Source organism: Hyperolius riggenbachi, chromosome 11, assembly GCF_040937935.1.
Source record: "Hyperolius riggenbachi isolate aHypRig1 chromosome 11, aHypRig1.pri, whole genome shotgun sequence".
In the NCBI taxonomy this organism is placed as follows: Eukaryota; Metazoa; Chordata; class Amphibia; order Anura; family Hyperoliidae; genus Hyperolius; species Hyperolius riggenbachi.
In genome coordinates, this window is record NC_090656.1 from 56,954,649 (window position 1) to 57,026,737 (window position 72,089).

Below are 72,089 nucleotides of genomic sequence, written 5' to 3' on the forward strand. Positions count from 1 at the left end.
GTTTTTAGGTCTTCTTTAATGCATACTACAATGTATCAGTTAAAGTTGTTTGATAGCTTTTATAGATTTGAAACTTTTTGGAGAAGCGCCAGCGATTTTCACATTACTGTTTGCCTCTTGTTCCCCCTGCACATTTAATTGCTTCGTGCTGGGATTTGTAAATTCACAGCATTTCCATCCAATCCCACAGCAACTCATCCTGATTACACAATGCTCTGAATAAGAAATGTCTGCTTGTCGCATATGCACAACCCAATGTTGGGGGGTGAGGATTTACCCTACACTTCCTGGGCAACTGCCAAGTCACTGACCTCGGTATGAACCAGCACGTTTGGTAGGTGTTGTGTGCGCTCTGATATTACATGTGTACAAACATAGAAGCACATCGGTGTAAGTTATAGGTGGGATGCCTGCCAACACTGGAATCACTGCCAAACGAGAGCGAGAAGAGTGTGAATCAGAGCTAGCGAGCTAAAAATATATGCAGAACATTTTATTCATGCTTGACATACTTCATCAGAGAATTGCGCTAGCACAGGATTATACACTCTGTGTTTGAAAGGAAGTATCAATCTATCACAGCACTGCTTATTAGGGGAGTATAAGATGCTCATTTTCTACACACCAATGCAACATATACACAAATATACAGATAGATAGATAGATGGGTAGAGCATTAGCAGGGCAGTTTCTAGACTAAATTGCACCCAATTGTACAAATTGTGCCACCTTCCCCCCCCCACCCACGTGGACTCACGAACCCTTATTCTTTAGGGACAGTCTCACAGCCGCAGGTTACTAGTAGATCTACCTACATACTAGTGGCCAGCTGCTCATCCAGGAAAACACACTGGCAAAGAGAGCATGGAAAGCCAACTCCTCCATGGGCGCCGCACACTGACAGCCTGCAGTACCGCTACAGGACAACAGGTGTCACGTGATGATGACTTGACGTCTGATGCAGGCAGCCCAGGAGGAGTCGAGGAAGGGGATTGAGCTGGTAATCATCTTCTTACATTTAGCTGCACCGAGCATCACCAGCTCCCTATTGCTTGTATCCTTCTGCCTGCGCCCCCCCCCCCCCTCTTTTCTACTTGCTGGTTCACGCCCAGGGCAGTTGCCCTCTCGCACTGCCCAAGAAACGGCCCTGAGCATTAGCACAGATATACAGAGTGAACAGAACACATTGTTCAGTAGTACACACTGTGTGGGTGTGGCCGGTACACACATTGTGTTCACCTCAGATAAGCCATGGATGAAGAGAACAAATGTTAAGAGCAAAATCCCTGTGCCTCTCCAGTGCTCACTACCAGTTCAGGCAATTTCCTACCTTTATCTGGCCAGCAGGCGCCAGTCAGCCAATCAGGTGTACGGTCATACACCCTTTGCCTGCCATACCGATCTAGCAGGATCTGCATAAATTAGCATTCAGGTGGGAGGCTCGGTTGGACGTAATCGTTGATTACATCTTTTACAGGGACCGCCGCATGTAGGCATCTCCCACACAATCCCCTCCCTAACCACTCACCTGTCAACCGCATCCTGGAAGCTGCAAAGCAAAAATTAAAAATCACAAACACTGGTTCGCATGACAGCCGGGGGCAGTTTGCATTCAGTTTAGAGGTGATGGGGGTGAAGTCCCTGGAAGTGAGAGAGCCCACATTTCCCTGTAGGTATCGCATGGTGGTTTGGGGGCCCCAGTAAGTGAGAGAGACTGGGGCCCCCGGCTGTCGTGCGAACCAGTGTTTGTGATTAATTTTTGTTTTGCAGCTTCCAGGATGCGGCTGACAGGTGAGTGGTTAGGGAGGGGACTGTGTGGGAGATGCCTCCCCCCCCAAACAAAAGATACTTACCTAAGGAGAGGGAAGGCTCTGGATCCTATTGAACCTTCCCTCTCCTCACCCAGTGGCCCCAGTGCAGCTCAGGATTCCCCATTTGAATCCCCCACCATGGGGGACTTCGGAAGTCTTCGGGAGCAGAGTCCTTCCGAAGACAGCGCGGTTGCACGATAGAGGGCAATTGCGCATGCGCAGTATGGAGCGGAGCGTCTTCGGGAGCACTCGGGCTCCCAAAGACTTCCCGAAGCCTCCCTTCGGCGGTGGAAATAACAGCATTTGACTGAATTGGTCGAAATGGTGCTATGGGGGATCCTGAGCTGGAACGGGCACCAGGGGAGGAGAGGGAAGGCTCTATAGGACCCAGAGCCTTTCCTCTCCTTAGGTAAGTATCTGACTTATTTTTTCAGGCGATGGTTCCCATTTTAACTGATATATTTATATACACCTCTTAAAATCCACAAAGGTATCTGTGGCCTTACCCCTCCATATGAAAAGTTTAACCACATAAGCCTATCTGGACAAACATTCTCATCCAGATAGGCTGCGCGCACTCCCGCGGGTCGCCGACTGTTAGCCCAGCGATCAATGAATGGGATTATAGATCCCATTCATTGATCGACGCCCCCTGCAGAAAAACCGACAGCCTCTTATCAGAGGCTGCTCTTTTTCTGAGTCACAAAAAGTTTCCCGTCCTCCTAATGGCCACAGTCAAAAAGTCCTGGAAGCGTGATTGTACACTTCCAGGACTTTTTGACTGTGACCATCTTGTGGCCAAATAGGAAAACTACACCATCATTCATTTTTTATTAAATAAATACATTTTTTTTTACATTTAAAATTTGCTTAGTTTACCTCCCACAACAAAAATTACCCAAATATAATTTTTAATTAAAAAAAATTACAATTTAAAAAAAACAAAAAACATAAATAGTTACCTAAGGGTCTGAACTTTTTAAATATGCATGTCAAAGGAGTGTATTAATATAATTTTTTTTAAATTATGGGCTTGTAAATAGTAATGCACGCAAATTGAAAGAATGCACCTTTATTTCCAAATAAAATATTGGTGCCATACATTGTGATAGGGACATAATTTAAATGGTGTAATAAGCGGGACAAATGGGCAAATAAAATACATGGGTTTTAATTACGGTAGCATTTATTAATGTCAAACTATAATGGCCAAAAACTGAGAAATAATGATTTTTTTTTCCATTTCTTTCTTAATATTCCTGTTAAAATGGATTTAGAATAAAATAATTCTTAGCAAAATGTATCACCCAAAGAAAGCCTAATTGGTGGCGGAAAAAAACAAGATATAGATCAATTCATTGTGATGAGTGGTGATAAAGTTATTGGCAAATGAATGGGAGGTGAAAGTTGCTCAGATGCAAAAAATAAACAACCCTGTGGTCTTAAGTGGTTAAATGCCTTCCCCAGAGGCTGGACATCTTTATGTCTCTGCAAATCGGGAGTGGCTGTAGAGGGTAGAGTAGCCTGCCAAAACAAATCATTTCATTCAAATGGCACCTCCATACCAGAGAAATTATCCTTCCAGCTAGATAATTCAAATTAAACTTAGTTTATAAGGGGGGAAACATCCCCAGGTTATACTGACAAATCTAAGTTCTCAAATATTTAGGGAAAAAAAGCAGCAACTTTAACCCCCCAGCTGATTGCAACGGCACGAGCATCCTTAGTGGTTGAACTCGATGGACAAATGGCCTTTTTCAACCCAACTAGCTATTGTAACGATTGTGGAACTTTCTCCGTGATCAGCGCACAACGCGTGCGCTGACACGGCGGAAATCCTCCACAAGCGTATATTTGCAGGCACCCAGCAAAAAGGTGCTACGCACCTGTAGAGGGAAATTCCTGTCGGCAGATGGCGCTGAGGAATGCAGAGGAACCAATCCTCTGTACCTCCACAAATGCCAGACAGGAATTGTACGAAGCGCAGAACGCAATCGCAAGAGAGGCGATTGCGAATGAGTTTGAGCAAAGGGACAGGTTGTATGTGTATGCGCCAATCCAGTCGCCACCCCGCGACTGCGCACACACAACAGCAGATATGAAATAGGAACGCGATCGCGAGAGGTGCGATCGCCAGACGTGACACAAGGCAGATCAGGACAGAATACAAGGTTAGCAAAGGCACAGCAAATCATACAATGAGGAGATACTGAAAATAACAAACGCTAGCTAACCGCGAACACCGCACTCATTCGCAACAGTGCACGCGGTTATGCGCGGTCTCCACGTGTTAAGCACAATAGAGACAAGCACGCCTAACTAACCATTAACAGACAAACATGAAACAGAGGACGCGAGCGCTTGCTTAACGGTTACCTCACCGAGCCTCCAGCAAGCGTAGTAGACAAGACAGACACACGAAAACAGGGACAAGCGAGAGATAGGATCCACAGCACTAGCGAAAAGTGGCTAGCGCGATCCAGGTACAGAGTAGCAGAACAGAAGGATCCCCAGCGCTAGCGAAAAGTAGCTAGCGCGATCCCAGAAGACAGAACAGAAGGATCCCCAGCGCTAGCGAAAAGTAGCTAGCGCGATCCCAGAAGACAGAACAGAAGGATCCCCAGCGCTAGCGAAAAGTAGCTAGCGCAATCCCAGGAGACAGAACAGAAGAGATAGCTGGTAGCAACCGCTGCACCAGCTATACTCCAAGAACAGAGATCAGAACCATTTCCTGTCCACCACCGTTGGGACAGGACAATGGCAACAGGCAAGACAAGACAGAACAGGCAATACAGATAATACAACCTGACTGGGCTAGAAGGGGAGCCTAAAGCAACCCCCAGGAATTAACTATACTACATAGCAATGGCTGACACTCCAGCAGTGTCCATCAGGAACAGACCATGGAAGGGAAATGACCAGCAAAGCCTTCTGGGAAACATAAAGCTCTTATAGTGCCAGTCATCAAAGAAGGCAGGTAGGGGATTTGCATAACGAATTTATGCAAATTCCCCAGCAAGAGAACAGACCAGAAACTTGCAATGGAAAGACAGGTCTCTGTTCCAGAGACCTGCAGCCCACAGACTAGAGGAATGGACAAACAGCTGTCTGCCTGTGCAGCCAGCTGAGCGGATCATCACAGCTATATATACATAACTCCAGAGAAGCACCTGCAAATCACTTTTGCATATTCTAAGTGTTAGTATTACACAGTATTATTTCTTTTAAACAGAACCTGTATTGTTTTGGAAACCATTCATTTTATTTCATCCTGAATGATGAACTGATATAGAACTATATGCATCCTCGATATACATACACTGGGCAGCACGGTGGCATAGTAATTAGCACTCTTGCCTTGTAGCACTGGGTTTTAGGTTCGAACCAAGTTTCACCTTCTCCTAATATGAGTTTCTACATTTCAGAAACAAAAATCCACCCCCCCCCCCCCCCCCGACCGCTTACTAAGTAGAAGTCATCACCTAATACTACGTAGGCTTTGGGCTGAAAAGGGGCATGTATGCTGCGGGGGGGGGGGGGGGTAGATCTTGCGGACTCTGTAGTTTTTAAAGTAGCTCGCGAGCCAAAAAAGTTTGGGCACCCCTGCACTACATAATACATCCACAGACATATGACTATGGTAAGGATTACTGTAGACTGTGAGCCCCTCTGAGGGACAGTTAAGTGACAGGACAATATAATTTGTACACTACTGTGGAAGATATTGGTGCTATATAAATAATAATAACAATCCTCTGAAAAAACTAAGCTTGTTTTTGACCAGGCGCAGGCTCCTCTGATTGTGTGAGCTGGTTTATTCAATGCTTCCTAAAACAACATACTCCTGATGCCAGGAGGACTGAAGCATCAGGTCTTCTCATCCTTCTCTGTCCAAAATCTATGTCCCACGAGTTTTGGAGGCTGGGAATGTTGGAACATAATATACATAATAGTTAAGGATTCCTTCAATGGCACCAGCTCTCCTGGACCTTGGGAGGGAGCCACAGACAAAACGTCAGTTTTATTAGTTATGTATGTGGCTTTCCTGAAGTTTTATGCATTCTGACTATAAACATCCAGCTTTTTTTTTTTTTTGAGTGATGTGCTAAAGAGGGGTGACCCAGCCAAACAGTAAGTACTGACATAAATGTATTGCAAACTAAAACTCATACACACAATTACTTTCCCACAAAGTGCTGTTGTTATTCTTTAACATGAGAATTACTTGTTCACAAATTTGTTCACGCCGATCAACCCCTTCATAGCACTACCCTCTGATCATTCACTACACTACTTCTATACATAGCACTGCTCTACCATATCAGGAACGGAAGCAGGACATTTGGGCGCATGAGGCAGGTGGACAAAAAGGGCGCCGTCATTCACTCCCATAATAAATATCGTTTAATCGGCGCCCAACAGGAAAAAAGGACGCCGGAGAAAAATAACGTTTTAAAAGCGGCGCCCGGAGACTTTTAATGTTTTATAACTGCTTCTCATGATTACACGTTATTTAATGATTTATAATTTTCTAAACATTATTTTTAAACGAAAAACAGTACAATATTTTTTAAAACATTATTTATAAACGAAAAATTGTAAATTTTTTTCTTTTTTAAATCATTATTTTTAAACGAAAAACCGCACAATATTTTTTAAAACGTTATTAATGCTTATCACAGGGGGTCTTAGGTTTAGGCACAAACAGGGGGGTCTTAGGTTTAGGCACCAACAGGGGGGTCTTAGGTTTAGGCACAAACAGGGGGGTCTTAGGTTTAGGCACCAACAGGGGGGTCTTAGGTTTAGGCACCAACAGGGGGGTCTTAGGTTTAGGCACCAACAGGGGGGTCTTAGGTTTAGGCACCAACAGGGGGGTCTTCGGTTTAGGCACCAACAGGGGGGTCTTAGGTTTAGGCACCAACAGGGGGGTCTTAGGTTTAGGCACCAACAGGGGGTCTAGGGGTTAGGGGTAGGTACAGGGAGGGTTACTTAGTATTTTTTTTTAAAACGTTATACGTTTCACTTTTTAAACGGAAGATTAACGTTTTTATAATTGTCGATTTCATACACATTATTTAATGATTTATAACTTTATAAAACATTATTTTTAAACGAAATATAGCATAATTTATTTTTTAAACGTTATTCATGCTTATCGTTTAAAACCGTGCGCCCTTTTTTCCCGGCGCCCTTTTTTAACGTACGCATCAGGAACATGCATTTAAGCCAGGGGCATAACTGAAATTTGCCAGGTCCCGCAGCAAATCTCTGCAGGGCCCCTCCACCCACCCACCCTAAGATCCCAGTAAGGTAGTATTTATGTGTACATTCACCCCTCCACTCCCAGGATCCCAGCAAGTTAGCCTATATTTTGTTTGGGCCTTTCTCTCTCTTTCCACGGAGGTAGTATATATCCTGAATGGAGGGAAAAGGTATTGAAAGTACAGTACGGTAGTTAGGAATGTATTGGGAAATGTACTTCCTATTTGCAAGTTTCAGATGCGATATTCTTGCAATTTACTAGTTTTTGTTGTTGTTGTTTTGGTTTTTTTTTTACTATGAAAATGTATAATTGGAAAAGCCTAAACACAATTGCACTGTGAAAACTAAAAATTGGGTGAAACCATACATAAAAGTATGTGTTAACATTTGGGAAAATTGAGCAATCAGGATTTTAAGTGGAAAAGGTCTCTCACACTGCTGACTGGACAATGTTGTTATCCAAAGTAGGGATAAGTCTTTTTGATGTGGGCCCAGTTAATATTCATCTGCACTGGCTGAGGGTGCAGTTGATCATAGCCCTAAAGCTATTTTTACATATGGGACAGGGCTATCACACTGCACCATCCCCCCACCCCCCCCCCCCCCCTCCATGCATATTACCCTGCAGCAGAGTGCGTCAACAGGGTAATACGCGTAGCTCTGTGACTTGCTGGACTGAACTTTTGCCATGTTGTGCCTGCGCACTGCACCGCTACCGGCATTGCACATTTACACTTATTGCTTCGCCATAGACCTGCATTGCTGCATAATCTGTACGGTAGGCGCAGCTCATGCAGCGATGCACTGTTGAGTTTGCAGCCGCCTTGCGTCCATTTTGCTGCTTTTGTCGCACTGCACCACCTTGCCATAGTGTGTAAGTCCCCATATACTTCCATTGCCCTTACAGCGTCGTACACTAAAAAATAAAAATGATGGTGCAGGGTGATATGGGTAGTGTTATCGTGTTACTGACATTTTTTAGCATTTGGTACAGACTAACCAGCAATGCATGTTGGATTAGTGTGGCTCTGTAAATTAACACCTGACACATCCTTGCATTCCAGCGGATCTGGAGGTGTGTTTAGCTTCTAAGGGCAACAATGGTTAATTTGCATATATTCAGCAGTGATGCACTGGGAGACATCTCGGAGCTCACTCCAACCTGAATTATTGCAAATACGTTCTGTTTTAAGAAAGCAAACTTTTGTTTAACATTTAAGGAAATTTTTAAAACGTTAAAAAACTTTAGTAACAAGATGTCTTTACCGGCATCTCACAATATTACAACCTGCTCCTGGCATTTGCATCTCCTCCACTTGGTTAGTTGCCAATCGCCATGTGGAGGTTGGCTGCAGAACACATGCAAACTAACTAGGAATGCAGGAGATGCAAACACTGGGAACAGGTAATGTATAATAAAGCCCCTGCCTACTCTCACACTGAACCCTCCCTCTACCTACTGTATGCCTAACCCTAAGAGCCCCCATGGTGCTTAACCCTGAACCACTCCTACCTGCTTCCTAACCTTAACCAAGCCCCTCTGGTGCCTAACCATAAGACCGCTCCACCCCCGCTCCCTAACTTTAACCATCCACCCTGCCAAAACGTAACTACCCCCTGGCAGACTCCCCTATTTATCAGGCACTATAATTTAACTTCAGTGCCACTAATCATGGTGCCTACTATTGCCACCTATGGTGGCACCATTTTTATTGGCACTAATCTTGAGCCATTTTTATCTGCTCCATTGCGGCATGCTCTGTGAAAGGGGCATTAAAAATGTCAAAATCTTTAAAGTGAACCTCCAGACTAAAAATCTACTCAGCAGCACTGAAAAGGCTTGGTGTTTCTTTAACAGTTTCACAGCATCAGAACTTTGTATTTCTTACCCAAGCCTCATTTTTAGCTGCACAGAAGAAAATTGCCTGGGCATTTTTCCCCTGATGATTTTTTTAATTTTGAATTTGAGATTGGAAGCCTAGTGCGCGCAGCTGGGAGGGATGATCAGGACAGTTGGAACTGTGTCTCATGCTCCCTGTCACCTCCTTTCAACCAAAAAGATGGCTGCCCCCATGAAAAAGATGGCTGCCCCCATGAAAAAGATGGCTGCCCCCATTAAATCACAAACATTTGCCTGTCCTTTTAAAACAGGGTGGGTAAGAGATTATATTACCTATCTATTTTAATGAACATAACTAATGTAACTTAATGACAGTATGTTTGTTTAGTCTGAAGTTCCCTTTTAAGATGGCATAGGAAATAGTCTACTACCCTTTTACCACGAAAATAAGACCTACCCTGAAATTAACCTCCTGATAATCCTGAAATTAACCTCCTGAGCTATTTAAAAATTGGGCAAAAAGTGACAAAACCTCCTGGCGTAACGCCAGGAGGTTTTGTCCTTTTTTGCCCAATTTTTAAATAAATGTTCCTAATGGCTGTAAATCCTCTAGCTAGCACTAGGCTAGCTAGAAGAAGTCTCTGACACCCTTTGATCACCGCCGCTCCCCCGTTTATACATTACCCAGCCTGGATCCAGCAATCGGCGCAGCCTCCCGGGACAGCCCCGGTCTTCACTATGGGGAGGATCGCAGATGACGTCATGACATCATGCGCAAACCCGATCCTCCCCATAGAAAGACCGGAGCTGTGCCGGGAGGCTGCGCTATTGCTGGATCCAGGGGGGTAATGTATAAACGGGCTGATCGGCGGGGATCCAGGGGTGCCGGAGACTCTTACTAGCTAGCCTAGTGCTAGCGAGAGGATTTACAGCCATTAGGAACATTTATTTATTTATGGGGGACTCCTGAGGCTAGCCGGCGGTATGGGCATGCCAGACACAGTGTCCGGCATAACGCTAAGGAGGTTAAGCCCTAGCATGTTTTTTTTTTTTATTATTTTTATGGATGCTTAAAATATAAGCTCTATTCCAAAAATAAGCACTAGTTACAGTTCATAAAAAGTCAATGTAAAGTACCATTATCCCGTAAAATTGAAAATCGTGAAAACATAAATAAAAAGTAAATTTCTACGAGAGTAAAATGTTTAATTAGTTACTTTTCTCTTATGTTCCTGTCACTTACAGTAGTTAGTAGAAATCTGACAGGACTGAAAGGTTTTGGACTAGATCATCTCCTCATAGGGGATTCTCAGGGTTTTCTTTATTTTTAAAAACACTTAGGCTGCTTTCACAGTGGGACGTTACAGGCGCACGTTAGAGCAGCCTGTAACACAGCCCAACTCACAGCAATGGAAAATCAATGTGCTGTTCACAGTGCCCACGTTGCGTTACATTGTAACGCTACACAGTGAATGAAAGTACAGCATGCTGTGTTATACTGGGCTTTAGCTGCGTTAGACTGCTTGCACATGCTCAGTGACTAGCCACATAGCTAATTAATATTCACTGCACTGTGGTGACAAACCTGGACTCCTAGTGTTATCCGGATCATGAATGAATCGTTCATTTGATCCGGATCTTTTCTGTGAGTCGAATCATCCAGGTCATCACATTGAATGATTCGGTTCACAGTGCATGTCTGTCTGGAAGAAACAAGAACACAGGCCTAGTGCACACCAGAGCGTTTCCGCTGCGGTTTGCGATCCTCCTGCGGGTGCGGATCCGCTAGGGTAATGTATTTCAATGGGCTGGTGCACACCAGAGCGGGAGGCGTTTTGCAGAAACGCATACTCCCGGGCTGCAGCAGATTTTGGATTGCGGATGCGTTTCTGCCTCAATGTTAAGTATAGGAAAAACGCAAACCGCTCTGAAAAACGGCACTTCAGAGCGGTTTGCCAGGCGTTTTTTGTTACAGTAGCTGTTCAGTAACAGCTTTACTGTAACAATACAGGAAATCTACTACACCAAAACCGCTACACAAAACCGCAAAACGCTAGCTGAAACGCTACAGAAAAAGAAGAAAAAGCGTTTCAAAATCTGCTAGCATTTTGCGGATCTGCTAGCGGTTTTTGGTGTGCACCAGGCCACACAGAATGTACAGTGCAGGGAAAGTCGTGTCCTGCTAGTCATTTCACCCCCAGTCTGCTCTTTTCAATGATCCGATTCAAACCATCCGAATCCTTGAAAAGTTCCGGACTTCCCATCACTATCCTGGAGCGGCTGTTCTATCAGTATAGATAGAACGAAAACAGCGCACCAAGAGCCTCATAACGTGGCTCAATCTGACGTCCAACTTCAACACCACCACGCATTGCGTTAGGGGCACGTTATGCAACCTTAACGTCCCCTAAAACGCAACGTCTTGGTATGAAAGTAGCCCTAGTGAATGGCAGTTGCTTAGTCGCTCTGCCAGAATAGTGTGCAACAGGTGGGTGAGCAGCCTGAGAATCCCTCATGCAGAGATGGACTAATTAAAAACCTGTCTGTTCCATCAGATTTCTACTGCCTAATGTGTTGCTCCTGAATACATGCTTTAATCAGCAAAGCCATTCGTGTGCCGCCTCTTCATTGCATTTGAACCTGATTACTCAGGGGGGTGACCTGAGTGAGGTGTAGCACCGGCAGCGCAAAGGATATCCTCCTTGCCAAAGCTCCAGGACCGTGACCCAGTGAGTTAAAGTTCTACTGCCTACTGTAAGTGTCAGCAACATAGGAGAGAAGTGATTTTTGGCTTATTTTACTCTGGAAGAACCATACTTCTTATGTGTAAGTGTTTTCACCTTCGCCTGGATTAACTAGGACATGTGCAGATTCAGGTTGGTGTTTTGTTTTCTTTTTCTGGTTGAACTTGATGGACTGATGCCTTTTTTTAACCAAACTGACTATGTAACATATATTTGAAATGTTACAGTTTTTCATGATAGTGATCCTTTAAATAGTGTTTACTGTCCAGGCAGCTATGGTATTCATGTAAAGTAACATTGATTGGCAATAGAATGCAACAGGACAGATAAATCTTTCACCAACAAAAGCAGACACTCCCAAAAGAATTCCACTCAAAATCTCCCACGACTTGATCCAAAATAATAATGTTTGGCCAGAGTTGGACTCTCCGTTGTACATAGGAAATAGTCACAATAAACTCATGATGGAATTCAAGGTTTTGGAGCGTTAGGATGATTTTCCAGACTGTGATGACAATTTCCAATTTGTTTTTTGTTTAAGAATAAATGTAGATTGTTCATGTAAAAATGTAATCCTCTGAAAATAAGCCCTAACGCATCTTTTGGAGCAAAAATTAATACAAGATCCTGTTTTATATTCAGGGAAACCTGGTAATTTTAGCAACTCTGGCATGAACAGTTTTTGTAAAAGGAGGGTGGACTTAAGTTGTCCTGTGCCATGGTCTGCACCCCATACCTCAAATATTTATGTGATATATGCCTTCAGTATAATGTATGAAGGGTCACTTACAGTATGTTTAAATACAGTTGTGAAAATAGTAGGATAGCAGCTCATACTTTTTTTAGTCTCAGCCAGTGATAGATGTGAGACAACTATGCTGCCAAATAACAACTATAAAATTAGGAAAAGTCATTCCACCCAGTTCCTTTGGGTTTTGTGAGTCTGATCTTGAAAGCCTGCGTCTTTTCTTGTTCCAAAGAGTAACCAAGCAGCTCGGGGTGACCCAAACCACTAGGAATGTATAGGGGATAAAAGAGACCGAAAAGCCCTCCTACTGTAAGCAATGCTTACAAACTGTAACATTAGGGTTTGCAGTAAGGGTCTGTCAGGATTCAGATGCCAGGACCTATTATTATTATTATTATTACTATTATTACTGTACCACTCTGAAGCTAATTCCTGGTCAGGAGGGTGGTCGAAGACTGCGCAGGCGCTTCCTGGTGATACACGTCTTTGATCGCGCTCCTGCGGCCGGGAGTGTTTTGCGCGTGCGTACTATGTCACCACTACGTAAAAAATACATTTTCTTTTTTGCCAAGGTATCCTTTAAAAAGGACGCCTGTCAGAAATGTTTCTTCCCCACAGTCTGATAATTAATATAGGAGTCTATTTTTTTTCTGTAATACATATATATATTAGGGTAGTACTTTCATGTAAAATGTGTAGTTTGTGTTCGTATTCTTCTTTTTGTATTAAGAAATGTAATTAAAGATATGATTTTTTTTAGATTTATTTCTGAATTAATTAGTTGGATTAAAAAAAAAAAAAGCTCTTTTTACAGGGCAGTCATCTTCAGCAATAAGCCCATAGCTGAAATGCTGCATTCTCGTGTCAGAACGAGGTCTTAATCACCCCGAAATCCCCAAGGCAAAATTTGGGGCTCCTTCCGGGTAGAGGCAGAGCTTTGTGCAATAGCTCTGCCTCTAGTCACGTCAATCTCTGTGAATCTCCGCCTCTTCTTGCACCTCTGTCTTCTTTCACTGAGAGGGGCGGGGAGAGGCAGAGATCCACGGAGATTGACTCGACTGGAGGCAGAGCTACAGCGCAGAGCTCTGCCTCCCCGGGCAGCAAAATCCACGACCTGGAAAGTCGTGGAATTTTGCCCCGAGATTTTGGGGGGATAAAACCTTGTTCTGCCATGGGGATGCAGCGTTTCAGCTATGGGGTTATTGCTAAAGAGGACTGCACTGCAAAAAGAGAAATTTTTTAGGCTTCAGACTCTCTTTAAGGGAAGTCCACTAAAGGGCCCCCCCCCCTCCACAGTCTATGCTTTTTATACATATTATAAATGTCAAATGTCAGGACCACTTCATTCATAAATCCAGCCTTTCAATATAAGCGCAACTTATGCTAAGGGTTTTTGGTGTGTGTGTGTGGGGGGGGGGGGGGGGGGGGGGGTTGGGGCAGTCTTCAGTCTTATTAGTCACTTTCATCCATAGTTAGGTAAATTAGCTCATACAAGACTGCATTTGTGAGGGGTAGTTGATCAACCAAAAACGTGCTAGAATTAGACCAGTGGCCCTTATTGACGCTTTCTCCTGGGTGATATTTTCACACCTAATCAAAAAAATGCCTTTTAAGCTACCAGCAAGCGAGAAAATATTTAAAGTAATTTTTATAGTACTTTTTTGCCAACTTTTTGGTACTTTTTTGATTGCAATGTGCTAAAAAGCTATCTACTAGGAGAAAACTCAGGAGAAAAGTGAATTTCAGGGTCAATTAATCTTGATATGAAACCAAAATTAATCAACTATGGCCTACAGCATAGTAGTAGCAAAAAAAATAAAAAAAAAATAAAAAAGATTTAAATGGCTTCAAAGTTACTGGAAGGGTTAACTCTAAAACTTCTACTTTACTCAGATGCTATAGATGTGATAACTACAGGAGCAACATCCCCTGCTATTAATTACTGTATAGGCCAAAGTCACAATTGATCAATCTTGTCAGGTGACATCACAGTATTCCAGGCCTACTTGCCAGTGGTGCCACTACAATGTGTTATCAGCTATGAGATAACTCCTGTGCAGTGCCCAAGGGGTTAATGGTTCCACCAATTTTGTCCATGGCGTTTTCACTTCCGCTTTGATATTTCTTTGAAATAGTCTATAGAATCAAAACTCTAAAGTGAATCCTGATTATTTTTTTGTTAAATAAAAAATGAAAAATAACATGTAAATTACTTTTGCCAGTTTTAAGTTATTCCAGACACATTTGTGAGTTCATCTTTCTCCATGTCTGTATATGAAGCATGTTAAGAATATATCTCATCTTTGACCGTTGCTTTTGGTGTTTAAAAACCAATACATCTGATATCTAGTACATGGCTCAGTTGTCACAAGCTCTGCTCAGCTTGGTATCAGGCCCTGTGCGGCTGGCTTCATTCCCCCAATAAAGATATTTCTACTGTCAGACATGGGACTAATGTGACAGAAGAGGCAGCCTGCTGGGTAGCTTTAAATAAAGTGTAAACACTTGAGCTGACAGCCTAAGACTAATCAAACCACTTAATGACAAGAGTCCCAGAAGCCAGAAGGCCTGTGATTTTTTGGGAGGACATGATGATTAACACACCAGAACAAGCTGCTCACAGCAGGCTAAGGTATTTGACAGCAGATAAAGAGCCCATTCTGTACTACAATAGGTTTCATATTCCCCAGATCCAAAATGTCAAGATCAAACCCATATGTAATTACCTAAAGCTTTAACTTGACAACACCTGAAAGAGCTCAGCTCTTCATCACTTGCTTCCTAGGAGGAATGGGGCCAATGGGAGGGGGAACAGGTGCTGCAATAATACCTGAAATACTTTCATTTGCAAGAAACATTGGGGTTGATTCACTAGCAAAAATAGCATGAGTAACCTCCTTTTACTTGCGATATTTAATCAGCGTGCCTTAATTTTTAGACCTTGGATCTTCTGCTATTAATTTTTAGACCTTGGATCTTCTGCTATGAGTTCAGGTACTTGAGACAGTCTTGCTTAGGTTGCATGCACACACTCCGCTGCCAGGAGCGGACTACACCTGCGCAGCACTATTGCGCAGGTGCAGAATGTTCCTGGCTGAATTACCGGGACTCATAGCAGAAGATCCAGGTGGCGGAGGAGGACAGCGAGGGACTGATTAGCCTGAAGGGGGTTGGAAGAAGCCCCAGGTATGTATAACACTTTTCTTTTCATCCGTCTCAGGTACCCTTTGATTCGTAGTCACCAAACCAAATTTTAACAACATATCAAATTATTTGATTTCATGAGCAAAGAGAGTGCATACATTTGCATAAACCAGCATCAGCGCAGAATTATTGCCATCTCATTGACCATCTCTATTAGTGACACAGCTACACATCAGGCTTTATTCTTACAGCATAGATGTTATTTAGTATATATAAGAGATTCCTGTGTCCACATCATATATACTGTACAGTCACAATCAGATATGTATATCTGACTTTAAAAATATGGGGACTGCTTTATTGAAGCAGCACAAGTAACTAATTTTGATTGATTGATTTCATTTTTGTGGACTAAGCACAGCTATTACTGTATATATAAATTATTTATGATGACTATTATCTGAGAAATAAAACATTTTATTATATTTTCTATTTTAATTACAGTTTAAATTCATTAGGAGTCGGAGTTGGTGCATTTTTTCACCACTCCGTCTCCAGGCACCCAAAATTGCTCCGACTCCGACTCCACAGCCCTGTAAGTTACCAGCGCTCGCTACGCTGCGAAGTGCCCTCCTGTGACTGAGGTTAATTACGCACGCTACACTGCCACTAGCGCCCATAGCGTGCAGGGTCTAAAAATGAAAGCGCACTGATTAAATAGCGCGAGTAACCCTTAAAGAGTAACTGTTAGGCAAAAAAGGCTAATTTCAATCTCTGTTCTCCTGTGTTAAACAGTTTAGAAGGTAGCTAAAAAGGCAATCATGAAGTTAAAAATCTCTCTTACTTTTTAGTTGGCTAAATAGCATTCCTCTGTATTCACAATGTCCTAAGGAGGCTGCCAGGCCACATAACAGATGGTGCAAAGCATTCTGGAGCTGCTTCTTCTCCCTACTGGCCTCCCTGGTCCTCCCATTCATTTCCCTATCCCGCCCTAATTCTTTACTGCAGCCTGAATGGCTCCCTCGCGGTTTCCCCTCCCACCCTTCTGTGCATCATGGTTTCCATAGGTGAACCTGCGAAAGGATCCCCCGCAGAAACAGGCTCCCATGTCTGCTTGACCCCCCTCCCGACCTCCCGCAGAAGCAGGCTCCCATGTCTGCACGACCTCCCCCCCCCCCTCTCCCCCCTCTCGCAGAAGCAGGCTCCGGTCACCCGCTGCGGCAAACTTTTTTGTTTTCCCTAGTCTGGCCAGTCGATGGCCACTGTGTCTGCACGGCCCGAGTCATGTGTGTCCTCATTCGCACTCGGAGTGTCCTGCGCAAGCACAGTAGGAGAAAATCCCCACCAACGCGAACGAGGATGAGCGTGGCCAGGGCCGCGCAGGCGCAGTGGCTATCAACTGGCTAGTCAGGGGGAAAACAAAACTTAGCCGCGGCACGGGACTAGAGGATCGTTGATGGACTTTATGGGCACAGGGTGGCTGCAGGGGGCTGGTAGAAGCCTCATGTAAGTAAAACTCTTTTGTCTCCCTTCAATTTAGGTACACTTTAACGAGTACCTAAAGTGACCTGTGCCTTGATGATAAACATACAATATACAGTACACATATAGTAATAGCCCTACTAAGCGATTATCTGAAGTCCCTTTCTGTTTATCTGTACAGCAAGAATTAAAAAAAAAATGATTGGTTATCTATGCAAAATAGCTTGTTGAGCAGCTTGTCAAATTCAGTCTGGTTTCTTGAAAGTAAATAGAAGTTAAAAGCCTGCTGTCTGTCAGAGAGAGGGGTAACGTTTTACTGCAGGATAGTTCAAAATACCATTACTTCTGCTTCCTTCTGAGCTTAAAGGACAACTGAAGAGAAAGCTATTTAGAGGCTGCCATATTTATATCCTTTTAAGCTATACCAGTTGCCTGGCAGCCCTGCTGATCTATTTGGCTGCAGTAGTGTCTGAATAATACCAGAAAAAAAAGCATGCAGCTAATCTTGTCAGATCTGACAATAATGTCAGAAACCCCTGATCTGCATATGCTTTTTCAGGATCTATGGCTAAAAGTATTCGAGGCAGAGGATCAGCAGAATAGCCAGCCGGGCTACTAGTATTGCTTAAAGGGAAATTAATATGGCAGCCTTCTTATACCTCTCACAGTTGTCTTTTTAAAGTCAGAGAGTGGATTTTTAAAGGATACCTGAGGTGACATGTGACATGATGAGATAGACAAGTGTATGTACAGTGCCTAGCACACAAATAACTGTGCTGTGTTTTTATTTTCTTTCTCTGCCTGAAAGAGTTAAACATTAGGTATGTAACTGGCAGTTCCTGTCTGGGTCAGGACTGAGTCCGACTACAGTGTGACCCTCACTGATAAGAAATTACAGCCATAAAACACATTCCTAGCAGAAAATGGCTTCTAAGAGCAGGAAAGGGATAAAAAGGGTCAATAGTTCATACATTATAGCTCTGGCGTACTTCAATGAATGTGTCATTGAGCAAAAACAATAAAACAGTAAAAACTTGAAAAGAAGATTTAACCATTTACCGCCATCCTAACGTATTAAAACGTCATGCTTACCGCTATTAACAGCAACATGACGTTTTAATACGTCGCGCATTCCCGCCGCTGCTACCGCCGTGTGTCCGCCGCTACCGCCGCCATTACCATCGGGATCCCGTGCTGGGTGATTGGGGAAGAGGACCGAACAGTCCTCTACCCAATCGCAGTGCCTGGAGTGAATGGACGTGACCGCGAACAGCGGCTACGTCCATTCACATAAACAGGAAATGTAACAGTTTAATAAAGTGTAAAAAAAAAAAAAAGTGAACACGTCCTATGAGTGTTCACTAGCGCCATCTTGCGGCCAAAAAGTATATTACACCTACAAAATACATACATTTTCAAGTATATACACATCATTAATAAAATTACACTTCCAACCCTCCCCCCCAAAAAAAACACTTGTAAAAAAAAAAAAATCAGCTTAAAAAAATAAATAAATAGTTGCCTTAGGGACTCAGCTTTTTTTATTCTATATTTTATGGGGAAAATTAATTTTAATTTATTACACAGGGGCTTGTAATTATGGCCAGAACAAACAGAAAAATAACCACTTATATTTCAAAATAATATACTGTCGCCATACATTGTGGTAGGGACATAATCTAAACGGTTTAATTATCGGGACCACTGGGCAAATAAAACGTGTTTGTTTTATCCACAGGAGAATGTTTAATTTTAAAACTATAAAGGCTGAACACTGAGAAATAATGATTTTTTTTCTTTTTTTTCTGTTTTTCTCATTAAAATGCATTTAGAATAAAAAAATTCTTAGCCAAATGTACTATCCACAGAAAGCCTAATTGGTGGCGAAAAAAACGAGGTATAGATCATTTTCTTGTGATAAGTAGTAATAAAGTTATTAGGGAATAAAAGGGAGGAGCGCTGACAACTGAAAATTGCTCTGGTCCGTTAGGATAAAAACCCTTGGGGGTGAACTCAGTGGCGGACATACGGCCGTGCAGGCCGTGCCGCCGCACGAGGGCCCCTGAAGTTCCGCTGCTTCAGGGGCCCATTAAGTATTGCAGGTTTTTTTTTTAAATTTTACCTTTTATTTTAACCTGGGGGGCCCCGACTCCTGTCCTCCCCCCTCACATCGCCCCCCCCCCCCTCCCCCTCATGCGATGCGGCGGGAGAGCAGAAAATACAGGAAGTCTCCGCCGGGGCTGCAGCAGACACTAGAGGCTGCTGCCGCTTGGTCTCCCGTGTCTCCAACTTTGTACACTGCTCGCTACTTCCTGGTTTAGTAGCGAGCAGTGTACAAAGTTGGAGACACGGGAGACCAAGCGGCAGCAGCCTCTAGTGTCTGCTGCAGCCCCGGCGGAGACTTCCTGGATTTTCTGCTCTCCCGCCCGCCGCCGCCGCGCATACCGGGAGGGGGGCCCCGAGGTGAGTGAGGGAGGATAGGAGTCGGGCCCCCCACCCGGATAGCTACACACCCATCCACCCGGCTAACTACCCACCCGGATACCCGCACACTCACCCGGCTACCTACCCACCCGGATACCCACACACCCACCCGGCTACCTAACCACCCACCCAGCTACCTACCCGGCTACCTAACCACCCTGCCGGCTACCTACCCACCCGGCTACCTACCCACCCGGATACCCACACACCCACCCGGCTACCTACCCGGCTATCTAACCACCCACCCGGCTACCTACCCACCCGGCTACCTACCCGGCTACCTAACCACCCTGCCGGCTACCTACCCACCCACCCGGCTACCTACCCGGCTACCTAACCACCCTGCCGGCTACCTACCCACCCACCCGGCTACCTACCCACCCGGATACCCACACACCCACCCGGCTACCTACCCGGCTACCTAACCACCCACCCGGCTACCTACCCACCCGGCTACCTACCCGGCTACCTAACCACCCTGCCGGCTACCTACCCACCCACCCACCCGGCTACCTGCCCGGCTACCTAACCACCCTGCCGGCTACCTACCCACCCACCCGGCTACCTACCCACCCGGCTACCTAACCACCCACCCGGCTACCTACCCACCCGGCTACCTACTCGGCTACCTAACCACCCACCCGACTACCTACCCACCAGGCTACCCACCCACCCGGCTACCTAACCACCCACACATCTACGCACTCACCCGGCTACCTACCCACCCGGCTACCTAACCACCCACCCGGCTACCCACCCGGCTACCTACCCACCCAGCTACCTAACCACCCTGCCGGCTACCTACCCGCCCACCCGGATACCTACCCACCCACCCGGCTACCTACCCACCCAGCTACCTACCCGGCTACCTAACCACCCACCCGGATACCCACCCGGCTACCTAACCACCCACACATCTACCCACCCACCCGGCTACCTAACCACCCACCCGGCTACCTACCCACCCGGCTACCTAACCACCCACCCGTCTACCTACCCACCCAGCTACCTACCCACCCGGCCGGCTACCTACCCACCCGGCTACCTACCCACCCGGCTACCTACCTACCCACCCGGCTACCTACCCACCCGGCTACCTACCCACCTGGCTACCCACCCACCCGGCTACCCAACCACTCACCCGGCTACCTAACCACCCACCCGGCTACCTACCCGGCTACCTAACCACCCACCCGGCTACCTACACACCCACCCGGCTACCTACCCACCCACCAGGTTACCTACCTACCTACCCACCCGGCTACCTACCAACCCACCAGGCTACCTACCTAAAGACCCACCAGGCTACCTACCCACCCACCCAGCTACCTAACCACCCACCTACCCACCCACCAGGCTACCTACCCACCAGGCTACCCACCCACCCGGCTACCCAGCCACCCACCAGGCTACTTACCCACCCGGCTAAGGGCTGCCTACCTACCTACCCACCAGGCTACCTATCCACCCAACCACCCATGGGAGCTGCGCGCTGGATGGAGGCTGGGACAGGAGGTCTGCTGCTGCAGGTGAGTAAATGGTTTTTTGTATTATTTATTTTAGCAGGTGTATGTTCTGGGCAGGTCTGCCACATGATTGCGTGTATGTTCTGGGCAGGTCTGCCACATGATTGCATGTATGTTCTGGGCAAATTTGCTACATGATTGCATGTGTTTTCTGGGCAAATCTGCCGACATGATTGCACGTATTTTCTGGGCATATCTGCCGACATGATTGCACGTATTTTCTGGGCATATCTGCCGACATGATTGCACGTATTTTCTGGGCATATCTGCCGACATGATTGCGCGTATTTTCTGGGCATATCTGCCGACATGATTGCGCGTATTTTCTGGGCATATCTGCCGACATGATTGCGCGTATTTTCTGGGCAAATCTGCTCACATTATGTGTATTTTCATGAGAAAACCTGCACAATTATGTGAATTTTCTGGGGAAAGGGTCACCAAAACCTGGGCCCACTGTCTTTGCGTTGCACTTTTTCAAGGGAACCTGAGGTGAGAATAATATTGAGGCTGCCATATTTCTCTCCTTTTAAGCAATACCAGTTGCCTGGTTGCCGTTCTGGTCCTCTGCCTCTTATTCTTTCAACCATAGACCCTGAACAAGCATGCAGCAGGTCAGGGGTTTCTGACAATATTGTCAGAACTGAGAAGATTAAGCTGCATGCTTGTTGCTGGTGTAATTCAGTTTATTACTGCAGCCAAATAGATCAGCAGGGCCGCCAGGCAACTAGTATTGTTTAAAAGGAAATAAATATGGCAGCCTCCATATCACTCTCACCCCGGGATCACTTTAAATTACAGTTAGCTCCGCCCTTATCCGGTCATTGCCACGCCCATTTTTTGCCGCGGCGCTACGCGCCGCAGGTTCTATCCACTCCCATTTTTTGCTGCGGCGTGCTTCGCGCGTCGTAGGTTATAGCCACGGTCAGGGGGGCCCACAATTGATATTTTGCACAGGGGCCCACTGCTGCCTGTGTCCGCCACTGGGTGAACTGGTTAAATATAAAATAAAACTGTGGAATCTCTTTTAAAAAAAGGAAGATAAATACAATTGTTTATTTTATTAGTTTATTTTCACCTTGGGTGCTCTTTAACAGTACCTGTGACAGTCTGAAGCAATGATAAAAATAAATACCTTAAAACTGAAAATAAAAATATTATTTTCTATACGATTAGGGCTTGTTCACAGTGCGTCACTTGCATTGCAGAATAATTCTGTATGTCAACTCACTTCCCATGCAATTCTATACAGTGGATTGCATCATTGTAAATCATTACTCATTATAACTTGGGCGATATGCAAGGCACCACTGTGAATCCGGCCATAATGTTCTATTTTTAAACAAAAGAAAGCGCATCCATGAAGCACCAACAAGTAATCGTTGGCAGGCAATATCAAAAATCTTTATTAGGGACTTATCCCTTAATAAAATCAATTAAAACACACATCATCATCAAGCAGAAAAAAAATTGAATATACTGAGTAAATCTGAAGGAAACACCTGGATAAGTAGATCCTAACTGCCATAAACACATCAACACACCAGGTCCCTAGGGATGCTGCAGCAAAAGCCTGTGTACACTATAATAGAGTGTGTATCAGAATGATATGCTGTATGAGAAGGTGATGACGTGCAGCGTAGTGATGTCATGGACGTGGCCATGCCCACTTAAATCCCTGACAAAGTCTGAGTATTTTGGGACCCCCAATTACTTACCCCCACATCTCCCAGGAAGCAGCAGTGCTGCGACACGCATGAGGTAGGCAACGGAATGACAGACAGTCTACATTGGTCCCTGGGTATGTGGGTTCTCATGCAGTATATCATTCTGATATACACACTATTACAGTGTACACAGGCTTTTGCAGCAGCATCCCTATGGGGCCCGGGTGGGTTGATGTGTCTATGGCAGTTAGGATCTACTTATCCCGGTGTTCCTTTCAGGTTTACTCAGTATATTCAGAACTCTATGCGATCTATGTGAGTGCACATTTTTAAACACAGAACAAACACAGGACAATGATATCACGCTTTTCTCCTGGCGGACTCAAAGTGCCAGAGCTGCAGCCACTAGGACGCGCTCCATAGGCAGTAGCAGTGTTAGGGAAACTTGCCCAAGGTCTCCTACTGAATAGGTGCTGGCTTACTGAACAGGCAGAGCTGAGATTCTAACCCAGGTCTCCTGTGTCAGAGGCAAAGCCCTTAACCATTACACTCCATTTTTTAGTTCAGTTTTATGCTATGGTGACTTGATTGGTTTGTATTTGAGGTGAAAAGGTGTTCATGAAACCATACAAGCAGGGCCACTGATGGAGATTCTGAATTAGGTGGGGGCGGCCTAGGTGACCACCAAAGCGCTGTTGACCCAAGACAGTGGGTCTTTGTAAAGGGTGAGTGGACTCCTCCTGACACAGTGGACTCATAGAGCCTTTAGAGCGCTGTTGTGTTTTTTGTTTTTTTTTAAATAATTATTGCCCAATTATTACCCAAACCTGAATGTGAGAAATCCCATGTGATTGGTGTGAGAAGATGATTTGGCGGATGAGTGGAGAATCATTAGCAGATCGCATTTAGAACGGTATATTGAAATTATTGTTTTGAAAAATGTATGGTAAGTGCCACTGCAGACAGTTTTTTGGTAAAAATATTTGAACACCAGGGAGTGCCAAGATATATAAAAAAAAGTTAAAACCAGTGTGACAAAGTCAGTGGGGAGACGCCACTTATTTGGACTTGTGTTGTGGATAGAGTGTATATTGCACCCAGGTTACTGCACTTTCTGTGGTAACCATCTCCAGCAGCTTTATTTGGACTTTGCTCATGTGGACAGGGCCGGATTCAAGGCAAGACCACATATGCCATGGCCTAGGGCACCACAGGATCAAGGGCGGGTGGGCAGCAGGCTATAGTGGGGTTGGGGGCGGGAAGGGTCACCTGACTACCTATACTGGAGGAACGTGGGTCATCAGGCTATCTATACAGAAGGGGGGGGGGGGGGGCATCTGGCTTCTTTTACTAGAAGGAAGGGGGGGGTCATCAGGCTAAATCTGGCTACCTATACTAGAGGGGGGCAGCTGCTGCTGGTGGTCTTGGGCGGTGAAAAGTACGAATCCGGCCCTGCATGTGGATCTGCATTAACCAGGTCCTGGCTTGGGCCTGCAGCTGGCCAGGGATAGTGCAGGGTGTGTGCTTCTGGACACCAAATTCTGGATGGAGTTATCTACCAGGTTTTTTTCTATTGTGCACCTGCTGCTTGCTAGTGTGTAAAAGCCCAGCAGATTAATGGGGTGTCAGGAGCTGCATACTTCTGGGTTTGGAAGGTTCTGGTTGTAGAAAGGCTAGCATAGCATTGCTTCTTTTGAGGCCTTTTATGTGCACCGTGTGTTTCACTGTTTTGCTACTACAACATCAGCAAGTAAAGACTATATTCTATTTGTTTTTTTTTTTCTGCAATGTATTTGGTTTGCAACAAAAAATCAACATTTGTCAATGGGAAAGTTTTTAAAAAGCTCTCAGCTCTGGAGCCAAAAAAGCGCTAAGAAAGGCACTTATAGTGTGTCTGAGCCCTTAAAGAAACTTCTCTGTCGGGTGATAATTATAGCAGCAACCTGACCCTCACCAGCAGGGCACTACCCGCAACCTCGATCCGCACCCGCACAAGAAAAAAAGGGTTCTTGACCTGATGAAGGCCTCTAGTAGGAGGCAGAGTAGAAAAAACTGGGTCAGTCATGCACCTGTGTCAAAGTCGCTGTCAAGCAGCGGGCCCCCCTCCTTTGTATTAAGTGTATTGAGTAGATATTTCCATGCCTCGCAAGATATAACCGAATTAATCCAGCAAACTCGGTCCACTTCAGTGATAAGGGGATAGCTCAACAGCATAGGCATCAGCAAAAACACACAAATGGATGAATCTCACCTCACTTGACGCATGTCGTCATCCGGTACAAGTCCTTTGCAGAATCCATTACTTTGACAATTGTCCGCAATGATCAAATTAAATGGGGTGCTTCAACCAAGTCCAACTTGTGTACACTTTAGTAGGAGGCACCCAATAGAAATAAAATATTTGAAAACTGTTAAAACGGAGAGGTAGCAGAAGTCTTACCTCTCCTGATGAATCAGACTTATTGGGACTGAAATGTTTATTGGACGCAACAAAAGATGGGACAGTATGCCCCCTGCTAATTTAGGTCAGTATCAAAACAAACTGCTAAGAGTTTGAGGTGATTGGGTGTGAGCGTCTCCGTTCCGACCTTTAAGTCTACACCTCTGGAAGGAGTTTGTATTTTCAGTTTAGGAATTTTAGAACTAATCTGTTTGACCCAGAAGTTCAACTGGCTGGGTTTTGGCCTTATTCCTAGCGGGGGCGGAAAGAATCCCCCTGCATGCACATTTGGTGGTTGCAACATCGCTGTAAAGCGTTATGTAAGATGTCAGCACTATATACACTGTGTTCCAAATTATAATGCACATTGTATTTAGGTGTCATAAAGATTAAATATTTTGTTTTTTAATCAAACTCATGGATGGTATTTTGTCTCGGGGCTTTTTTGATCACTGAAATCAATCTCGGCCACCTCTGATAACTAGTTTGCCAGGTGAGCCAGATTAAAAGGAAAACTACTAAAAAAGGTGTTCAACATTACTAAGCAGACCACCATTTTCAAGCACTATGAGAAAGATAAGGGTTCTCTCTGCTTCCGAAAAGTATGGAATAGTCGAATGACTTGCACATACGAAAAACGTAAGCATGATCATCGTACTGTTAAAAGATTTGTGGCTGACTCAGAGCACACACGGGTTTGTGCAGATAAAAGCAAAATGAGGAAGGGTACTGCCAAACAAATACATCAGATTGAGAGAGCAGCTGCTAAAATGCCATAACAAAGCAGCAAACGGTATTTGAAGCTGCTGGTACCGCTGGAGTCATGTGAACATCAAGGTGCAGGATGCTGCAGAGGATTGCAGCTATGCATAAACCTTCTATTCAGTCTCTCCTAATTAATGCTCACAAACAGAATTGGCTGCAGTGGGCTGAGAACTGCAGTAAGAAGAAGAATTTTCAAACAGTCTTGTTTACTGATGAGTGCTGTGCGACCCTGCATGGTCAAGATGGATGGAGTGGTGGATGGCTGGTGAACGGTCACCCTGTCGGGTACAGTTAAAAATGGTGCAGCTGAAAAAATGGCGCACTGTTCCATTGATATATGTATCATAAAACACTATTGTTTTAATGTAAATACATTGTTTAATACATAAAAACAGTAAATAGCACTTTATGATACATTTATCGACGGAACGGTGTGCCATTTTCAAAACACTACTGTTAATTAGGCAGCAGGAGTCGGGGGGAGAGGCAGCGGCTCACTGGTGTTAAGGCAGCGGGAGTTGGGGGGAGTCAGCGGGACAAGGGTGTTAAGGCAGCGGGGTCGGGTGGAGAGGCAACAGGACACTGGTGTTAGGCAGTGGGGTGCAGGGAGTAGGATTAGATGGAGGGAGGATGTGAGCATATGCATACATTACCTTGTTTCGGCCGGCGATAACATCTTCACTTCCTCAGTGAACTTGCTGTACTCCTGCATCCAGCCAATAACCATGTCCCTGCATGGTGATTGGCTGGATGCAGGAATACAGCAAACTCACTGAGGTAGTGAAGGAGCGATCGCCGGCCAGGACAAGGTATTGTATGTCTCTGCACACATCCTCCCTCCAACCTTGCTGCCTCTCCCCCCGACCCCGCTGCCTTAAAGGGAACCTAAACTGAGAAGGACATGGATTTTTTTTCTTTTAAAATAATACCAGTTGCCTGACTCTTCTGCTGAGCCTGTCTCTCTAATACTTTTAGCCACAGCCCCTCAACAAGCATACAGATCAGGTGCTCTGAAGTCAGGCTGGATTAGCTGCATGCTTGTCAGGTGTGTGATTCAGCCATCACTGCAGCCAAAGAGATCAGTAGGACAGCCAGGCAACTGTTATTGTTTAAAAGGAAACATCCCTATCCCTCTCAGTTTAGGTTCCCTTTAACACCAGTGTCCCGGTGCCTCTCCCCCCCGACCCCGCTGCCTTTACTAGCCCCCCTGCATGAGTCATTTTTTAGCCCTTATAACACTGTTTAACATTATTATAAGTGTAAATCACCCTGCATGCGCTAAATAGCATTACATAATATGTCAATGCAGCACCATTTTTATACTCTCAGCGCTGTGTTCAATTTTTATCTGTCCTGACCATGTCACAGCAAGGCTGGGACATCAGCAAGAAGGTGGCAAAGTCATGATTTGGGTTGGAATCATGGGAAGAGAGCTGGTCGGCCCCTTTAGGGTCCCTGAAGGTGTGAAAATTACTTCTGAAAAGTATGTGGAGTTTCTGGCTGTCTTTCTTCCATGGTACTTAAAGAAGAACCGTGCTTTTTGGGACAAAATCATGTACATGCATGACAATGCACTAGCTTCTGCTGCAAGGAATACCTCTGCACCACAAGCTGCTATCAGCATAAAAGAAGAGAAATTCATAGTGTGCCCCTCATCCTCCCCTGACCATCATAGTGAGAACCTTTGGAGCATCCTGAAGCAAAATATTTTTGGGGATGGGAGGCAGTTTACATCCAAACAGCAGCTCTGAGAGGCTATTCTGACATTCTGCACAGAAATTCAAGCAGAAACTCTCAAAAAAAATGATAAGTTTAATCGATGCAAGAATTCTGAAGCTGCATCAGAAAAGGAGCCCTATGATAATACATAACTTGACCTGTTAAGATGTTTTTGATTGCAATAGCTTTTGATTAAAGTAAATATGACCTCCTAATGCTGCAAATTCAACAAGAGACCATTTTAAGATCTTTGCAACCTATAAAATGTTTTAAAACTGTTGTGCATAATAATTTGGAACAGTGCTTTTTCAGTGTTTTTTTTTTTGGAAAACAATCCTGTTATGAGGAGGTTCATTCAGTAACATTTGAAATGTGCTCTAATGGTTGATGACTAAAAGATGATGCTGACTGCCACTTGCATCCACTATTTAGGAAAATCAGAGGGAAATATAATTTGCATAATAATTTGGAACACTGTGTAGATCTATATATATAAAATTGGATGTGTGTGCATGTGTGTGTATATATGTGCCGCCATCACTCAAAAACACCTAGACTGATTTCAACAAAACTTGGTATACAGATCCCTTACTGCCTGAGATGATATGTTCTGGGGATCTCACGTTCCCCATGCACACCTGGGCGGAACCACAAACAGCCAATCAGATTTCACCCATTCATGTCAATGGAAACAATGTAAAAGGCTGCCATTCTCACAGTAATAAAGCCAGAGTCCCTAAACTTGGCACAGTTGGTCACTTGGTGAACGAGGTAAAAAATTCAGAAAAAGTGGGCGAACCATAAAACATCCAATCACATTTTAATTGTTCATTTTAAATTGGAAAATGAAAAGTACAGTGTGAGAAAACGCGGAAAAGCCGCCGCGTGTACTTACAGCAAGGCAGCTGATTCCGCGTCGAACGCGGCGGTCTGCACGCGGAAGTGTGCATCTAGTGACATGGCAGAACGTGGAAAAGCCGCCGCATGTACTGACAGCAAGGCGGCTGGTCCCGCGTCCAGCACGGCGGTTTGCACGCAGCAGCGTGCAGCTGGTGTGGCTGAGCCTGTTAGTTCACACATGTTTAGGGCTACGCACGCGCGCGCCAGAAGTCAGGACTTTTATGCCAGCAGGAGATGTGTCAGCTGATCAGGATGATCAGCTTATTCCTGCTGGACTCCTGATTGGCTGAGTGGTTCAGGCGGGGCGGCAGAGTCCTGCAACTATATATACAGCTTGCTTGTCAGTTGCTGGTTGTCTGCCGTTGCGATCACTACGTGGAAGCACTCAGACCTTAGTCAGATCCAACAGTGTGTTTGAACCAGGAGGACCTGGGAATTCACACTGAGCCAGATTACTTGTGTTATTATTCTGTTATTCATCAGACTAGTTCCAGGGTGTAGAGACCACGGACCTCACACCCAAGACTAAGCATTGTTTGATATTTGTTATGACCTATTGCTTTCCTGACTATCCCTCTGCTTTCTGATTCGGTACCACGCATATCTGATATCTCGTTGCCAAACCCTGCCTGACTTGGATTCCGAATCAGCCTTCTGCCTTTGTACTTTTTCTGTCTGTGTGTTGCCGACCTGGCTTGCCCGACCTCGAGAGCTATCTCTCTCCACCTGAGAGATAGTCTCCTAGATCAGTCAGTGACATCCACCTTCAGGTGTCACTCACTCTCTGGTCCTTCCTACCTTCAGCCTGACTCCACCCCTTGGAGAGTCTCAGGCTGCTGGAAGGTTTCTGTACTCTCCATAGCAGTCTCTTATGTACTGCTTAGGGTCACCTGTTCATCAGGTGGGTTGCTCAAAGTCGAACTGTTACACCAAACACTCACCATATATATATCTAGAGGTGTCCAGAGGTTAGCACTATATCTGTATTATTGGTGATTCTGCAGATCATCCATAATCAGGTATAGATCTGTATTCTTGGTGATACTGTAGATCACCAATAATCAGATTCTATCTCTGCGTGCTGACACCGATCATACATACAGCCATTCTTAGACTCTTAATCACAGGGTTTTTCAACTTGGCACACAGGGTGACTGAGATTAATTTTCAGGAAAGTGGGTGTTTACTTATTTATTTCCTAGAGGAATATTTAAACTGCTGTCATTTTTACTCTTTTTATGGCAGATACCTCAAACCTGCTACAGTAGCTCATTTGGTGACTCAGGCTCAAATTTGTTAAGGGGGGCGGAGTCACAAACGGCCAATCAGATTTCTTTGCTGAATAAATTGCTTCCATTCACACATTTTTGATGCCAGGAACCCGAAAGCTCATAAATTTGGACATTGAATGTGTCAAGGTGGGCAGAGCAAAAAAACTCACTAATGTTTCACTGGAAAAATGTAAACTGCAGCCATTCTTACACTGTTAATGGCAGTGTTCTTGAACTTCACACAGTTGGCCACTGGGTGACTGGGATAAAGATTCAGGAAAGTGGGTGGAGCCTGCAACAGCCAATCAAAATGTTTCAAGGGGAACATTTAAACTGCTGTCATTCTTACATTGTTAATAACAGAGGCTTCAAACTTGGTACAGTTGGGCATTGGGTGTCTGGGGTTCAAATTAAGAAAAATGGGGTGGAGCCACAAACAGCCAATCAGATTTGTTTCATTTCAATGGGAAAATTACAATTAGTGATGCCAAGGACCCCAAAGCTTACAAACTTGGTCAATGAGTGACTGTATGTCAAGGTTGGTAAAAGAGAGACAACAACAACCAAATACATATTAGAGCAACGCTGGGTCATCAGTTACTACTAAATAATAAAATCCATTGTCTTAGCACTGGCTGAGAATATTACAGCCCCAGTTCTATCCTCATCTCATTTCACATTAGAGTGTTATAAAGTCATCAGAGCTACATGTCTATCTTCTCCCTTTTCTGCTTAGCCTGCTTATACTCTTTCAGAATAGGAAATACTTTTTTTAAGGCTTCGCTGAATGTCCAAATCATCTAATTGTGTTACAAGTTTGTGGAAATCCGTAATGCAAATTATACAGAGCCGCCAAGCCACATGGCATCAATTGTGGCAAGGTAAACATGGAATTGAGTGAGTTCTATGATGTAAACTTTCGTTTTTTTATGCGGCCCTTGGATCAATCAATCCTAGCGTGTGTATGCACTGCACAGATCCAGTGTTCTGGTATTGTTTCTATTAGAAGCTGGAGAGTGATATTTTCCCATCTCTGGAACATCTCTTGTAAAATTGTTGTTGACCTCTGTGCTAACTGCTGATTTACCAAAGATACTTTGGTAGCAGTTTGCAAAGGTTGCTGCTAAACGTCTGGCCATTTTTCCCCAAAATTGTTTTCATCCTTTGAATATATGAGTTTATTTTACCCACCATATTTTTGTCACTTGAATCTCAGTTGCATTTTTTTTTCCCCCTCATAGCTCTAATAGCAACGCTTTAAATATGCTGTTCTCATTCTTTTACTAAGCAGATCACTTTTTTTTTCTTTTATAGAAGTGAATACATGCAACATAAATGATAATATATTAGTTTTGCTTTATTAAACATGACTATTATAATTAATAAACTCTATTTATAAAGCACTATTTATCTATTTATAAAACATGGCGCTGTACAATAGATGGGGAGACATTCCTGCCTTAAACAATGTTACACAGGGACACTATAGCGTTCACCAATGGAACACAAAATAGTAATGTAACAATGTGGGGATAAATATAGCAGTCGAGTCACTGAGTTCAAATGGTGTGGAGAAGAGCACAGGGGGAGGAGGACCTTGCCAAATCTAAGAGGCTGGGGAGAGGGGCACATGGAGGATGTAAGTCGAAGGGAGGGCTATCATGCTATGGAGATTACGGGTAAGCAATGGTGAACAGATGTGTAAGGACAGCAAAAAAATTGGTAGCGCTCCTAATCAGGCTGCAAATGATTTAAAACCAACAGAGGTGTGCAGCGCCCTCTACAAACCTAAATACACACCTTGAAAACGACATTGAAGTGCCTTCACCGAAGAGACCTAACCACTAACTAACAATTAAAACATAGTGTAAACCTGAGGCTGCTAGCCACAAATGGTCTACACATTTTCTAAAGAACAACAAAAAATTGGCGCTGTAACTGAAATGAAACCAACAGAGGCATACCGCGCGCTCCTAGGGACTTAAATACACACCTTAAATACACAACTTGAATATGTATACCATTTGTTTTAATTGCTAATTAGTGGTTAGGTCTCTTCTGTGAGGGCTCATCAATGCCGTGTAAGAGTCTAGTACTGAACAGTCTGTGCGCAAACTGTTTTTGGAAGCCAACGTCCTCCATTTGCTGCATCTAGAAGAGAAGCTTGAACAGAGGTGCCAGACTAAAGTAAAAACGTTTAAAAACTGTTAAAAAGGGCAGCAGTAGTGGACTTACCTTCCCAACAAGTAAAACACAGACTGTGTTGATTAAAGTTCAACAAAGATACCGTTTATTGAAGTACTCCACAATGCAAGTTCTATCCCACTTCATCAGGCAGTCTAAGGAGTAAAAACTAGTGCAAGTCTGGGTCCAAGTCAAACGCCTCTATCAAGATCTCTTTCTGTCTAAGAAACAGAAGTTTGCCTTCTTAAAACAGAAGGTATTTGCGATTATTCAGGTTGGAGTGAGCATAAGATGTCTCCCACAATGCATCACTGCTGAATATGCAAACTTGTACTTTGTTGTTCCTGTAAGCTAAACACTTCTCCAGAACGGCTGGAATGCAGGGACAACAAAGGAATTATTTGCATATTCAGTAGTGATGCATTGTGGGAGACCTCATATGCTCACTCCAACCTGAATAATCACAAATACCTTCTGTTTTAACTACTTATCCTCCCCAGGGAAGTATATCTATAGCCTACAGAACTTCATCTAAAGTTGGGATCGCCCGCTGCACGTGCTCTTGCGCAATCCCACGTGCGCTCTGGTCGCCGCCAGTTAGTACACTGATTAGTGGATAGGAACACAGTCCCCATTCACCAATCAAAGTGTACTGATCAGTGGATAGGAACACAGTCCCCATTCACCAATCAAAGTGTACTGATCAGTGGATAGGAACACAGTTCCCATTCACCATTCAAAGTGCACTGATCAGTGGATAGGAACACAGTTCCCATTCACCAATCAAAGTGCCTGTGATCAATAATCACCGTCATCAATGACATGCCGGTGGTCATTGACAAAAGTTAAAATAAAGCATACACGCATTACTCGTGTATGCAGTACACACTGGGAATAAAGTGTGTGTGTGTGTGGGACATCTAGTGGTCAAATAGTAAAATTACGCCTACATACATCCCATTGAATAAAAAAAATACCAGATTAATTAACCCCTTACCTCCCCACCCATAGTTACCAAAATAAAACACTTTTATAAAGAAAAAGTGACATTTAAAAAAAATACATAGTTACCTTAGGGACTCAACTTTTTTAATATGTATGTCATGAGGGTATATAACTTATTTTTGCAAAAAAAAAAAAAAATGACTTGTAATTAGTGAAAGCAAAACTGAAAACATACACTAAAATATGTGGGTTTTAATTACAGTAGCATGCATTATTTTAAAACTATAATGGCTGAAAACTGAGATTTTTTTTCAATTGTTTCTTACTATTCTTGTTAAAATGCATTTAGAATAAGATAATTCTTAGCAAAATGCATCGCCCCAAGAAAGCCTAATTGGTGGTGAAAAAAACAAGATAAGATAATTTTGTTGTGATAAGTAGTGATAAAGTTATTGTCAAATAAAAGGGAATATCGCTGAAAATGTGAAAATTGCTCTGGTCCATAAGGGGAAAAACTCCTTAGTGGTGAACTAGTTAAGAAGGCAAACTCCTGTTTTGCAAAGCATTTTGGTCCTTTTTAGCCCCTTACACACTCCTAGGAGTTCTGGTTCAGCATGAACTTGCTGGGTAATATATTACTTCTGTAAAGCAGGCAGCTTTTATTAAAAAAATAAATAAATCTGGATTATTGTGTCTCTGTACAATTAACAAGCTGACACATCATTGCATTTCAGCAGTTCTGGAAGTGTATTTAGCTTTCAGGGACATAAAAGAATGATTTGCATATTCAGCAGTGATGCATTGTGGGAGACATCATATGCTCACTCCAACCTGAATAATCATAAATACCTCCTGTTTTAAGAAGGCAAACTTCTGTTTTGCATAGCATTTTAGTAAGAGGGCTTTTTGGCCCTTTTTAGCCCCTTATACACTCCTAGGAGTTCTGGTTCACCATGAGCTTGCTAGGCGATCTGTTACTTCTGTCTAGCAGTCAGCTTTAATCTAAATTTGGATGGTAGTGAATTCTGATCTGAGAGGACAAACCCAATGGAGGAAGTCCAGAAGGTGTCACCACATGCAATAAGTAATAAAGAGGTTTGAAAAACATATTAGGTGAAACTTTTCTAATGCTAATATTTTTGGTGGAACAAGAGTCGAAACAAAACCACAGTTATGTAGTTGGCAATGCGTCCTCCCATTGGGGAAAAATTATTTCTGGTTCCCGGCAGTAGTAGTCATTCTCCTAGATCAGTGCTTGAGTTTCCACAAGGCTTAGCGTACAATGTGTGGACAATTCAAGGTCAGGGTGCTGGAGCCAGTAGATGGCTGGCATCATCCCCACCACAGATTCCATAATGTCTCAGGAATACCTTTGAAAGCAAGTGTAGCAACTCTATGCTTGAACAGGGAGGGTTTTATGGACTCAGCAATTTACATTTGTGTTAATGGCTACGCGTGGTGAGCTGCCGTTTGGAAATGGAGGCTGCAGAGATGTGGGGCAAGTATGCAGATCCTTACCAGTCTTCCTGAACAGCGGCTCAGTTTCCCTTGTAAATTGCTCCGGTAGTGGCCACAACTTTAGTAAGTTGTCGACCTTTGATCCAGAGGCAATTGCAGTATGTCTGATCCACCTCCCTTGTGAACGTACTAACCTTTCTCCTGCATTCCTGGCATGTGCTTCCACCAAAAAGCTTTTGCCAGGAACACAGGAGAAAGGAGTGCATGGTTACAAGAGGGGTGGATCAGACATACTACTGTGCATGTGCAGGCCAGTACCTCTGGGTCAAAGGTCGACAACTTGCTAAAGTCACTGCCACAACTAGAGCAAATTTCAAAAAATAGAGCCTAGCGACTGTGTTCAGTATGACTGGTAGAGTCTGCACACATGCCTCACATCTCTGTATCCTCCATTTCCAAACAGCAGTTCAACATCCTTGAATGGAAAACTGGAGTGTGAGGGATACAGAGGCCGCCATCTACATTCTCTAATAAACAATGCCAGTTTCCTGATATATATATGTGCTGATACTCAACCTCTAATACTATGTCACTGGCCCAGAATAAGCAGCAGATCAGATGCTGTGACTCTGCTCTGACTCCACTGGCTGCAAGTTTGTTACAGGGCTGTGACTCCACTGACTTCTTACTTGTTACAGGGCTCTGACTCCACTGGCTGCAAGTTTGTTACAGGGCTGTGACTCCACTGACTTCTTACTTGTTACAGGGCTGTGACTCCACCGGCTGCAAGCTTGTTACAGGGCTGTGACTCCACTGGCTGCAAGCTTGTTACAGGGCTGTGACTCCACTGACTTCTTACTTGTTACGGGGCTGTGACTCCACCGGCTGCAAGCTTGTTACAGGGCTGTCACTGCACAGGCTGCAAGCTTGTTACAGGGCTGTGACTCCACTGACTTCTTACTTGTTACAGGGCTCTGACTCCACTGACTTCTTACTTGTTACAGGGCTGTGACTCCACCGGCTGCAAGCTTGTTACAGGGCTGTGACTCCACCGGCTGCAAGCTTGTTACAGGGCTGTGACTCCACTGGCTGCAAGCTTGTTACAGGGCTGTGACTCCACTGACTTCTTACTTGTTACGGGCTGTGACTCCACCGGCTGCAAGCTTGTTACAGGGCTGTGACTGCACAGGCTGCAAGCTTATTACAGGGCTGTGACTCCACTGACTTCTTACTTGTTACAGGGCTGTGACTCCACTGGCTGCAAGCTTGTTACAGGGCTGTGACTCCACTGGCTGCAAGCTTGTTACAGGACTGTGACTCCACTGACTTCTTACTTGTTACAGGGCTCTGACTCCACTGACTTCTTACTTGTTACAGGGCTGTGACTCCACTGACTTCTTACTTGTTACAGGGCTCTGACTCCACTGACTTCTTACTTGTTACAGGGCTGTGACTCCACTGGCTGCAAGCTTGTTACAGGGCTGTGACTCCACTGGCTGCAAGCTTGTTACAGGGCTGTGACTCCACTGACTCCTTACTTGTTACAGGGCTGTGACTCAACTGGTTGCAAGCTTGTTACAGGGCTATGACTCCACTGACTTCTTACTTGTTACAGGACTGTGACTCCACTGACTTCTTACTTGTTACAGGGCTGTGACTCAACTGGCTGCATGCTTGTTACAGGGCTATGACTGCACAGGCTGCAAGCTTGTTACAGGGCTGTGACTCCACTGACTTCTTACTTGTTACAGGGCTCTGACTCCACTGACTTCTTACTTGTTACAGGGCTGTGACTCCACCGGCTGCAAGCTTGTTACAGGGCTGTGACTCCACTGGCTGCAAGCTTGTTACAGGGCTGTGACTCCACTGACTTCTTACTTGTTACGGGGCTGTGACTCCATCGGCTGCAAGCTTGTTACAGGGCTGTGACTCCACTGACTTCTTACTTGTTACAGGGCTGTGACTCCACTGACTTCTTACTTGTTACAGGGCTGTGACTCCACCGGCTGCAAGCTTGTTACAGGTCTGTGACTCCACTGGTTGCAAGCTTGTTACAGGGCTGTGACTCCACTGACTTCTTACTTGTTACAGGGCTCTGACTCCACTGACTTCTTACTTGTTACAGGGCTGTGACTCTACTGGCTGCAAGCTTGTTACAGGGCTGTGACTCCACTGGCTGCAAGCTTGTTACAGGGCTGTGACTCCACTGGCTGCAAGCTTGTTACAGGGCTGTGACTCCACTGGCTGCAAGCTTGTTACAGGGCTGTGACTCCACTGACTTCTTACTTGTTACGGGGCTGTGACTCCACCGGCTGCAAGCTTGTTACAGGGCTGTGACTACACAGGCTGCAAGCTTATTACAGGGCTGTGACTCCACTGACTTCTTACTTGTTAGAGGGCTGTGACTCCACTGGCTGCAAGCTTGTTACAGGGCTGTGACTCCACTGCCTGCAAGCTTGTTACAGGGCTGTGACTCCACTGGCTGCAAGCTTGTTACAGGGCTGTGACTCCACTGGCTGCAAGCTTGTTACAGGGCTGTGACTCCACTGGCTGCAAGCTTGTTACAGGGCTGTGACTCCACTGACTTCTTACTTGTTACGGGGCTGTGACTCCACCGGCTGCAAGCTTGTTACAGGGCTGTGACTGCACAGGCTGCAAGCTTATTACAGGGCTGTGACTCCACTGACTTCTTACTTGTTACAGGGCTGTGACTCCACTGGCTGCAAGCTTGTTACAGGGCTGTGACTCCACCAGCTGCAAGCTTGTTACAGGGCTGTGACTCCACTGGCTGCAAGCTTGTTACAGGGCTGTGACTCCACTGACTTCTTACTTGTTACAGGGCTGTGACTCAACTGGCTGCAAGCTTGTTACAGGGCTATGACTCCACTGACTTCTTACTTGTTACAGGGCTGTGACTCATCTGGCTGCAAGCTTGTTACAGGGCTGTGACTCCACTGACTTCTTACTTGTTACAGGGCTCTGACTCCACTGACTTCTTACTTGTTACAGGACTGTGACTCCACTGGCTGCAAGCTTGTTACAGGGCTGTGACTCCACTGGCTGCAAGCTTGTTACAGGGCTGTGACTCCACTGACTCCTTACTTGTTACAGGGCTGTGACTCAACTGGCTGCAAGCTTGTTACAGGGCTATGACTCCACTTACTTCTTACTTGTTACAGGGCTGTGACTCAACTGGCTGCATGCTTGTTACAGAGCTATAACTGCACAGGCTGCAAGCTTGTTACAGGGCTGTGACTCCACTGACTTCTTACTTGTTACAGGGCTCTGACTCCACTGACTTTTTACTTGTTACAGGGCTGTGACTCCACTGGCTGCAAGCTTGTTACAGGGCTGTGACTCCACCGGCTGCAAGCTTGTTACAGGGCTGTGACTCCACTGGCTGCAAGCTTGTTACAGGGCTGTGACTCCACTGACTTCTTACTTGTTACAGGGCTGTGACTCCACCGGCTGCAAGCTTGTTACAGGGCTGTGACTGCACAGGCTGCAAGCTTATTACAGGGCTGTGACTCCACTGACTTCTTACTTGTTACAGGGCTCTGACTCCACTGGCTGCAAGCTTGTTACAGGGCTGTGACTCCACTGACTTCTTACTTGTTACGGGGCTGTGACTCCACCGGCTGCAAGCTTGTTACAGGGCTGTGACTGCAAAGGTGCAAGCTTATTACAGGGCTGTGACTCCACTGACTTCTTACTTGTTACAGGGCTGTGACTCCACTGGCTGCAAGCTTGTTACAGGGCTGTGACTCCACTGGCTGCAAGCTTGTTACAGGGCTGTGACTCCACTGACTTCTTACTTGTCACGGGGCTGTGACTCCACCGGCTGCAAGCTTGTTACAGGGCTGTGACTGCACAGGCTGCAAGCTTGTTACAGGGCTGTGACTCCACTGACTTCTTACTTGTTACAGGGCTCTGACTCCACTGACTTCTTACTTGTTACAGGGCTGTGACTCCACTGGCTGCAAGCTTGTTACAGGGCTGTGACTCCACCGGCTGCAAGCTTATTACAGGGCTGTGACTCCACTGGCTGCAAGCTTGTTACAGGGCTGTGACTCCACTGACTTCTTACTTGTTACGGGGCTGTGACTCCACCGGCTGCAAGCTTGTTACAGGGCTGTGACTGCACAGGCTGCAAGCTTATTACAGGGCTGTGACTCCACTGACTTCTTACTTGTTACAGGGCTCTGACTCCACTGGCTGCAAGCTTGTTACAGGGCTGTGACTCCACTGGCTGCAAGCTTGTTACAGGGCTGTGACTCCACTGGCTGCAAGCTTGTTACAGGGCTGTGACTCCACTGACTTCTTAATTGTTACAGGGCTGTGACTCAACTGGCTGCAAGCTTGTTACAGGGCTATGACTCCACTGACTTCTTACTTGTTACAGGGCTGTGACTCATCTGGCTGCAAGCTTGTTACAGGGCTGTGACTCCACTGACTTCTTACTTGTTACAGGGCTCTGACTCCACTGACTTCTTACTTGTTACAGGGCTGTGACTCCACTGGCTGCAAGCTTGTTACAGGGCTGTGACTCCACTGGCTGCAAGCTTGTTACAGGGTTGTGAATCCACTGGCTGCAAGCTTGTTACGGGGCTGTGACTCCACTGACTCCTTACTTGTTACAGGGCTGTGACTCAACTGGCTGCAAGTTAGTTACAGGGCTATGACTCCACTGACTTCTTACTTGTTACAGGGCTGTGACTCCACTGACTTCTTACTTGTTACAGGGCTGTGCCTCCACTGACTTCTTACTTGTTACAGGGCTGTGACTCCACCGGCGGCAAGCTTGTTACAGGGCTGTGAATCCACTGACTTCTTACTTGTTACGGGGCTGTGACTCCACCGGCTGCAAGCTTGTTACAGGGATGTGACTGCACAGGCTGCAAGCTTGTTACAGGGCTGTGACTCCACTGACTTCTTACTTGTTACAGGGCTCTGACTCCACTGACTTCTTACTTGTTACAGGGCTGTGACTCCACCGGCGGCAAGCTTGTTACAGGGCTGTGACTCCACTGGCTGCAAGCTTGTTACAGGGCTGTGACTCCACTGACTTCTTACTTGTTACGGGGCTGTGACTCCACCGGCTGCAAGCTTGTTACAGGGCTGTGACTGCACAGGCTGCAAGCTTGTTACAGGGCTGTGACTCCACTGACTTCTTACTTGTTACAGGGCTCTGACTCCACTGACTTCTTACTTGTTACAGGGCTGTGACTCCACTGGCTGCAAGCTTGTTACAGGGCTGTGACTCCACTGGCTGCAAGCTTGTTACAGGGCTGTGACTCCACTGACTTCTTACTTGTTACGGGGCTGTGACTCCACCGGCTGCAAGCTTGTTATAGGGCTGTGACTGCACAGGCTGCAAGCTTGTTACAGGGCTGTGACTCCACTGACTTCTTACTTGTTACAGGGCTCTGACTCCACTGACTTCTTACTTGTTACAGGGCTGTGACTCCACTGGCTGCAAGCTTGTTACAGGGCTGTGACTCCACCGGCTGCAAGCTTGTTACAGGGCTGTGACTCCACTGGCTGCAAGCTTGTTACAGGGCTGTGACTCCACTGAATTCTTACTTGTTACGGGGCTGTGACTCCACCGGCTGCAAGCTTGTTACAGGGCTGTGACTGCACAGGCTGCAAGCTTATTACAGGGCTGTGACTCCACTGACTTCTTACTTGTTACAGGGCTCTGACTCCACTGGCTGCAAGCTTGTTACAGGGCTGTGACTCCACTGGCTGCAAGCTTGTTACAGGGCTGTGACTCCACTGGCTGCAAGCTTGTTACAGGGCTGTGACTCCACTGACTTCTTACTTGTTACAGGGCTCTGACTCCACTGGCTGCAAGCTTGTTACAGAGCTGTGACTCCACTGACTTCTTACTTGTTACAGGGCTGTGACTCAACTGGCTGCAAGCTTGTTACAGGGCTTTGACTCCACTGACTTCTTACTTGTTACAGGGCTCTGACTCCACTGACTTCTTACTTGTTACAGGGCTGTGACTCCACTGACTTCTTACTTGTTACAGGGCTCTGACTCCACTGACTTCTTACTTGTTACAGGGCTGTGACTCCACTGGCTGCAAGCTTGTTACAGGGCTGTGACTCCAGTGGCTGCAAGCTTGTTACAGGGTTGTGACTCCACTGGCTGCAAGCTTGTTACGGGGCTGTGACTCCACTGACTCCTTACTTGTTACAGGGCTGTGACTCAACTCGCTGCAAGCTTGTTACAGGGCTATGACTCCACTGACTTCTTACTTGTTACAGGACTGTGACTCCACTGACTTCTTACTTGTTACAGGGCTGTGACTCAACTGGCTGCATGCTTGTTACAGGGCTATGACTGCACAGGCTGCAAGCTTGTTACAGGGCTGTGACTCCACTGACTTCTTGCTTGTTACAGGGCTGTGACTCCACCGGCTGCAAGCTTGTTACAGGGCTGTGACTCCACTGGCTGCAAGCTTGTTACAGGGCTGTGACTCCACTGACTTCTTACTTGTTACGGGGCTGTGACTCCACCGGCTGCAAGCTTGTTACAGGGCTGTGACTGCACAGGCTGCAAGCTTGTTACAGGGCTGTGACTCCACTGACTTCTTACTTGTTACAGGGCTCTGACTCCACTGACTTCTTACTTGTTACAGGGCTGTGACTCCACTGGCTGCAAGCTTGTTACAGGGCTGTGACTCCACCGGCTGCAAGCTTGTTACAGGGCTGTGACTCCACTGGCTGCAAGCTTGTTACAGGGCTGTGACTCCACTGACTTCTTACTTGTTACGGGGCTGTGACTCCACCGGCTGCAAGCTTGTTACAGGGCTGTGACTGCACAGGCTGCAAGCTTATTACAGGGCTGTGACTCCACTGACTTCTTACTTGTTACAGGGCTGTGACTCCACTGGCTGCAAGCTTGTTACAGGGCTGTGACTCCACTGGCTGCAAGCTTGTTACAGGGCTGTGACTCCACTGACTTCTTACTTGTTACAGGGCTGTGACTCAACTGGCTGCAAGCTTGTTACAGGGCTATGACTCCACTGACTTCTTACTTGTTACAGGGCTGTGACTCATCTGGCTGCAAGCTTGTTACAGGGCTGTGACTCCACTGACTTCTTACTTGTTACAGGGCTCTGACTCCACTGACTTCTTACTTGTTACAGGGCTGTGACTCCACTGGCTGCAAGCTTGTTACAGGGCTGTGACTCCACTGGCTGCAAGCTTGTTACAGGGCTGTGACTCCACTGACTCCTTACTTGTTACAGAGCTGTGACTCAACTGGCTGCAAGCTTGTTACAGGGCTATGACTCCACTGACTTCTTACTTGTTACAGGACTGTGACTCAACTGACTTCTTACTTGTTACAGGGCTGTGACTCCACTGACTTCTTACTTGTTACAGGGCTGTGACTCCACCGGCTGCAAGCTTGTTACAGGGCTGTGACTCCACTGGCTGCAAGCTTGTTACAGGGCTGTGACTCCACTGACTTCTTACTTGTTACGGGGCTGTGACTCCACCGGCTGCAAGCTTGTTACAGGGCTGTGACTGCACAGGCTGCAAGCTTGTTACAGGGCTGTGACTCCACTGACTTCTTACTTGTTACAGGGCTCTGACTCCACTGACTTCTTACTTGTTACAGGGCTGTGACTCCACTGGCTGCAAGCTTGTTACAGGGCTGTGACTCCACCGGCTGCAAGCTTGTTACAGGGCTGTGACTCCACTGGCTGCAAGCTTGTTACAGGGCTATGACTGCACAGGCTGCAAGCTTGTTACAGGGCTGTGACTCCACTGGCTGCAAGCTTGTTACAGGGCTATGACTGCACAGGCTGCAAGCTTGTTACAGGGCTGTGACTCCACTGACTTCTTACTTGTTACAGGGCTCTGACTCCACTGACTTCTTGCTTGTTACAGGGTTGTGACTCCACCGGCTGCAAGCTTGTTACAGGGCTGTGACTCCACTCGCTGCAAGCTTGTTACAGGGCTGTGACTCCACTGACTTCTTACTTGTTACGGGACTGTGACTCCACCGGCTGCAAGCTTGTTACAGGGCTGTGACTGCACAGGCTGCAAGCTTGTTACAGGGCTGTGACTCCACTGACTTCTTACTTGTTACAGGGCTCTGACTCCACTGACTTCTTACTTGTTACAGGGCTGTGACTCCACTGGCTGCAAGCTTGTTACAGGGCTGTGACTCCACCGGCTGCAAGCTTGTTACAAGGCTGTGACTCCACTGGCTGCAAGCTTGTTACAGGGCTGTGACTCCACTGACTTCTTACTTGTCACGGGGCTGTGACTCCACCGGCTGCAAGCTTGTTACAGGGCTGTGACTGCACAGGCTGCAAGCTTGTTACAGGGCTGTGACTCCACTGACTTCTTACTTGTTACAGGGCTCTGACTCCACTGACTTCTTACTTGTTACAGGGCTGTGACTCCACTGGCTGCAAGCTTGTTACAGGGCTGTGACTCCACCGGCTGCAAGCTTATTACAGGGCTGTGACTCCACTGGCTGCAAGCTTGTTACAGGGCTGTGACTCCACTGACTTCTTACTTGTTACGGGGCTGTGACTCCACCGGCTGCAAGCTAGTTACAGGGCTGTGACTGCACAGGCTGCAAGCTTATTACAGGGCTGTGACTCCACTGACTTCTTACTTGTTACAGGGCTCTGACTCCACTGGCTGCAAGCTTGTTACAGGGCTGTGACTCCACTGGCTGCAAGCTTGTTACAGGGCTGTGACTCCACTGGCTGCAAGCTTGTTACAGGGCTGTGACTCCACTGACTTCTTAATTGTTACAGGGCTGTGACTCAACTGGCTGCAAGCTTGTTACAGGGCTATGACTCCACTGACTTCTTACTTGTTACAGGGCTGTGACTCATCTGGCTGCAAGCTTGTTACAGGGCTGTGACTCCACTGACTTCTTACTTGTTACAGGGCTCTGACTCCACTGACTTCTTACTTGTTACAGGGCTGTGACTCCACTGGCTGCAAGCTTGTTACAGGGCTGTGACTCCACTGGCTGCAAGCTTGTTACAGGGTTGTGAATCCACTGGCTGCAAGCTTGTTACGGGGCTGTGACTCCACTGACTCCTTACTTGTTACAGGGCTGTGACTCAACTGGCTGCAAGTTAGTTACAGGGCTATGACTCCACTGACTACTTACTTGTTACAGGGCTGTGACTCCACTGACTTCTTACTTGTTACAGGGCTGTGCCTCCACTGACTTCTTACTTGTTACAGGGCTGTGACTCCACCGGCGGCAAGCTTGTTACAGGGCTGTGAATCCAATGACTTCTTACTTGTTACGGGGCTGTGACTCCACCGGCTGCAAGCTTGTTACAGGGATGTGACTGCACAGGCTGCAAGCTTGTTACAGGGCTGTGACTCCACTGACTTCTTACTTGTTACAGGGCTCTGACTCCACTGACTTCTTACTTGTTACAGGGCTGTGACTCCACCGGCGGCAAGCTTGTTACAGGGCTGTGACTCCACTGGCTGCAAGCTTGTTACAGGGCTGTGACTCCACTGACTTCTTACTTGTTACGGGGCTGTGACTCCACCGGCTGCAAGCTTGTTACAGGGCTGTGACTGCACAGGCTGCAAGCTTGTTACAGGGCTGTGACTCCACTGACTTCTTACTTGTTACAGGGCTCTGACTCCACTGACTTCTTACTTGTTACAGGGCTGTGACTCCACTGGCTGCAAGCTTGTTACAGGGCTGTGACTCCACTGGCTGCAAGCTTGTTACAGGGCTGTGACTCCACTGACTTCTTACTTGTTACGGGGCTGTGACTCCACCGGCTGCAAGCTTGTTATAGGGCTGTGACTGCACAGGCTGCAAGCTTGTTACAGGGCTGTGACTCCACTGACTTCTTACTTGTTACAGGGCTCTGACTCCACTGACTTCTTACTTGTTACAGGGCTGTGACTCCACTGGCTGCAAGCTTGTTACAGGGCTGTGACTCCACCGGCTGCAAGCTTGTTACAGGGCTGTGACTCCACTGGCTGCAAGCTTGTTACAGGGCTGTGACTCCACTGACTTCTTACTTGTTACGGGGCTGTGACTCCACCGGCTGCAAGCTTGTTACAGGGCTGTGACTGCACAGGCTGCAAGCTTATTACAGGGCTGTGACTCCACTGACTTCTTACTTGTTACAGGGCTCTGACTCCACTGGCTGCAAGCTTGTTACAGGGCTGTGACTCCACTGGCTGCAAGCTTGTTACAGGGCTGTGACTCCACTGGCTGCAAGCTTGTTACAGGGCTGTGACTCCACTGACTTCTTACTTGTTACAGGGCTCTGACTCCACTGGCTGCAAGCTTGTTACAGAGCTGTGACTCCACTGACTTCTTACTTGTTACAGGGCTGTGACTCAACTGGCTGCAAGCTTGTTACAGGGCTTTGACTCCACTGACTTCTTACTTGTTACAGGGCTCTGACTCCACTGACTTCTTACTTGTTACAGGGCTCTGACTCCACTGACTTCTTACTTGTTACAGGGCTGTGACTCCACTGGCTGCAAGCTTGTTACAGGGCTGTGACTCCAGTGGCTGCAAGCTTGTTACAGGGTTGTGACTCCACTGGCTGCAAGCTTGTTACGGGGCTGTGACTCCACTGACTCCTTACTTGTTACAGGGCTGTGACTCAACTCGCTGCAAGCTTGTTACAGGGCTATGACTCCACTGACTTCTTACTTGTTACAGGACTGTGACTCCACTGACTTCTTACTTGTTACAGGGCTGTGACTCAACTGGCTGCATGCTTGTTACAGGGCTATGACTGCACAGGCTGCAAGCTTGTTACAGGGCTGTGACTCCACTGACTTCTTGCTTGTTACAGGGCTGTGACTCCACCGGCTGCAAGCTTGTTACAGGGCTGTGACTCCACTGGCTGCAAGCTTGTTACAGGGCTGTGACTCCACTGACTTCTTACTTGTTACGGGGCTGTGACTCCACCGGCTGCAAGCTTGTTACAGGGCTGTGACTGCACAGGCTGCAAGCTTGTTACAGGGCTGTGACTCCACTGACTTCTTACTTGTTACAGGGCTCTGACTCCACTGACATCTTACTTGTTACAGGGCTGTGACTCCACTGGCTGCAAGCTTGTTACAGGGCTGTGACTCCACCGGCTGCAAGCTTGTTACAGGGCTGTGACTCCACTGGCTGCAAGCTTGTTACAGGGCTGTGACTCCACTGACTTCTTACTTGTTACGGGGCTGTGACTCCACCGGCTGCAAGCTTGTTACAGGGCTGTGACTGCACAGGCTGCAAGCTTATTACAGGGCTGTGACTCCACTGACTTCTTACTTGTTACAGGGATGTGACTCCACTGGCTGCAAGCTTGTTACAGGGCTGTGACTCCACTGGCTGCAAGCTTGTTACAGGGCTGTGACTCCACTGACTTCTTACTTGTTACAGGGCTCTGACTCCACTGACTTCTTACTTGTTACAGGGCTGTGACTCAACTGGCTGCAAGCTTGTTACAGGGCTATGACTCCACTGACTTCTTACTTGTTACAGGGCTGTGACTCATCTGGCTGCAAGCTTGTTACAGGGCTGTGACTCCACTGACTTCTTACTTGTTACAGGGCTCTGACTCCACTGACTTCTTACTTGTTACAGGGCTGTGACTCCACTGGCTGCAAGCTTGTTACAGGGCTGTGACTCCACTGGCTGCAAGCTTGTTACAGGGCTGTGACTCCACTGACTCCTTACTTGTTACAGAGCTGTGACTCAACTGGCTGCAAGCTTGTTACAGGGCTATGACTCCACTGACTTCTTACTTGTTACAGGACTGTGACTCAACTGACTTCTTACTTGTTACAGGGCTGTGACTCCACTGACTTCTTACTTGTTACAGGGCTGTGACTCCACCGGCTGCAAGCTTGTTACAGGGCTGTGACTCCACTGGCTGCAAGCTTGTTACAGGGCTGTGACTCCACTGACTTCTTACTTGTTACGGGGCTGTGACTCCACCGGCTGCAAGCTTGTTACAGGGCTGTGACTGCACAGGCTGCAAGCTTGTTACAGGGCTGTGACTCCACTGACTTCTTACTTGTTACAGGGCTCTGACTCCACTGACTTCTTACTTGTTACAGGGCTGTGACTCCACTGGCTGCAAGCTTGTTACAGGGCTGTGACTCCACCGGCTGCAAGCTTGTTACAGGGCTGTGACTCCACTGGCTGCAAGCTTGTTACAGGGCTATGACTGCACAGGCTGCAAGCTTGTTACAGGGCTGTGACTCCACTGGCTGCAAGCTTGTTACAGGGCTATGACTGCACAGGCTGCAAGCTTGTTACAGGGCTGTGACTCCACTGACTTCTTACTTGTTACAGGGCTCTGACTCCACTGACTTCTTGCTTGTTACAGGGTTGTGACTCCACCGGCTGCAAGCTTGTTACAGGGCTGTGACTCCACTCGCTGCAAGCTTGTTACAGGGCTGTGACTCCACTGACTTCTTACTTGTTACGGGGCTGTGACTCCACCGGCTGCAAGCTTGTTACAGGGCTGTGACTGCACAGGCTGCAAGCTTGTTACAGGGCTGTGACTCCACTGACTTCTTACTTGTTACAGGGCTCTGACTCCACTGACTTCTTACTTGTTACAGGGCTGTGACTCCACTGGCTGCAAGCTTGTTACAGGGCTGTGACTCCACCGGCTGCAAGCTTGTTACAAGGCTGTGACTCCACTGGCTGCAAGCTTGTTACAGGGCTGTGACTCCACTGACTTCTTACTTGTTACGGGGCTGTGACTCCACCGGCTGCAAGCTTGTTACAGGGCTGTGACTGCACAGGCTGCAAGCTTATTACAGGGCTGTGACTCCACTGACTTCTTACTTGTTACAGGGCTGTGACTCCACTGGCTGCAAGCTTGTTACAGGGCTGTGACTCCACTGGCTGCAAGCTTGTTACAGGGCTGTGACTCAACTGGCTGCAAGCTTGTTACAGGGCTATGACTCCACTGACTTCTTACTTGTTACAGGGCTGTGACTCATCTGGCTGCAAGCTTGTTACAGGGCTGTGACTCCACTGACTTCTTACTTGTTACAGGGCTCTGACTCCACTGACTTCTTACTTGTTACAGGGCTGTGACTCCACTGGCTGCAAGCTTGTTACAGGGCTGTGACTCCACTGGCTGCAAGCTTGTTACAGGGCTGTGACTCCACTGACTCCTTACTTGTTACAGAGCTGTGACTCAACTGGCTGCAAGCTTGTTACAGGGCTATGACTCCACTGACTTCTTACTTGTTACAGGACTGTGACTCAACTGACTTCTTACTTGTTACAGGGCTGTGACTCAACTGGCTGCATGCTTGTTACAGGGCTATGACTGCACAGGCTGCAAGCTTGTTACAGGGCTGTGACTACACTGACTTCTTACTTGTTACAGGGCTCTGACTCCACTGACTTCTTACTTGTTACAGGGCTGTGACTCCACCTGCTGCAAACTTGTTACAGGGCTGTGACTCCACCGGCTGCAAGCTTGTTACAGGGCTGTGACTCCACTGGCTGCAAGCTTGTTACAGGGCTGTGACTCCACTGACTTCTTACTTGTTACGGGGCTGTGACTCCACCGGCTGCAAGCTTGTTACAGGGCTGTGACTGCAAAGGTGCAAGCTTATTACAGGGCTGTGACTCCACTGACTTCTTACTTGTTACAGGGCTGTGACTCCACTGGCTGCAAGCTTGTTACAGGGCTGTGACTCCACTGGCTGCAAGCTTGTTACAGGGCTGTGACTCCACTGACTTCTTACTTGTCACGGGGCTGTGACTCCACCGGCTGCAAGCTTGTTACAGGGCTGTGACTGCACAGGCTGCAAGCTTGTTACAGGGCTGTGACTCCACTGACTTCTTACTTGTTACAGGGCTCTGACTCCACTGACTTCTTACTTGTTACAGGGCTGTGACTCCACTGGCTGCAAGCTTGTTACAGGGCTGTGACTCCACCGGCTGCAAGCTTATTACAGGGCTGTGACTCCACTGGCTGCAAGCTTGTTACAGGGCTGTGACTCCACTGACTTCTTACTTGTTACGGGGCTGTGACTCCACCGGCTGCAAGCTTGTTACAGGGCTGTGACTGCACAGGCTGCAAGCTTATTACAGGGCTGTGACTCCACTGACTTCTTACTTGTTACAGGGCTCTGACTCCACTGGCTGCAAGCTTGTTACAGGGCTGTGACTCCACTGGCTGCAAGCTTGTTACAGGGCTGTGACTCCACTGGCTGCAAGCTTGTTACAGGGCTGTGACTCCACTGACTTCTTACTTGTTACAGGGCTGTGACTCAACTGGCTGCAAGCTTGTTACAGGGCTATGACTCCACTGACTTCTTACTTGTTACAGGGCTGTGACTCATCTGGCTGCAAGCTTGTTACAGGGCTGTGACTCCACTGACTTCTTACTTGTTACAGGGCTCTGACTCCACTGACTTCTTACTTGTTACAGGGCTGTGACTCCACTGGCTGCAAGCTTGTTACAGGGCTGTGACTCCACTGGCTGCAAGCTTGTTACAGGGTTGTGACTCCACTGGCTGCAAGCTTGTTACGGGGCTGTGACTCCACTGACTCCTTACTTGTTACAGGGCTGTGACTCAACTGGCTGCAAGTTAGTTACAGGGCTATGACTCCACTGACTTCTTACTTGTTACAGGACTGTGACTCCACTGACTTCTTACTTGTTACAGGGCTGTGACTCCACTGACTTCTTACTTGTTACAGGGCTGTGACTCCACCGGCGGCAAGCTTGTTACAGGGCTGTGAATCCACTGACTTCTTACTTGTTACGGGGCTGTGACTCCACCGGCTGCAAGCTTGTTACAGGGATGTGACTGCACAGGCTGCAAGCTTGTTACAGGGCTGTGACTCCACTGACTTCTTACTTGTTACAGGGCTCTGACTCCACTGACTTCTTACTTGTTACAGGGCTGTGACTCCACCGGCGGCAAGCTTGTTACAGGGCTGTGACTCCACTGGCTGCAAGCTTGTTACAGGGCTGTGACTCCACTGACTTCTTACTTGTTACGGGGCTGTGACTCCACCGGCTGCAAGCTTGTTACAGGGCTGTGACTGCACAGGCTGCAAGCTTGTTACAGGGCTGTGACTCCACTGACTTCTTACTTGTTACAGGGCTCTGACTCCACTGACTTCTTACTTGTTACAGGGCTGTGACTCCACTGGCTGCAAGCTTCTTACAGGGCTGTGACTCCACTGGCTGCAAGCTTGTTACAGGGCTGTGACTCCACTGACTTCTTACTTGTTACGGGGCTGTGACTCCACCGGCTGCAAGCTTGTTATAGGGCTGTGACTGCACAGGCTGCAAGCTTGTTACAGGGCTGTGACTCCACTGACTTCTTACTTGTTACAGGGCTCTGACTCCACTGACTTCTTACTTGTTACAGGGCTGTGACTCCACTGGCTGCAAGCTTGTTACAGGGCTGTGACTCCACCGGCTGCAAGCTTGTTACAGGGCTGTGACTCCACTGGCTGCAAGCTTGTTACAGGGCTGTGACTCCACTGACTTCTTACTTGTTACGGGGCTGTGACTCCACCGGCTGCAAGCTTGTTACAGGGCTGTGACTGCACAGGCTGCAAGCTTATTACAGGGCTGTGACTCCACTGACTTCTTACTTGTTACAGGGCTCTGACTCCACTGGCTGCAAGCTTGTTACAGGGCTGTGACTCCACTGGCTGCAAGCTTGTTACAGGGCTGTGACTCCACTGGCTGCAAGCTTGTTACAGGGCTGTGACTCCACTGACTTCTTACTTGTTACAGGGCTCTGACTCCACTGGCTGCAAGCTTGTTACAGAGCTGTGACTCCACTGACTTCTTACTTGTTACAGGGCTGTGACTCAACTGGCTGCAAGCTTGTTACAGGGCTTTGACTCCACTGACTTCTTACTTGTTACAGGGCTGTGACTCATCTGGCTGCAAGCTTGTTACAGGGCTGTGACTCCACTGACTTCTTACTTGTTACAGGGCTCTGACTCCACTGACTTCTTACTTGTTACAGGGCTGTGACTCCACTGGCTGCAAGCTTGTTACAGGGCTGTGACTCCAGTGGCTGCAAGCTTGTTACAGGGTTGTGACTCCACTGGCTGCAAGCTTGTTACGGGGCTGTGACTCCACTGACTCCTTACTTGTTACAGGGCTGTGACTCAACTCGCTGCAAGCTTGTTACAGGGCTATGACTCCACTGACTTCTTACTTGTTACAGGACTGTGACTCCACTGACTTCTTACTTGTTACAGGGCTGTGACTCAACTGGCTGCATGCTTGTTACAGGGCTATGACTGCACAGGCTGCAAGCTTGTTACAGGGCTGTGACTCCACTGACTTCTTGCTTGTTACAGGGCTGTGACTCCACCGGCTGCAAGCTTGTTACAGGGCTGTGACTCCACTGGCTGCAAGCTTGTTACAGGGCTGTGACTCCACTGACTTCTTACTTGTTACGGGGCTGTGACTCCACCGGCTGCAAGCTTGTTACAGGGCTGTGACTGCACAGGCTGCAAGCTTGTTACAGGGCTGTGACTCCACTGACTTCTTACTTGTTACAGGGCTCTGACTCCACTGACTTCTTACTTGTTACAGGGCTGTGACTCCACTGGCTGCAAGCTTGTTACAGGGCTGTGACTCCACCGGCTGCAAGCTTGTTACAGGGCTGTGACTCCACTGGCTGCAAGCTTGTTACAGGGCTGTGACTCCACTGACTTCTTACTTGTTACAGGGCTGTGACTCCACAGGCTGCAAGCTTATTACAGGGCTGTGACTCCACTGACTTCTTACTTGTTACAGGGCTGTGACTCCACTGGCTGCAAGCTTGTTACAGGGCTGTGACTCCACTGGCTGCAAGCTTGTTACAGGGCTGTGACTCCACTGACTTCTTACTTGTTACAGGGCTGTGACTCCACTGGCTGCAAGCTTGTTACAGGGCTGTGACTCATCTGGCTGCAAGCTTGTTACAGGGCTGTGACTCCACTGACTTCTTACTTGTTACAGGGCTCTGACTCCACTGACTTCTTACTTGTTACAGGGCTGTGACTCCACTGGCTGCAAGCTTGTTACAGGGCTGTGACTCCACTGGCTGCAAGCTTGTTACAGGGCTGTGACTCCACTGACTCCTTACTTGTTACAGAGCTGTGACTCAACTGGCTGCATGCTTGTTACAGGGCTGTGACTCAACTGGCTGCATGCTTGTTACAGGGCTGTGACTCCAATGACGTCTTACTTGTTACAGGGCTGTGACTCCACTGACTTCTTACTTGTTACAGGGCTGTGACTCCACTGACGTCTTACTTGTTACAGGGCTCTGACTCCACTGACTTCTTACTTGTTACAGGGCTGTGACTCAACTGGCTGCAAGCTTGTTACAGGGCTGTGACTCCACCGGCTGCAAGCTTGTTACAGGGCTGTGACTCCACTGGCTGCAAGCTTGTTACAGGGCTGTGACTCCACTGACTTCTTACTTGTTACGGGGCTGTGACTCCACCGGCTGCAAGCTTGTTACAGGGCTGTGACTGCACAGGCTGCAAGCTTGTTACAGGGCTGTGACTCCACTGACTTCTTACTTGTTACAGGGCTCTGACTCCACTGACTTCTTACTTGTTACAGGGCTCTGACTCCACTGACTTCTTACTTGTTACAGGGCTGTGACTCCACTGGCTGCAAGCTTGTTACAGGGCTGTGACTCCACCGGCTGCAAGCTTGTTACAGGGCTGTGACTCCACTGGCTGCAAGCTTGTTACAGGGCTATGACTGCACAGGCTGCAAGCTTGTTACAGGGCTGTGACTCCACTGGCTGCAAGCTTGTTACAGGGCTATGACTGCACAGGCTGCAAGCTTGTTACAGGGCTGTGACTCCACTGACTTCTTACTTGTTACAGGGCTCTGACTCCACTGACTTCTTGCTTGTTACAGGGTTGTGACTCCACCGGCTGCAAGCTTGTTACAGGGCTGTGACTCCACTCGCTGCAAGCTTGTTACAGGGCTGTGACTCCACTGACTTCTTACTTGTTACGGGGCTGTGACTCCACCGGCTGCAAGCTTGTTACAGGGCTGTGACTGCACAGGCTGCAAGCTTGTTACAGGGCTGTGACTCCACTGACTTCTTACTTGTTACAGGGCTCTGACTCCACTGACTTCTTACTTGTTACAGGGCTGTGACTCCACTGGCTGCAAGCTTGTTACAGGGCTGTGACTCCACCGGCTGCAAGCTTGTTACAGGGCTGTGACTCCACTGGCTGCAAGCTTGTTACAGGGCTGTGACTCCACTGACTTCTTACTTGTTACGGGGCTGTGACTCCACCGGCTGCAAGCTTGTTACAGGGCTGTGACTGCACAGGCTGCAAGCTTATTACAGGGCTGTGACTCCACTGACTTCTTACTTGTTACAGGGCTGTGACTCCACTGGCTGCAAGCTTGTTACAGGGCTGTGACTCCACTGGCTGCAAGCTTGTTACAGGGCTGTGACTCCACTGACTTCTTACTTGTTACAGGGCTGTGACTCAACTGGCTGCAAGCTTGTTACAGGGCTATGACTCCACTGACTTCTTACTTGTTACAGGGCTGTGACTCATCTGGCTGCAAGCTTGTTACAGGGCTGTGACTCCACTGACTTCTTACTTGTTACAGGGCTCTGACTCCACTGACTTCTTACTTGTTACAGGGCTGTGACTCCACTGGCTGCAAGCTTGTTACAGGGCTGTGACTCCACTGGCTGCAAGCTTGTTACAGGGCTGTGACTCCACTGACTCCTTACTTGTTACAGAGCTGTGACTCAACTGGCTGCAAGCTTGTTACAGGGCTATGACTCCACTGACTTCTTACTTGTTACAGGACTGTGACTCAACTGACTTCTTACTTGTTACAGGGCTGTGACTCAACTGGCTGCATGCTTGTTACAGGGCTATGACTGCACAGGCTGCAAGCTTGTTACAGGGCTGTGACTACACTGACTTCTTACTTGTTACAGGGCTCTGACTCCACTGACTTCTTACTTGTTACAGGGCTGTGACTCCACCTGCTGCAAACTTGTTACAGGGCTGTGACTCCACCGGCTGCAAGCTTGTTACAGGGCTGTGACTCCACTGGCTGCAAGCTTGTTACAGGGCTGTGACTCCACTGACTTCTTACTTGTTACGGGGCTGTGACTCCACCGGCTGCAAGCTTGTTACAGGGCTGTGACTGCAAAGGCGCAAGCTTATTACAGGGCTGTGACTCCACTGACTTCTTACTTGTTACAGGGCTCTGACTCCACTGGCTGCAAGCTTGTTACAGAGCTGTGACTCCACTGACTTCTTACTTGTTACGGGGCTGTGACTCCACCGGCTGCTAGCTTGTTACAGGGCTGTGACTGCACAGGCTGCAAGCTTATTACAGGGCTGTGACTCCACTGACTTCTTACTTGTTACAGGGCTGTGACTCCACTGGCTGCAAGCTTGTTACAGGGCTGTGACTCCACTGGCTGCAAGCTTGTTACAGGGCTGTGACTCCACTGGCTGCAAGCTTGTTACAGGGCTGTGACTCCACTGACTTCTTACTTGTTACAGGGCTGTGACTCAACTGGCTGCAAGCTTGTTACAGGGCTATGACTCCACTGACTTCTTACTTGTTACAGGGCTGTGACTCCACTGACTTCTTACTTGTTACAGGGCTGTGACTCAACTGGCTGCATGCTTGTTACAGGGCTATGACTCCACTGACGTCTTACTTGTTACAGGGCTCTGTCTCCACTGACTTCTTACTTGTTACAGGGCTGTGACTCCACTGACTTCTTACTTGTTACAGGGCTATGACTCTGCTGACTTCTTACTTGTTACAGGGCTGTGACTCAACTGGCTGCATGCTTGTTACATGGCTATGACTCTACTGACTTCTTACTTGTTACAGGGCTGTGACTCAACTGGCTGCATGCTTGTTACAGGGCTGTGACTCAACTGGCTGCATGCTTGTTACAGGGCTGTGACTCCAATGACGTCTTACTTGTTACAGGGCTGTGACTCCACTGACTTCTTACTTGTTACAGGGCTGTGACTCCACTGACGTCTTACTTGTTACAGGGCTCTGACTCCACTGACTTCTTACTTGTTACAGGGCTGTGACTCAACTGGCTGCAAGCTTGTTACAGGGCTGTGACTCAACTGGCTGCAAGCTTGTTACAGGGCTATGACTCCACTGACTTCTTACTTGTTACAGGGCTATGACTCCACTGACTTCTTACTTGTTACAGGGCTGTGACTCAACTGGCTGCAAGCTTGTTACAGGGCTATGACTCCACTGACTTCTTACTTGTTACAGAGCTGTGACTCCACCGGCTGCAAGCTTGTTACAGGGCTGTGACTCCACTGACTTCTTACTTGTTACAGGTAGTGTTGGGCGAACATCTAGATGTTCGGGTTCGGGCCGAAGAGGCCGAACATGGCCGCGATGTTCGGGTGTTCGACCCGAACTCCGAACATAATGGAAGTCAATGGGGACCCGAACTTTTGTGGTTTGTAAAGCCTCCTTACATGCTACATACCCCAAATTTACAGGGTATGTGCACCTTGGGAGTGGGTACAAGAGGAAAAAAAAATTTAGCAAAAAGAGCTTATAGTTTTTGAGAAAATCGATTTTAAAGTTTCAAAGGGAAAACTGTCTTTTAAATGCGGGAAATGTCTGTTTTCTTTGCACAGGTAACATGCTTTTTGTCGGCATGCAGTCATAAATGTAATACATATAAGAGGTTCCAGGAAAAGGGACCGGTAATGCTAACCCAGCAGCAGCACACGTGATGGAACAGGAGGAGGGTGGCGCAGGAGGAGAAGGCCACGCTTTGAGACACAACAACCCAGGCCTTGCATGAGGACAAGAAGCGTGCGGATAGCATGCTTTGTACCACCATGCAGTCATAAATGTAATAAAGATAAGTGGTTCAATAAACAGGGACCACGCGGCAACGCTAACCCAGCAGCAGCACACGTGATGGAACAGGAGGAGGCGCAGGAGGAGAAGGCCACGCTTTGTGAGACACAACAACCCAGGCCTTGCATGAGGACAAAAAGCGTGCGGATAGCATGCTTTGTACCGCCATGTAGTCATAAATGTAATAAAGATAAGAGGTTCCATAAACAGGGACCACGCGGCAACGCTAACCCAGCAGCAGCAGCAGCAGCAGCAGCACACGTGATGGAACAGGAGGAGGCGCAGGAGGAGAAGGCCACGCTTTGTGAGACACAACAACCCAGGCCTTGCATGAGGACAAAAAGCGTGCGGATAGCATGCTTTGTACCGCCATGTAGTCATAAATGTAATAAAGATAAGAGGTTCCATAAACAGGGACCACGCGGCAACGCTAACCCAGCAGCAGCACACGTGATGGAACAGGAGGAGGCGCAGGAGGAGAAGGCCACGCTTTGTGAGACACAACAACCCAGGCCTTGCATGAGGACAAAAAGCGTGCGGATAGCATGCTTTGTACCGCCATGTAGTCATAAATGTAATAAAGATAAGAGGTTCCATAAACAGGGACCGGCAACGGTAACCCAGCAGCAGCAGCAGCAGCACACGTGATGGAACAGGAGGAGGCGCAGGAGGAGAAGGCCACGCTTTGTGAGACACAACAACCCAGGCCTTGCATGAGGACAAAAAGCGTGCGGATAGCATGCTTTGTACCGCCATGTAGTCATAAATGTAATAAAGATAAGAGGTTCCATAAACAGGGACCGGCAACGGTAACCCAGCAGCAGCAGCAGCAGCAGCAGCACACGTGATGGAACAGGAGGAGGCGCAGGAGGAGAAGGCCACGCTTTGTGAGACACAACAACCCAGGCCTTGCATGAGGACAAAAAGCGTGCGGATAGCATGCTTTGTACCGCCATGTAGTCATAAATGTAATAAAGATAAGAGGTTCCATAAACAGGGACCGGCAACGGTAACCCAGCAGCAGCAGCAGCAGCAGCACACGTGATGGAACAGGAGGAGGCGCAGGAGGAGAAGGCCACGCTTTGTGAGACACAACAACCCAGGCCTTGCATGAGGACAAAAAGCGTGCGGATAGCATGCTTTGTACCGCCATGTAGTCATAAATGTAATAAAGATAAGAGGTTCCATAAACAGGGACCACGCGGCAACGCTAACCCAGCAGCAGCACACGTGATGGAACAGGAGGAGGCGCAGGAGGAGAAGGCCACGCTTTGTGAGACACAACAACCCAGGCCTTGCATGAGGACAAAAAGCGTGCGGATAGCATGCTTTGTACCGCCATGTAGTCATAAATGTAATAAAGATAAGAGGTTCCATAAACAGGGACCGGCAACGGTAACCCAGCAGCAGCAGCAGCACACGTGATGGAACAGGAGGAGGCGCAGGAGGAGAAGGCCACGCTTTGTGAGACACAACAACCCAGGCCTTGCATGAGGACAAAAAGCGTGCGGATATAGCAGCAATGCTTTTTGCCGCCATGCAGTCATAAATGTAATACAGATGAGAGGTTCAATAAACAGGGACCGGAAACGCTAAACCATCCCAGATGTTCATCGGTCATGTTACTTGGTTGGGGTCCAGGAGTGTTGCGTAGTCGTTTCCAATCCAGGATTGATTCATTTTAATTTGAGTCAGACGGTCTGCATTTTCTGTGGAGAGGCGGATACGCCGATCTGTGATGATGCCTCCGGCAGCACTGAAACAGCGTTCCGACATAACGCTGGCTGCCGGGCAAGCCAGCACCTCTATTGCGTACATTGCCAGTTCGTGCCAGGTGTCTAGCTTCATGCCCGGTTTCAGGTCCAGCGGTGCCAGCCACAAATCCGTCTGTTCCTTTATTCCCCTCCAAATTTCCTCCCCTGTGTGCTGCTTATCCCCAAGGCAGATCAGCTTCAGCAACGCTTGCTGACGCATGCCAACAGCTGTGCTGCACTGCTTCCACGATCCTACTGCTGCTGGTGCTGGGTTAGCATTTCCGGATGAGGTACAGCTTTGAGATGCGTTGGAGGAGAAGGAGTCAGAGAGGTAGGTGCTGCTGTTGTTATCCAGCTGTTTGCGGCGTGGGCAACACCCGCGCCGTAGCAGGTGAGGAATCGCTGCCAGGCTCCACAAGGTTCACCCAGTGCGCGGTAAGGGAGATGTATCGACCCTGGCCGAACGCACTCGTCCAGGTGTCAGTGGTGAGGTGAACCTTGCAGGCAACGGCATTCTTCAAGCTTCGGGTTATTTAGCTGACCACGTGCTCATGCAACTCAGGCACTGCAGAGCGCGCAAAGTGGTAGCGGCTGGGAACCACGTAACGTGGGATGGCCACTGACATCATGCCCTTGAAGCTGTTTGTCTCCACCACTCGATATGGCAGCATTTCGCAGGCCAGAAGCTTGGCTATGCTGGCTGGCTGTTACTGCCACGGCCCGGGGGTCATTTGCTGGCAATTTCCTCTTGTGCTCAAACATCTCAGAGACAGACAACTCAACCGTAGCGCTGCACACCGAAGGGCTGTTGGTTGTTGTGTTTGATGAACACTGGGAGACCTCAAGAGCACTAGTCCGGAAAGTGACAGTGTCAGCATCGTCTGATGTTTGTGAATGTTGTGAACCACGCAATGGCTGGGCTACTGCTGCTGCTGAGGCGGGTCTGGTGGTGAGTCTGGTGAACCCAAGGGAGGCAGTGTTGCTGGTGGTACCCTGTCCTGCCGCGTTTGCCCACAGAGTGGGATGTTTGGATAGAATGTGGCGGCTCATGCTGGTGGTGGAGAGGTTGTTAATACTTTTCCCCCTGCTCAGGCGGGTCTTGCACACCTTGCAAATCGCCATGGTAACATCCTCAGTGCAGTCTTCAAAGAAAGCCCAGACTTTAACTGGCTGAGGACTCGGACCTCGTGCGTGATGTGCTGGTGCTGCTTAACCCACTGCTGGACGCTTGAGAGGTCATCCAAGTAATTATCTGGTCCTGTTCTTTTGGATCTGTGAGGGTTGTTGTCCTGGACAACATGGGCAGTATTGAGTGGGTTTTCTTGGGTGCTCCCCTGTGGCCTGTACGTGAACCGTCAGGGGAAACACCTCTTCCCTTGCCCCTCCCTCTTTCACCGGATTTCTTCCTCATTTCACTTATCCTTAAAGTACACGCTGACTGGCAGCAGTACAGTGGCAGTACAGAAATGCTATACAGTGGTGGGTGAGCGGTGTACCACTATTGTCAGCAGTGACACAGAGCACAATGCTATACAGTGGCGGGTGAGCGGTGTACTACTGTTCCCAGCAGACACAGAGTGGAAGTAAACACAATGCTATATAGTGTGGCTGAGCCGTGTACACAGAGTGGCATTAAACACAATGCTATATAGTCTGCTATATAGTCACCCCGAACAGGGTGATGTTCTGCAGAACCCGAACAGTGGCAAACACTGTTCGCCCAACACTACTGGGAGGGAACGCAGATTTTAGTACCTAAACACACGATACAACATGTTTTCCGGGGTCGGACTCTGAGGCACATACAGATGGTCCCGATCATCATCCTCATCATACAACTCTTCTCCTGAGTCTGACCCACCCACCACCTCTGCCACCCCAACATCCCCAGACACAGACCCCTCATCGTCCTCAACATTAACTTGGGATGCTGGCCTGAGCCAGACCTCCTCCTCCACATCAGGCCCCATCATCTCCTCAATGGCAGCCCTCATTAATCGCTCTGGCGACGGACTGATGGACACAACGTTCTCCTCCGGGGAGGGCTGCTGCTGACCACTGGCTGCTGGGGTGGATGTTATAGCTTGCGTGGGGCGTTGGCTGTTGCTGTTGTTGGGAGTGCTGCTCACAGCGGAGGTCTCTGGGGAACTCATGTTGAGCTCATATAGTGGTTGACGGTGAGTGGAGTATTACTGATCCCAGCAATATACACACTGACTGGCAGAGTACGCAATGCTATATAGTGTGGCTGAGCGGTGTACACAGAGTGGCAGTAAACACAATGCTATATAGTCTGGCTGAGCGAGCGGTGTACTACTGTTCCCAGCAGAATCAGAGTGGCAGTAAACAATGGTATATAGTCTGGCTGAGCGGTGTACACAGAGTGTCAGTAAACAATGGTATATAGTCTGGCTGAGCGAGCGGTGTACTACTGTTCCCAGCAGAATCAGAGTGGCAGTAAACAATGGTATATAGTCTGGCTGAGCGGTGTACACAGAGTGTCAGTAAACAATGGTATATAGTCTGGCTGAGCGGTGTACACACAATGCTATATAGTCTGCTATATAGTGTCAGTAAACAATGGTATATAGTCTGGCTGAGCGAGCGGTGTACTACTGTTCCCAGCAGAATCAGAGTGGCAGTAAACAATGGTATATAGTCTGGCTGAGCGGTGTACACAGAGTGTCAGTAAACAATGGTATATAGTCTGGCTGAGCGAGCGGTGTACTACTGTTCCCAGCAGAATCAGAGTGGCAGTAAACAATGGTATATAGTCTGGCTGAGCGGTGTACACAGAGTGTCAGTAAACAATGGTATATAGTCTGGCTGAGCGAGCGGTGTACTACTGTTCCCAGCAGAATCAGAGTGGCAGTAAACAATGGTATATAGTCTGGCTGAGCGGTGTACACAGAGTGTCAGTAAACAATGGTATATAGTCTGGCTGAGCGGTGTACACACAATGCTATATAGTCTGCTATATAGTGTCAGTAAACAATGCTATATAGTGTGGCTGAACGAGCGGTGTACTACTGTTCCCAGCAGACACAGAACAGTACACAGAATGCTATATAGTGTGGCTGAACGAGCGGTGTACTACTGTTCCCAGCAGACACAGAACAGTACACAGAATGCTATATAGTGTGGCTGAACGAGCGGTGTACCACTGTTCCCAGCAGACACAGAACAGTACACAGAATGCTATATAGTGTGGCTGAACGAGCGGTGTACTACTGTTCCCAGCAGACACAGAACAGTACACAGAATGCTATATAGTGTGGCTGAACGAGCGGTGTACTACTGTTCCCAGCAGACACAGAACAGTACACAGAATGCTATATAGTGTGGCTGAACGAGCGGTGTACTACTGTTCCCAGCAGACACAGAACAGTACACAGAATGCTATATAGTGTGGCTGAACGAGCGGTGTACCACTGTTCCCAGCAGACACAGAACAGTACACAGAATGCTATATAGTGTGGCTGAACGAGCGGTGTACTACTGTTCCCAGCAGACACAGAACAGTACACAGAATGCTATATAGTGTGGCTGAACGAGCGGTGTACTACTGTTCCCAGCAGACACAGAACAGTACACAGAATGCTATATAGTGTGGCTGAACGAGCGGTGTACTACTGTTCCCAGCAGACACAGAACAGTACACAGAATGCTATATAGTGTGGCTGAACGAGCGGTGTACTACTGTTCCCAGCAGACACAGAACAGTACACAGAATGCTATATAGTGTGGCTGAACGAGCGGTGTACTACTGTTCCCAGCAGACACAGAACAGTACACAGAATGCTATATAGTGTGGCTGAACGAGCGGTGTACTACTGTTCCCAGCAGACACAGAACAGTACACAGAATGCTATATAGTGTGGCTGAACGAGCGGTGTACTACTGTTCCCAGCAGCGACACACAATGACTGGGGGGGACCCTGGCTAGCGTGGCTGGAGCGCGAACTACCCTGCCTGCCTACCCAAAGCTAAACCCACAGACAAATGGCGGAGATATGACGTGGTTCGGGTATTTATTTACCCGAACCACGTGACAGTTCGGCCAATCAGAGCGCGTTCGGGTCCGAACCACGTGACCCGTTCGGCCAATCACAGCGCTAGCCGAACGTTCGGGGAACGTTCGGCCATGCGCTCTTAGTTCGGCCATACGGCCGAACGGTTTGGCCGAGCACCGTCAGGTGTTCGGCCGAACTCGAACATCACCCGAACAGGGTGATGTTCTGCAGAACCCGAACAGTGGCGAACACTGTTCGCCCAACACTAGTTACAGGGCTGTGACTCCACTGGCTGCAAGCTTGTTACAGGGCTGTGACTCCACTGGCTGCAAGCTTGTTACAGGGCTGTGACTCCACTGACTTCTTACTTGTTACAGGGCTGTGACTCCACTGGCTGCAAGCTTGTTACAGGGCTATGACTCCACTGACTTCTTACTTGTTACAGGGCTGTGACTCCACTGACTTCTTACTTGTTACAGGGCTCTGACTCAACTGGCTGCAAGCTTGTTACAGGGCTATGACTCCACTGACTTCTTACTTGTTACAGGGCTCTGACTCCACTGACTTCTTACTTGTTACAGGGCTGTGACTCCACTGGCTGTATGCTTGTTACAGGGCTATGACTCCACTGACTTCTTACTTGTTACAGGGCTGTGACTCCACTGGCTGTATGCTTGTTACAGGGCTGTGACTCCACTGGCTGAAAGCTTGTTACAGGGCTGTGACTCCACTGGCTGTATGCTTGTTACAGGGATATGACTTCACTGACTTCTTACCGTATATACTCGCATAGAAGCCGAATTTTTGGGTCCAAAAAAGTAGCCCTAAAGTGGGGGTGTCGGCTTCTATGTGAGTCACCAAAAATGTAGAGACCTCCCGCCAAATGTATAGCGCAAGTATGACCTCAAATAGCGTCCCCTTTACACAAACACTGCCCGAGTGCCCCCAGGGATTGCAGAGCCATGTACAGCATAACCGCACCTGATCCGAATGCTCCCCTCCCCTTCATTGCACAGTGGTCTGTGCTTCCTCCGAACAAGCGGGTGCACTGCCCGGCATTAGCATTGTGATAAACAGCGGTGCGCATCTTCTCTCTGGCCCGCGCTGACAGGATTCAGCCTACTTCTACCTCACAGTCTCTTCTCTATGACGTAATAACGGCGCCATGGAAATGAGACTGCGAGGGAGAAGTAGTCTGAATCTTGTCAGCGCGGGCCAGAGCGAAGACGCGCACCGCTGTGTAGAACAAGGCTAATGCTGTGCAGTGCACCTGCTTGATTGGTGGAAGTTCATCCCGTTGTGCATCACTGCACTAATGCCAGGGAGGACACTCACGCGAATGGAGGCAGCACACACCCCTGTGCATTGACCGGAGGGGGCATTTGGGTCAGGTAAGGAAGAACGTTATGCTGCACATGGCTATGCAATGACTGGGTGTACTCTGGCAGTATTTTTGCAGGTGGACAATTTTGTCATAAGTGTTATACATTTTAATGGGAGTCACTTGGGCAGTGTTTGTGTTGGAGGGGGGAGGGGACTATTATTATTGTCATACAGGTAATTGTGCTATACATTTCGAGTGGGGGGGGGGCACTCAGGCAGTGGCTGTGTAGGTGGGAATATTTGATTTTCATAATTGTGTTATTCATGTGGTGGAGGGCATTCTTGCGAGGGCGGAAATTTTTATGTGGGGCACTTGAGGAGTGTGTGTGTGTGTGTGTGTGTGTGTGTGTGTGTGTTACAGGGCTGTGACTCCACTGGCTGCATGCTTGTTACAGGGCTATGACTCCACTGACTTCTTACTTGTTACAGGGCTGTGACTCCACTGGCTGCATGCTTATTACAGGGCTGTGACTTCACAGGCTGCAAGCTTGTTACGGGTGTGTGACTCAAACACAATGAAAGACAAAAGCTCAGCATGACAGCCAGGCAACTGGCATTGTTTATAAGGGAATGAAGATGGCAGCCTCTGTATTTCTCTCACTTCAGGTTCCCTTTAGGGCCCTTTTACACTTGCAGGTAAATCATGATTTGCACTATCCTATTTCACCGCAAGGGAAGTCTACAAAGTCCATTGCTGTGTGCTAGAAGTACGGTATATGAGCTGACAGGAAATGGTGTGTTACCGGAAGCACCATGCTTAACGCACGGTGGTGGGGTAATGGAAGTCCATGTGCAACACAGTAAGTGTAAACGCAATGCAACACGCACAAAAAAAAGGGTAAAAGCCTGATCTGATGCCTGGACCTCTTTATTATAGGAAGTGACGTAGTAGTTGGGGCCCCCTTACAGCTCTGGTCCCCCCTGGAGTCAGTGGCTGCTTCCCTCTAATTATGAGCTTGAGATTGCTGTACATGGCTTCTCCATGTATTGCTGTACATGGCTTCTCCATGTATTGCTGTACATGGCTTCTCCATGGATTGCTGTACATGGCTTCTCCATGGATTGCTGTACATGGCTTCTCCATGGATTGCTGTGCATGGCTTCTCCATGGATTGCTGTGCATGGCTTCTCCATGGATTGCTGTACATGGCTTCTCCATGGATTGCTGTGCATGGCTTCTCCATGGATTGCTGTGCATGGCTACTCCATGGATTGCTGTACATGGCTTCTCCATGGATTGCTGTACATGGCTTCTCCATGGATTGCTGTACATGGCTTCTCCATGGATTGCTGTACATGGCTTCTCCATGGATTGCTGTGCATGGCTTCTCCATGGATTGCTGTGCATGGCTTCTCCATGGATTGCTGTGCATGGCTTCTCCATGGATTGCTGTGCATGGCTTCTCCATGGATTGCTGTGCATGGCTTCTCCATGGATTGCTGTGCATGGCTTCTCCATGGATTGCTGTGCATGGCTTCTCCATGGATTGCTGTGCATGGCTTCTCCATGGATTGCTGTGCATGGCTTCTCCATGGATTGCTGTGCATGGCTTCTCCATGGATTGCTGTGCATGGCTTCTCCATGGATTGCTGTGCATGGCTTCTCCATGGATTGCTGTGCATGGCTTCTCCATGGATTGCTGTGCATGGCTTCTCCATGGATTGCTGTACATGGCTTCTCCATGGATTGCTGTACATGGCTTCTCCATGGATTGCTGTGCATGGCTTCTCCATGGATTGCTGTACATGGCTTCTCCATGGATTGCTGTGCATGGCTTCTCCATGGATTGCTGTGCATGGCTTCTCCATGGATTGCTGTGCATGGCTTCTCCATGGATTGCTGTACATGGCTTCTCCATGGGTATGGATTCCTGTCAGCCAGTGCGGTGGGTAAACTGTAGAGAGTATAAAGATTGTGGTAGAGATGATCTTATATTTTGAGTTTGCATGAAGCTTTGCTGTACAGGAGCCGAATCAACTAAACCAGAAGTTTGCTTAGAGCTAAACCGATTTGAAAAGATAATTAATTACCTGGCAGTTTGATTAATTAATCTACTTGGCAAGATGTTCATTATCTTTTTGAATATGGTAAGACCTGTGTAAAATTCAATTTTAGCCACTACTAATTCTGCTAAGTATACAAAAAAAATGAAGTTGACATTTAGACAATTATTGACCAATGAAAATTCTACACACCCAAAAGAAACTTGGCTGTGGCAGTCACTAAAGAGCGCCTCAGGCGCCTCCTAGTGTGAGTACAGCGGAGTAAGAATCCTTACTGTATGTGGGCCTGAAAAAACACTTAAATGTTTTATTAGATCTCCCCATCTGTTTTTTCTAGAGTAAACTTGCTTCACTTTTCCGTACAGCAAATCTCTCCATTCTTTTCACAAATAATATTGTCTGAATAACCCCACTAGTCCAAGTCTACAAAAGAGATTCATGAAGACTTGAATAGAAACTGTCCAGGAAAATAACGTGCTATTTTATTATCTTTGGTGCGTCCAAAGCTTTCATTTTACGCACTAGTAAATTATGTTATTGTTCATTTCTCACAGTTGCTGAAGCACATACTGAAAAAAATGTGTTAAAAAAGCTCAACTCTCTGTAGATTTCCCTGTAGCCTGTCTTCATAAGGGCTTATTGGGCTAAAGTACTGGTGTATGCTGTATCCTTTATTATTTCGATACAGAACCCCTTTGGCTGAAGAATATGGAAAAGCATATAGTGTATGTACTATCCTGCCCAATCTCTTTGGTGGTGGTCTTACTTGCCTCTCATTAGCCTAGACCCCAAAAAAAAAAAAACAAGCACCGTAAAGAAAACGCGTGACCTAAAATTATTACAAAAATAGATACTTATCTTGGTAGGGGGAAGCCTCTGGATCCTAATCAGGATTCCACCGTCTCTTCCTGTCCCTCCATTCCAGCAGGTGCAAGCGTGTGCACCAGCGGCTCTACATTTGGACCTAAGCGGAAATAGCCACACCTGATTGGGTCAGCTGTGTAGCAGAGCGGACCCCATTGGGCTCAGCTATTTTTGCCGGAGCATGAACAGTCAGCCACTAGTGCACATGTGCGCACTGCCGATAAGCCATGACAAGAGAATTTTCGAGGTAGCAAGTACTGGATCCCCTCTGGTGAGGAGGAAGCCTCTTTAGGATCTATAGACTCCCCCCCCCCCTCCCGAGGTAGGTACCCCCTAGGTGCACTATTTTCCCTACATGTACAGTTTAAAGAGAGCCTGAAGTGTCAGGAATATGGAGGCTGCCATCTTCATTCCCTTATAAACAATGCCAGTTGCCTGGCTCTCCTGCTGAGCTTTTGGCTTTAGTTGTTTTTACGTCACACATCTGCAACAAGCATGCAGCCAATGGAGTCACACCAGAGTCACAGCATCTGATCTGTGACATTCTAGGTCAGTGACCTATAGTATTAGAGGCAGAGCATCAGCACAGAAGTCAGCTTCCGTATTCCTCTTATTTCAGGTTCCCTTTAACTATTTTCCACACATTGGGCGGTATATCTATGTCCTGCAAGACTTTATCTGAAGTTCCAGGGATGTAGATATTAGTCTATCGCTGCAATTGCTGCTATGCGCGCTCCCGTCAGCTCCCATGTACCTTTCTCATCGCAATCACAGTTCCCAATCACTGATCTAAGTGCCCAATATCAATGAATACCGGCATTGTTGAGATACTGGCGTTCATTGACAAAAATCAATATATTGCGTACACACACCTCCTGTAATGGGTGTATGCCGTCTAAAGTAGAATCAAAATAAAGTGGGGGGGACATCTAGTGGCCAAAAAGTAAAATTACACCTTAAAACTTCAATGCTATTTCAATGCTATTTTAGTAAATAAAACTCCTTACCTCCCCTCCCATAGTTCCCCAAATAAGACCTTTCATTAAAAAAAAGTGACATTTAAAAAAAATTACATAAATGGTTAACTCAGGGACTAAACTTTTTTTTAATATGTATGTCAAGAGTCTATATTACTGGTTTTTTTTTTCTTTTGTTTTTTTTTTTTTGGGGGGGGGGGGGGGGGTTGCAAAAAAGGGCTTGTAATTAACCACTTCCCAACTGAGGGGTTTTACCCCCTGACCACCAGAGCAATTTTCACCTTTCAGCGCTCCTTCCATTCATTCGTCTATAATTTTATCATTACTTATCGCAATGAAATGAACTATATCTTGTTTTTTTCGCCACCAATTAGGCTTTCTTTAGGTGGGACATTATGCCAAGAATAATTTTATTCTAAATGTGTTTTAATGGGAAAATAGGAAAAAATGTGGGAAAAAAATTATTATTTTTCAGTTTTCGGCCTTTATAGTTTTTAAATAATGCATGCTACTGTAATTAAAACCCATTAAATGTATATGCCTATTTATCCCGGTTATAAAACCGTTTAAATTATGTCCCTATCACAATGTTTGCCGCCAATATTTTAGTTGGAAATAAAGGTGCATTTTTTTCAGTTTTGCGTCCATCCCTAATTACAAGCCCATAGTTTATAAAGTAACAGTGTTATACCCTCTTGACATAAATATTTAAAAAGTTCAGTCCCTAAGGTAACTATTTATGTTTTTTTTTTTAATTGTAAATTTTTTATTTTTTTTTAATTACAAAAAAAAAAAAAAAATTGGGGAGTGTGGGAGGTAAGGAGTTAATTTTTTGTGTAAAAAAAGTTTATTTGTGTGTAAAAAATGGTTAGGGTGTAGTTTTACTATTTGGCCACAAGATGGCAACATTACCAATTTGTTTCATGCGACCTGCAAGCGTCCTTCCGGACGCTTGCAGGAAGTAGAAAGAGGCTGGGACTTTGTTATTTTTTCACAATGATCGCGCTGCTCAGCCGAGCGGCAGCAGATCATTGCGGGGCTTAGATCAACGAACGGGAATGGATTTTCCCGTTCGTTGATCTCTGGGCGAGCGGGCGGTGGCGTGTTTACTAGCGGCGGGCGGCGTGTTTACGAGTGGCGGCGCGGACAGCGGCGGGAGTGCGCAAAGTACGGATTTCTCCGTCCCTGGGGGTGAAAGGATGGAAAAAGGGGCGGAGAAATCCGTACGCGCGGGGGTAAAGTGGTTAAAGACGGAGACTAAACTTAGAAAATATACCTTTATTGCCAAATAAGGTGTTGTCGCCATACATTGTGATAGGGACCTCATTTAATTGGTGTAATAACCGGGACATATGGGCAAATAAAATATGTGGGTTTTAATTACAGTAGCACAGATTGTTTTAAAACTATAATAGCTGAAGACTGAGAAGAAATGATTTTTTTAAAAATATATATATTTATTTTTCCTGTTAAAATGCATTTAGAATAAAATAATTCTTAGCATTATGCACTACCCAAAGAAAGCCTAATTGCTGGCAAAAAAAACAAGGTATAGGTCATTTAAGGATGAACAGTAGTGATTAAGTTATTGGTGAAAGAGAAGGAATAGCGCTGAAAGGTGAAAATTGCTCTGGTCCTTAAGGGGAAACACTAACATTACTAAATATAATTTGAAAGCCATGTTCATAAATGTCTGTATTTGACTTAGGTAATCACTGTAATACATTTTAAACTGTCTATTACCAGTAGTAAAACATTCTGAAGTCCTGCTCAGTATGTTATTATAAACCGCATATAGTTAAATCTATGTCCTATTATGAATGTTAAATCCTGACATGGTGTTGATTTAACTACACTGACTCATGTCATGTGTTCCTACCACACTTAATTGCATGCACGGCTGCTAAACTCTGCTGTCAATGTGCACCAATTGGCTCTGACCCTGTGATAACTGTGAGCCAATCACAGTGATTCCTCCATCGCTTGAGAAAGCTTGGTGCGTGACAGGTGATACATGTGGCGGGAGCTTTAGCCACAACACACCTCTAGCTCCTTATCCCCCTCCGCAACACTAAGCCAGCTGACGAGCAGCGGTATGGAGGAATAGGGGCGTTGAAGGATGGGCACACTCTGGATTGCGGTTGGTGAGAGGTACATGGCGTTCTAGTCATTGAAGACAGAGTGACTTTAGCTCTAGAGGAGCGACATCCATGGTGATAGGTGCCGGATCCTGGTGGTGGGTGAGAGCTGCACAGAGGCACATAATCTTGAATTCATATTGCTCTAACCACTGAAGTTGGTTTACTATTTGACATCTGAGTAACTGTTTGGCACCCTGCCCAACACCGCTAATTAATCCATTTACAGCATTTCAATCACTGCATCATGCTTCTTTATAGACTGCAGTCCAATTTGAACTTGGAGTAGAGTCCATTATAGTCATTAAAGTGATTTACTGAGCCCACACATGTACAATTTGGATTGCAAATTTTGGCATTTAGCCTTCAAGCAACCAATCTGTATGAATGGGGATCCCATGAGGGATTGCAAGTGTGAATTGTGTGCACATACACCCGGCTGTGGTGATTACAACTGTTGTGGCTTCATGCTGTTGTTTTTATGGGGGTTTGGTTTTATACAAGTAATGTGCAATAGTTTTGATACCAAAACACGTCATTGCGGCGGCCGTCATGACAGTACTGCGCATGCGCGGTACTGTCATGCCTGTCGCCGTGATGGCGATGACCGTCCACGATAAGGAAGTGTCAGCCCGACACTCGGCCCAGGTGTCGCCAGTGATGGATTGCACAGTTGGACCGGGAGAGGAGCCGGTAGGATGCCGGGGGACCTCCCAACCTATGGCGAGCTGGAGAAAGCCCCAGGTAAGTACCGATTTTGTTTATTTTCACTAGAATTCACTGCTGAGAACAAAAAGGTTCCCCCCCCCCTCCCCCCCTCCCCGTCTACCACACATCAACCTGGGAAAATGTTTCAACAAAAGCTGTCCTGCTTGCTACAAAAAAGTTAAATATTATTTATGCCATGTGTATATTAGTGAAAGGGTTCGCTCTGGTGTAGCCAGGTATCCTGCTCACAGACAGGCACTTAATTCCTCCACCACTGCAGTATGACTCAGTTTCTTAGCATGTGCTGACTATGAAGAACTTTTTTTCTCCTTATTTGTTTCATATGGTTTCATGACTGAACATTTCATGCAGTGTTATTGCTACTAAATTCTATTAGAGATTTGGGCAGAGGCAGCAATAAACCCAGGATTATATGCAGATCTTAGATTCAGGATTTTCGGGGACCCGAGTATTTCAGTGTTTGGGAAACATTATCTGGTATCCCACCTCAGCCAGTGTGTCTCCTGGCTTTGGCCCAGGCATCTTAGGTGCAGCCTTATATTAAAACAGAGACCACAAGACCCAAAATCTCTCCTGTACCGTAATTCAGTTATAAGCACTCTGTCCTACTAAGACTATTTTATATTCTCGTTGGCATTGTTGGTAAATGAAGTGTTAATTTGCTAAATTTGCCCCAGGAGCTCTGTCTCTCACCTGTGATGTCCCCTGTATCCTCTTACCAGAAGCTTCACCTTACCAGTCAGATAGCAGTTGTGTTAGTTTTGGGCAACCAGTTATATCATGGAAGCCTCAGGATCAGAACCTACATGGATTCAGCCCTGCAACCTGTATTCATTCAAAGTTGTGCTCAATAAATAAAAGGAAATGAGAAAAATGAATATACTATTAATAAATATGTTATTGTGGACTTGGCTCTTAGGACACAGTATAACTTTACTCCAAGACATTCATTTTAAATCTTCTGTTTCAAATAACTTTTCAGCACTCAGCAATTGAAAAAGTACCAAAAAGTAGGTGAAAAGGTACTGTCACAATTATTCTGAGTATTTTCTTGCTTGCTGGTGGCTTAAAGGGCATTTTATTGATAAGGTGTGAAAATATAATCTAGGAGAAAACTTAGCAGAAAAAGGGAGTTGAATATGGGCCAAAGTCTTAAAGGAAACCAGAGCTGTTGTAAATGAAACGTTTTATACATGCCTGGGGCTTCCTCCAGCCTCATATGCACAGATCTCTCCCACGCCGCCGTCTTCAGCCTTCTCGCAGCTCCGATACCGGGTCCCCACACTTCTGTCAGTCGGGCCAGTCTACGCAGGAGACGTACGCCCACTACGTATATCTCCAGCGGCTGCTGGAGAGATGCACAAAGAGCACACTTCTCTTACGTCAGACTGGCTCCGACTGACAGAAGTGCGGGGCCCGAGTATCGGAGCTGCGAGAAGGCTGAGGAGGGCAGCGTGGGAGCGATCTGTGCGTATGAGGCTGGAGGAAGCCCCAGGTATGTATAAAACGTTATACTTACAACAGCTCTGGTACACTTTAACAAGCACTTTGTGGAGAACGTAAAGAGTACCAGGTCTGCAAGGAATCATGCCAACTAGTAGGCACAATCACTTTAGCTGAAGTGGAAAGAGGTCAAAGAAGGTGGCAGGTGGGCTCCTTGACACCCACTAGGCCCCAAGCACCTGCCTTGGTTGCCTGGTGAATGACCCTGCTCTGTGATATTCACCAAGTACAAGCAGTCTGTAAACATTAACCCCTTCCCAACCGCCTAACGGCGATAGGCGTCGGGAAGGTGGCAGCCCCAGGGCCACCTACTGCCGAAGGGAGTCGAGCGGTGGGCGGAGATTAGCTTGAGTGAGGGAGCTGAGCAACAGTCTGCCACTAACAGACTGAAAAAAAAAAAGAAACAACACTTCTTTGTACAGCACTGTGATCTAAAGCAGCACTGTACTGGGGACAGCCCTGTCACTCAGCTGTCCCCTGAAGAGGAAAGACAAAGGATCGCTCTCAGAGGCTGATGCCTATGAGAGACGATCCTGCTGATTGGCTGTCGTGGGGAGGGTGAAAAAAATACACAATTTTATTTTTAAAAAAAGAAAATTAATTAATTTAAAAAAATAACACTGCCTGCAGCAGCGATCAGAGCCCACCAACAGAAAGCTCTGTTGGTGGGCAGAAAAGGGGGAGATCCATTTTGTGTGCTCAGTTGTATGGCTCTGCAGCGAGCTATTAAAGCTGCAAAGCACTGAATTGTACAAATAAAATAGCCAGAAGCCTGTGGTCCTTAAAGCGGTATTGTCACCATAAAAATCAAATTTCAACAGCAACTGGTCTGAGTGTATTAAGTGATAAAGATACTACTCCTGCATTCAAAACTTTCAAAACTTTTTCTGCTGTTATGATTTGGAGTTATCACATACTTAAGAAACACTGTCCCTTTAGTTGTCGTGCCAAAGAATTGCATGCTGGGGTTTCTTTTTATCTATAATATACCGGTAGTCCTCCTCTTCCCTTTATTTCCCTGCCAGCTTCTTATCTGAAACCTAATCACCTACTCACTTGTGTTTACAAGCAAGGCTGAGGCAACTCAGCGATTGGAGGAGACAAGAAAAAAAGTAAAGGGCAGAAATTACATCACAAGTTAGCCTTAAAGGAGTTCTTTCGCGAAAAAAGTAGGCAGTTAAAAAATGTGACAAATGACAGGTTTTGGGCCAGTCCATCTTTTTAAAGGGGATTCTCAGGGCTTTTTTTGTTTTCAACAGCATTTCCTGAACAACAGTTGCAAAATTTAACTGACATAATAGTGTGCAAGTGATTAGGGAGGGCGGCTGGTATCTTGCTATTTTGGCAGTTAAACAGCTGTTCAGGAAATGCTGTTGAAAACAAAGAAAGCCCTGAGAATCCCCCTTAAAAGATGGACTGGCCCAAAACCTGTCATCTGTCACATTTTCTA